The following is a 72,089-nucleotide window of genomic DNA, read 5'->3' as shown; positions in this document are numbered from 1 at the left end:
AAAAAAACAAACAAACAAAAGATTAGATTCTATACGTTTCAAAGATATTTAGTTTATATATTTTATATGATACAGTACATGTGTGAGAATGACCGATGTTGTGGCAAAAAATGATCGTCTGCCAAAAACTGATTTCCGGTTTTTGCCCTAAACTGATTGCTCGTATTTAACCTGCTATTGTTGGTCTATAATACGTGAAACATGTCAAATGTGTCCCTCATTAGTGATGTCAAGTCACCTGCCACCAGCAACATTCCTGTAACAAGGTAGAAGCTGCAATCAGTTTTTGGCAGTGACTTTTATATATCCTTTATTCATCCAGTTAAAAAAAAAAAATCTTATTGACATTAGAAATTTATTTTTTAAGAGTAATCTGGCCAAGAGGACAGCCAAAAGTGCAACAAATATATCAATTGTACCTACATTTTAACCAGAGTTATAAAGATACTTGAACAACAGGTAATTATTGTATATATAAAACCCCTTAGTAAACCATGTTCATCGAAGTCTATTTACCAATATACATAAAGATATTACACATATGCCACATTTTGGCAGGCGAACACTTTTTTGGCACAACGCCGGCAATATTTCAATTATCCGTGTAATTAGCTAAGTAATTCCTAAATGCGTGTAGATTAAAGGAAATTATTTTACCTGGATATGTCTCTGATGAGCCTATGGTACAAAACGCATGCGGTATGACGATAAGGTTTTGTAGCTCCTCGAGAAATAAAATTGTCCAAACAACGGAGCGACATTTCTGGGTCCATTTTAAAGTTTTCGCGCTGTGGCGCTAGCGACCGGGAAAAACACGCAAGTAAGGGCGGAGTTGAAGGCTAGGAGGCTGTCCACTGCCCATCTGTTATGTTGGATACTCATTGTTTGTTCAATAAAGTTTCTATGGAGAAAAAAAAGGGGGCTGTCCAAGCCGCTCACTTCCTGACTATCCGTCCGTCTAAGGACACTACCTTGTGACGTAGGTAGGTAGTGTCCTTATGAGCATCCTTCCCCTGAATTCGGACACAGCCACTTACTGAGAGGACAGACGCACGCTCCACTTGACTGTTGCGTCTCTCACCCTCTCTGTTTTTCACATAATGATATTATCCTATATCCTCGCATGTGATTGGCCACAATATGGAGGGATTGGAGCATAGCTGAGCCACTGTGTGAGAGCTGAGCAGCGAAAGGAAATTAAGTGAGGGTAGAAATGACTGTAAGATTAATAGGCTCTGTTTTGAGTTTTGTTCAATAAAGAATGACTTCATATAGGAAAAAAATAAATATCACATATGCAGGACACGTTAAACTAGTTTTTAATTAAGCAGCAAGGCAGAACAAAGTCGGGCTGTATCAAGACACAGGGACTAAACCCCAATTCAACCAGACCCAGAACTGATCCAGAATTAAAACAGGACTACAACAGTTCAAAATCAGGACTACTTAGGACTTAACCAAGACAGAACCAGAATCAAAACTAGATGATAGTAGCACTAAATATCATCATAGACCTGCACTACACTTATTTTTTAATTCTACCAAAGTACATGTAGTGTACGTGGGGTAACGAGAAGCGATTAACACCTCACGACCAGCTCCCGATCATCAATCGCTTGGTCGGGAGGATTTCAAACCTGTTTGAAATTCTCGCGACCGTCGTGAGGGTGTCACTGCAGCTTCTCACACTGCGCACGCGCAAACACAAATGTCAGCGAAATAGACGGCGCAGCACGGCAGTGCAGCGTGTGATCTGGACACAAGCGATGGAGGCACAACTTGTAGAACTTTGGAAAGCTCATCTGAGTCTTTTCGATGTGGCCTCACAAAATTATCACGACCACAACAACCGTGAAAATAGTTGGATCTACACTGCTGCTCAATCACAGCTGCCTGATCAATGTTTTTCATAAAGTTGATGGTGGTGGTGTGCGTGTCTGTGTGAGTGAAAGACAGAGAGGGAGAGCGAGCGACAGAATTTCTGTTATAACCTTCATTTTATGAACACACAGTTTGAGCACTCAGGTCGCATCAGAGCATCGGGCCGTATAGTGTGAGACCCTGCATCGTGACCTATGAACTTCTAACCCCTGCGAGTCAATCGTACAGTTTGAGCAGGAGCTGAATCGCGCGACTGAAAAAATCGCACAGTGTGAGCCCGGCATAACATGTGTTTGACTCTCTGTTCCTCTCTCTCCCTCTCTGTTCCTCTCTCTCCCTCTCTGTTCCTCTCTCTCTCTCTCTGTTCCTCTTTCTCCCTCTTTGTGCTGACAATCAAGCCAAACACCAACATCATCAAATATACAGTGGAAACCAGATATTTACACACTCTTCAGATAAAAACACAAACACTTTTTTAATTGTAACATCAAATCAGACTAAATGTTTATTCTTTTTAGATTGATAAATATAAAAAACATATTTGTTAACTTTTGTATTTTGTATTCAAAATTGAGCCACACTTATGGAGCTCCACGATTCTTTTCCTGGTGTTTTGGTTCACATCTCTTGATTTTCCCATTTCAAAGAAACAGGCTCTGTGTTTTGCCTTATATGCATCCACAGCTGTGCCACCAATTTACTCACATGGACTCTACTAACCTATCAGAAGCTTCTTCAACTCAGAATGGAGTCGTCTGGAGTTTTCTTATTAATTAACAATAAACTTAGTGTATATGTACTCCTACATTTGATGAAAGGGATAAAAATAGACAGCTCTGTCTCTCTTTATTCTGTCATTAAACTAATTCAAAAGATTAGTTTATTTATCTAAAACAAAAGTTTACTCTAAATTAATGTTTAACAGTAAAAAATAGTTTTTATGTTTTCTACCTAAAGTGTATGTAAATATCTTGTTTCATCTGTGAATATACTGCTGTGTATTGAAATTCCTCTTGTTTTGCATAGATATACTGAACAACATACAAAGCATAATATATAAAATAACATCTACCTGAGTTTTTTCTTTGAAAGAAGCTTCTTATGTCCATTGTTGTGTTCATCAGTACACAACTGAAACCGATTTAGAGAGTTTGTTTAGCCGTGGAGGGTAACAACTGAAAATATGAAATGTAAGCTAAGACTTTCTAAAAAAAATCAGCATTGTTGTTCGGCTTTTTATTTATCCATTTGTTGATTCACTCGAAGAGCAAGTAACGCAACCAACTGATCAGTTTGATATCAATCTTTTGTGATACACCATCATATTTACATTATTAGTTCAGTACGAATGATTTGCTTTGGTACCTGGTCAAACTTAAGCTCTCCTCTGTCTGCAGCAAACTCGCAGGCAGCAGCTTCTCCCCCCTCGCTCACATGCGTGCTGTGCTCAGTCGCCTAGTGCCTGAGCTCGGATCATACCAAAATTAGGGGGAATTTACGACGGTGCCCCATGCTTCTGAAAAAATGACCCGGGCTTAAGCCCAGTAAGCCACCCCCCCGCTCCGCTAATGGTTGACTCCAAATCTCCCGAACACTATGTCGATTTGAGAACGGAAGACCGAAACAGCGAGACCAAGACCGAGACAAGACAAAAGTCCGTCGAGACCAAGACGAGACCAAGACCACGTAAAAGTGGTCTCGAGACCAAGACCGGTCTCGAGACATCCAACTCTACCCGGCAGTAGTGATTGTGTTACTATTTATAGCGATAGTGTTCTAGGGTTAAGAAAGATGGAAGTGTTCGGTTCTGCTGCGATTACAGGTGGCTGAACGAAGTAACGTGCTTGGCAACGCGTTGTTATTCTCGACCCTGGACCTGACCGCAGGCTACTTCCAAGTGGCCATGAGCAAAGTGGACAGGGGAAAAACGGCGGTTACAACACCATTTGGCTTGTTTGAATGGATTCGGATGCCATTTGGCTTGTGCAACGTCCCAGCCACTTTTCAGAGGCTGATGGGTATGGTACTGGGGGACCTCAGTTTCGATATACTCCTTGTCTATCTTGACGACATTATAGTTTTCTCCCGGGACTTTGACAGTCACTGCGAGAGGCTTGAGACGGTGTTCGAATGTTTGAAGCAGCATGAGGTGAAGTTGAAGCCGACCAAATGCTTCCTTCTGCGGCAGGAAGTTAAATTCCTTGGCCATTGATAGGTTTGTAGCTTGAACCTATTCGCTGGAACGTTGAAGGCAATGTGATTACACAGCAAGCAAGACACGAGTAGGCAACATTCTTTATGTTTCACGTGCACGGGAGAGAACTGGACAGGCGCCATTCCTTCGCTTGACCCCAGTTGCTCTCGTCCGCTCTCCCGTAACACTGCTCTTTTATTGTGGTGACATGAATATGCATAGGTTCATTAACATATGACATCTTATAGGTATACATGTGAACAAAGAATACCCTGCCTGTGGTTTTGTAAGTGTGTGTGTGTGTGTGTGTGTGTGTGTGTGTGTGTGTGTGTGTGTGCTGCTGACCAAAAGGGTCATAAAGCAGGAACAACATCCTAGGTCATAAAGAGGGTAACCTCCCCACACCCAATCTATGGTTCACCCTAGATAACACAGTGAAGCCATACAAAGGGCAGGAAGTTTTACCACATCAAAAGAAGCAGATCTTCCAGATAGGATGTATCTGCAATAAACCACTATAGCCCCTCACCCAGAACCTCGAGAATCTGAGGAGGGGAGAACAAAAGAATTCCTTTCAACACACAGTTAAAGTACAAATGGTAAGAATAAAATGACAAACATTTAACAATTCACTCTAACATTTCCCTCCTGTTTTGTATTTTTATGCTCCAAATTATTCCTATGTAGTATATTCTCAGCCATGCACCTCTTGCTTAACATTTTCAGTGCAGGCGTCATTCATACACAGGCCTCTGTCATGTCATTCATTTCAGTCATTTCATATTGTTGTAAAAGTACATAATTAACAAATGTATCAGAAATCATTTTAGTTAACAGTGATCTTATACATGGTAAAATGCATCCTATACATAAGCAAACAAATGAATTGTTACTTTAATAGTTAAAATAAGAAAGCAACACTTCAAAAACACTCCAGCTTGGTGGTGCTCCTCCGCAAGACATGTAAATAGCATGTCTCGCTGTAGAGTGGTTTAAGCTCTATAGGGCGTCATAATTGTCTCTTCCAGATGTTCCCATCACTGTCCATAGGACCAGAGTCCAAATGTATGTAGAATAAACAGTCAAACATACCAGGTGGTTTTATTGCTTGTCAACATGGGTCTCATCTTCAAAGCTGCAGACCTCGTCAACACTCTAGTTTTATGGCCTCTACCAACCCCCATCACCTCACTTCAGGCCTCCTTGTCCTGTGGGGGATACATATCCTCCATTGTCCATCCTCTGCAGGAAAACCCTCTGTGGAACGGGTGCTGGATCCAGTTATCTTACTGCTGTTATGATCCCAGCAGTCTTCAGTGTGCTGTGCATATGATGGTATGCACAGTACAGTCACACAGCATTAGGTGATGTTCATAGGAAACTGCTATCATCACCACCATAGCTTCTGGTTCCTGTGCTTTTCACAGAATCATGATGCCATCCTTGGACTCCGCCTGCGCTGTCGATGGAGCTTGGCACGCTCCCCTCATCCTTCAGGTGCCCGTCTGTCGTCCACAATCTCCTCTGTTGGCCTCTGGAAAGCCCCCTTGGCACAGCTCTCATCCTTCGCAGCTTCATGGTCCTTGCTGTGGCTCCAAAGTCTGATCTCATGATGGGCCCCAAACAGCTCGACCTTTGGCTTCAACCACTGCCTGGACTGTCAGCTATGCCTGGAATGGGTCTTGCTTCTCACTGGGCCTCAGAAGATTTCTCAGGAGATTCCTTTCAGCAATACTCTAACTGCTGCACCTGTATTTCCTTGCTAGGAGGAGAAACTCCTAAAGCATGTCAATCATCATCAAACCACATTCTTTAGTTCAGTGAGCTTCATTTATGGACCATCAAAGCCTCATCTGAACACAAATGCACCACTTGCATAGGTTTAATACCTGTTGACTAACTGTTAATCACACAAAAATCATAAAAACATAGTTTAGAAAACATAGAAAACATAGTTTCATGTAATTCTGGACCCCTCCTTTTGACGCATGGACACTCCCATGAGTCAACTCATCAAAACTAGATTCCTGTCCTAAAGAAAAAGGTTAGCTAGATCATGTCCCAGGCAACATCATGGCATCCCTGGAGCAGCGCCGTAACCCTGCAATAAAAGATGTTAGTGTGTTTTGCACAGTAAGTCTGCTCAAAACCTGGCTCTGCCTGGAGCCTGCACACACACCATCATGGCCTGGAGAACAAGATCTGGAAGTGAAATCAAACTCCACACTTATAAACAATTGTATCATAAGAGTAATAAAGCACTCAGCATCAACAGGACAAGTATCATGTGCAGGTTTTCTCAAATCAGTAAACTACAATTATTGGCATAATTTGCCTCAGACATGGATCATCCATGTACTCAGTTAACATTAGTGTAATCGGTGACTTCCCTTAAGCAAAGTCACTCCATGTATTTAACACTAGGAGCTCAGTAGTGGCCAGCTAATGAGCCCCATATTAAACTATTCCAGAAACACTGCATCTCTTAGTTGCTTTCTCATGTTACTTGTCTGTCTCTGCTGAATCCTCTACATGCACTCTTAGACAAACAAACATTAGCAACACACATGGACAATCCTGGAGGTCAGGCACAAATTGACAGGTTCCAGAGGTGCTATAAAAAGACCATAAAGTTAGCCATCCATAGCTGTGGAAAGGAGTGACACTAGTTTCAACACAGGGAATGTCTTACATGTTATTCATATCATCAAAGTAACCTTTAACATTTTCCCAACAACACAGTGTAACAGCATCACCAACTCATAACCTGTAAGCACAGTTTTCTTCACACATGAACCCAAAAATCCTGTTGTAGAAAACATCAACCAGCTATCCTGGTATAAATCACATGATCAAATCACATGAAGAACTGTAATGCTGTAGAAAAGTTAGCGCTGTGCAGGTGTACACACACTTTCTCACAGTCACCTCTGTGAGCAACACAAGGTAGTGAATAACACCCCTGGTAGATGCACAGACACAGAAAGTGGCATTTAAAAGGTTAAATCGGTACAGCCAAAGCTCACGCAACCTCAAATGTTGTTGTCCTCTTTCTGCTCCAAAAAAGAGAAACACACATAGATTCATTCATTCTTTCTTTGCTGACAGTGGAAATTATTGTCGCATTTTCATTTCCACTTCTCAGCAAAATGACGTCATTTCAAAAAGAAAAGAAGAACTTTATATTGGATTATCTCGCTTAATCCTTTTTGGGTAGGGACCTATTTTCTAATTGTCCCATATAAGTGGCTTTCTCCAGAGCCCATTGTAATCTTTTGGAGAAACTCACTTGCAACAATTTTCTCGACATGTCGTATAGCGCTTCTGTTCTAATCGTGCAGATCTGCTCAAACAGAGATTATCAAACAAAACTTTCAGTGCACTGTGAAAGTATCAAAATAAAAAGGCCTCATTAAGTCATGACACACACTCCTCATCTCAGGAGGGTAAATCATACCATTAGCATGGTTTATCAAACCATCATACTAATTGGCAGGCTCAACTTCACAACAAAAGAAAAATCATCAGCTAGATAAACTCCAAACCAACCATCAGCCGCACAACACACAACATAAGCCTCATGTCTCATTAGCTATGAATTTTAATCCCCAGGACTGTACTTTTTACTCATTTAGGCCACAAATTTTATTTAGTTTTCCTTTTTCCCTGTCATCATAAAACATGTGACATGTTGTCATGCATTTCGCAAAAGAAGTCTGTTCTTATGTATTCAGAGTTGTGTATCTGGGTGCAGGATTCACTCACACATCACAACAGGAAACTCAGTGTTTTAGAGTCTCCATTCTAACAAACTCCAACACATCTCATTCACTTGTGCTAGAATTCAGTCACCTTGCATTAATCTAAGAACCATCAACTAATTTGCATATCAGCTATTAACCCACTAAGATGACAGGACAACAGAAATGCATGTTCAAAATATTATCACAAAAATAGAATTTCCCTCATACAGTAAATTACTTGTGCTGCATCAGTCAGGCAGAAAGCATCTCCCAATTTACTATATTAACAACTAAATTTATTGTCCGATCACTGGTTGGTCAAACCAGAATCTTTTCTTTTCCCACAAAAATTAAACTGTTGTCCTGCAACATAGTTAGTTAATTGTCAGCATTGGATAAATTCAGCATTTGATAACAAGTGTCTGTTAAATTTACACTATTTTAACACTGATGAGAGATAACAAGCTGATCTTCATTGCATGTATGTTTGTTATTAGGCAGGTTTAATCGATGTCTGTGGAGCTGCATCTCCAGCAGGGCATGTTCTTAAAGCTGCCTTTCCTACACACTTCTCTGCTATTATTTGATCCTTTCTTAACTAATGTGCTATGAGTCCACCGGTGTTTGCATCACACCAGGTGACTTGGACAAGATGATAAACAGACTCACATGCTCAAGATGGTGTCTAATCTTCATGAGCTCTCTTGTGTTTGTGTTAGTAGGGTTAATGCATGTTCTGCTTGTGTGTGTGATTTTGTATATGTTTCTTTTTGCAGTGTTTCAGATTCCTTCACAATTTTCCACTTAAGCAGTCAGTTTTCTTTTCCCCAGGTTTGCTAACCCAAATTTTGATTTCCCACATTAAACAACAGCTTTCCTCTGTGTCCTTACTTACTCTCACTCTGTTGTCCTCTCCCACTTCAACAGTCCAACAGCCGGCAGTTCTTCTTCAGCTTTGTCCTGTGTTCCACTGTCTCTTCTTGCCATTTTACTCCGAAAGTGGCAAATGTCAAACTCCAACAGTCTCCTCAGTTCTCCTCAAACGTCCTTTTCTCAAGCACAGTGAAGTTGCAGCTTGTTGGAAACACAGTGTCATTCATCCAATCAGTCAGGATGATGGTTTGCTCTTCTTCTCCACTGCTGTTTGTCCACACTGCTGCTGCTTGCTGGGTCTCTTTGCTCAGGACTTTGCTGCTGTCTCTTTATCTGCCATGTTATTGCTCTTTGGAACTGCATTCCTTGTCTTCAGGGAGGAGTGAGAGCTCGCTTGTGAGGATGAGGAACACATGGCACTGTAAATAAGTTAGCCAAAAATTGGCCTGAACATTTCCAATAGTGTTAAACTATAACTTTCTTCTGACTGCTGCATGTGGAAAATGATCCAGGTCTGCTTTTCATCTGAAAGTGACAAAACTAAGACATTTTCATTATTATCATCTCTGCTTAAACAACACACACCTCTCTCTCTCTATCTTTTGAACTCTCCTTTCTTAAAAGCAGAAAATGAGATTGTAGTTGTTCTTGGCTGATAGACACAAAACCTTTTTCCTATGATTTTTCATCTACAATGTAGATTCTGTCTCTTTTTTACTCTTTTTTCCTTTACACTAGCTGGTGACCTGCAGAATCACCGCTCTCACAATTGGAGACAATTACGTTTACACACCGTACACACACACTGTGACATCAGGCACATTCACACTCACTTTTTTCATCTGCATAAATAAATCATATGGCTGATGATATGTGCCATGGTGATCCATAAGTATGATCACAAGTTTATTTAATTATTTTTCAACCCAACAAAGCAAATAAACAAAAACATGATGCTGATGCTATGAACACTCTACACACATGAGTCAAGATCCAGGAAAACTGCTGCGCATCTGAAAGAAGAAGCTGAACTCACGGATACGCTACATACTCGAGTTATCATAGTTCTCTCCCCTTTCTTTGATGAGTTCTCAGCCAGCTCCTGATCTGATAATGTGTAGCTTGCTCATCAGCTCAGAAGAGACCGCAACGCAACCTCACACAGTGGTTGCGTGCTTTGCCCACAGTGGCAAAGACTTACACTTTCATATTCAACTCAGCTTCTCCATCATGTAGTTTTCAGCTGTTTCACACAGGGTTCAGCATAATAGTTGTTTTCATAGGCGTACTCTATATCTCAACAATGGCTCATAATAAGACGACAGTCTTTCAAACAGGTCAAGTGCCTCTATGCACGTAATTAGGTAAAATATTTATCTATTTTACTTCATCTCATATGTCATTGTACTGTATTTGAGCAACCTTAAGCTTAATGCAGATTACTTTTAACAACTGGTTAAAGTAATGGTCTGGAGCACAGGCTGTTGTTGATCAGGGAAATCATCTAAGCATTTTGTGTCAGCAAGGAGTGGGGGAAAGCCATTCACCAGAGCATAGCTTAACTGCTGCTGATGTGGGCTGGCCTTCTCCACAAGCTCTTCAAGGCTGCTGTTTTCCTGAAAACTTCTAACATTTGAGATTCTCCCGTGACCAGTTTACGCTCATGACAGTTATGAGAATATAAATACCTCGCACTGTTGGGAGTAAATTCTTGCAAAAATATGTTGTCTCCCTGTGAGGCAGTCTTACTTGCTCGGGAACCCATGATAACAACAACCGTGTCACAGACCATGCCTGCTCCGCAGCATTCACACAAACACAACAAATATCCTCGCTCACAAACAACAAAAATTAGGCCTATTTTCTCAACGCAGTCTCACGCAGTGGCTGCGCGCTTTGCCGCACTCAGTGGCAAAGACTTACATAACAGTGATCACGCGCTTTAACGCACACAGTGATGAAGACTTCCAACTCAGTCTCACATAGTGAATGCGTGCTTCGCCGCACACAGTGGCAAAGACTTTCAACGCAACCGCACACAGTGGATGCGTGCTTTGCCGCACACAGTGGCAAAGACTTGAAACTTACTCGGTGTTGCGTAGCGTGTAATATCAGCCTCGGATCCCGCCGATCGTCATTCATCGAAGAGAGAAAACAGACAGCTAATCCACCGGCCTGATGACAAATTCTCACGTCTCGCCGATGTCAGGGTTCTCTCCTCGGTGAATGCCGACTCCAGGGATCCGGCTCGAAGGACCAATTAATGATAGGTTTGTAGCTTAAACCTATTCGCTGGAACGTTGAAGGCAATGTGATTACACAGCAAGCAAGACACGAGTAGGCAACATTCTTTATGTTTCACGTGCACGGGAGAGAACTGGACAGGCGCCGTTCCTTCGCTTGACCCCAGTTGCTCTCGTCCGCTCCCCCGTAACACTGCTCTTTTATTGTGGTGACATGAATATGCATAGGTTCATTAACATATGACATCTTATAGGTATACATGTGAACAAAGAATACCCTGCCTGTGGTTTTGTAAGTGCGTGTGTGTGTGTGTGTGTGTGTGTGTGTGTGTGTGTGTGTGTGTGTGTGTGTGTGTGTGCTGCTGACCAAAAGGGTCATAAAGCAGGAACAACATCCTAGGTCATAAAGAGGGTAACCTCCCCACACCCAATCTATGGTTCACCCTAGATAACACAGTGAAGCCATACAAAGGGCAGGAAGTTTTACCACATCAAAAGAAGCAGATCTTCCAGATAGGATGTATCTGCAATAAACCACTATAGCCCCTCACCCAGAACCTCGAGAATCTGAGGAGGGGAGAACAAAAGAATTCCTTTCAACACACAGTTAAAGTACAAATGGTAAGAATAAAAATGACAAACATTTAACAATTCACTCTAACAGCCATGTGATTTCTGCTAAAGGCGTCCAGGTAGATCAAGAAAAGGTCAAGGCCCTGGAGACGTGGCCTGTCCCAAGGAGCGTGCGAGAGGTGAGGCAGGTGCTTGGATTTATGAGCTACTACAGGCGGTTTGTGCCAAGGTTTGCTCAGTTGGCTAAACCTCTGCATGCCCTGGTTGGGAAGGGGTCGAAAGACACGACAAGGGGCGTCCAGACATTTGTTTGGACTGGCAAGTGCCAGGAAGCATTGGATGAGCTGAAACGGTGTTTAATGTCCCCACCAATCCTGGCCTACACCGACTTTAGCCTACCCTTCATATTGACCACAGATGGGAGTCTGCATGGACTCGGGGCTGTGCTTAGTCAAAAGCAAGGGGGCGTCGAGCGTGTGGTAGCCTACGCGAGTCGTGGGCTAAGGGGCTCCGAAAAGAACGACAAGTATTACAGCACATTTAAACTGGAACTTCTTGCGCTTAAATGGGCTGTTACCGAGAAATTCAGGGACTACCTGATGTTCGCCAAGTTCACGGTGGTTACGGACCATAACCCGCTGCGCTACTTGGCAACGGCTAATCTGGGGGCTGTTGAGCAGCGGTGGGTAGCACAACTCGCTGAGTACAACTTTGAGGTGTGTTACAAGCCCGGGCGGCAAAACACGAATGCAGACGTCCTCTCCAGGATTCCTGACCAGGAGGAACCTGAGCAGGAGGACACAGACAAGGACTTTATTAAAGTGGGTCCTGAGGAAGTGCGTGCGTGTCTGTGGCCTGCTAGTGCGGATGGGGATGGTAAGACTGACCTGAAGGCCAGGGTGCAATTGACTGCGGGGAAAGCTCTTGGTGGGCAAAGTTGGGAGGAGGTGGAAGCGGCACAGAAAAACGATCCCGTTGTTGGGCCCGTGTATCGGGTGATTGAGAGGGGCACTGGGATGAGCCATGCTGAACTTTACATGTTAACACCGGGCACAAGGCAACTTCACCAGCAGTTTGACCGCCTTAGGCTTTATAAAGGTGTGTTGTATAGGCATGTTAGAGACCCCCGTGACGGAGAAGAGATCAGGCAGCTCATTGTCCCAGAGACCTTGCAACGTAAGGTATATGAGAACCAGCATGAGCATGGGGGGCACTTCAGTGCAAAGAGTACCCTCGCTGTGATGAGGAGGAGCTATTATTGGCCTACAATGAGTAAAGATGTTCAAGACTGGGTTCAGCAATGTAAGCGATGTGCATTGGCAAAGGATATCTTTCCTAACCACAGGGCCCCAATGACCTGCAGCAATGTCACAGCACCCCTGGAGGTCCTTGCTATGGACTATACGGTGCTGGAGAAGTCCTGTGGGGGATATGAAAATGTCCTTGTTCTTACAGACATGTTCACCAGGTTCACAGTTGCTGTCCCCACCAGAAACCAGACTGCCGAGACGATGGCAAATGCTTTGCTAAGGCACTGGTTCGCCTACTACGGGTGTCCAGCCCAATTGCATTCAGATCAGGGAAGAAATTTTGAGGCTAGTGTCATAAAAGAGTTGTGTAAGGCTTATGGGATTGCCAAGAGTCGCACCAGCCCCTACCATCCGCAGGGCAACGCGCAGTGTGAGAGGTTTAATAGGACCATGCACGATATGCTTAGAACACTGCCACCAGAGAAAAAAAGGGATTGGAAAACATACTTGCCAGAGTTGGTTATGGCATATAACACTCGTGTGCACTCCTCCACTGGTTATGCACCTTTCTACCTCATGTTCGGGAGGGACGCAAGAATGCCCCTTGACCTCCTGCGAGGAAAAGATATGAGGGAACCTGAGGCAGACAATCTGGATGATTAGGTCAGAGATCACCATGAGAGGCTTAGGACAGCTGTGGAGGTAGCAAACTCAGCTGCTCAGGAGGCCTCCAGGAAGAGGAAGAGAATCTATGATCGAAAGTCCCGCAGCGCTCTGCTTCAGTCAGGTGACCGGGTGCTGTTGCGCAACCACAAGCCCAGGGGTAGGAATAAGATACAGGATAAATGGGAACCAAACCCTTATTTGGTGGTGAAGCAGAACCACCCTGACATTCCTGTGTTCACAATCAAACGAGAGAGAGGTGGCTCAGTGAAGGTCGTACATAGAGATCAGCTCAAATTGTATACTTTTCAAGCGCCGATATGGCGGTTAAGGCATGTCAATAGGTTCCCAGCAGAAGTGGAGTCGGATACAGACTGCATGGAGGTTGTTTGTGTTCCGCCACCCCCGTGTGTGTCAAATCCGAACGCTGACATTGCCCCCGGGGTCGACGATGTTGGTGATTGTGTTTCCCAGGGGTTGGAGCCAGATTTAGCGGGGGAAGCGCAAGCAACTGTGACTCCAAGTGAACAGGAGGAGAGTGATGGGGCCTCAGTGACGAGTGACGAAATGCAGGAAGAGCGAGGTGAAGTTTTGCAGTCTGAGCATCCATTGAGGCGAACCAGAGGGGTCCCCCCTGCAAGGTATAGGGATTATGTTATGAGATGAAGTAATGGGCCACTGTTATGTTCATTTGCAATGTAATGTAAGTCATATGTGAATGATATAGAGTGTTACTGAACAAGTGAGTTAATATGTGTTATTCTGTGTTTGTTACAGGGATGCACAGTCGGAGACATCGCTGGTGTGGCAGGGTTTAGCTGGGGGGAAATGTGAGGGCACATACTTATAACTTGTGGAAAACTGCCATGTAGGGTCTTTAGCAGCCTGTCTGAATAAGCCAAGAGGAAATTACATATTTAGGAGAGCCCGTGGGCGCGCAAAAACAGGGAGGTGCGCTGTCGGGAGCGAGCGGGTGTGCGGTACCGATCGCGCACGTGCCTCTACAGCCGAAGACACCAGGAAAGTCCCACGGTCAGAACAAAACCCAAACAAAGAGTAACCAGGAGGTTAGTGGGGCAGCGGACAGTACCGCAGTGAGTCTATGCGGAGTTTCCCTCTGTGTGTGGAATCCGACTCCGGTTACCGCGCGCGGCGCCGGGGTGTAGTGTCGACGGAGATAGCGTGAGCAGGGGAGCTAAGTGAGAGCTAAGGCTAGCGGCCGTTCCCTTTTAACTCACCTCAGTTTCCCATCGCTATAGGAGTTTGACTGTAGAGCACGTATAGAAAGCGAGGCAGCATGGTTGGCTGCCTGGCAAAGGGCTAGCGTGTTTCCGGGAGGGAAGTTGGACGGCTTCGCTTCGCACTGCCCAGGGACTGCCGGAGCTCCGATACATTCCGCGGACCCGACGTTTAGGACCTCAGGAGTCGGCGGTGTTTGGATTACCCTGCCACTCAGACGACGTTCTGGTCGTACACCCTGCTCCAGCTATGTGAGAGCATCGCTCTTTTCTAACCCGTTGGTTCTTCACGCCCCGTTTCCTGGGAGGCGAAGGTACAGTTTCTGTGTTCTTTGTTTCTTTGCTTTTTTTGCGCACCTGTGACTGGATGTTCTGCTCCGGCTGTGGAATTTCTGGGCAGCCTAACAGACTGGAACTCTGGTTCACGACGGCTACCCCTAGAACTGTTTATTGGTTCCACATACCAGGGACAATTCACTGGATCGGACTGTAAAGACTGGAACTATTTTTTTGTGTTGTTGTTTGGACATTGCAAGTAATGTGACGAAGCTGTGTTAACCATTCTAGATAAAAGAATTTCTGTGTTAACCTTAATCGTTCTGCTGTATTGTGATCTTCGCGCCCTTTTCCTGTGGCTAGTGTGGGTTGGGAGGGATCGAGAACTCTCAACATTGTGTCACAACAGCCTGTTTGATTTATTTTATTTTATTTCTTTTATTTCTTTGGTCTTGGGGAGTTTCCTTGCTGTCGCCCTTTGCTCTCCAGGGCCCTGTTAACATTGATAATCAGTCTTGTTTCAGGAGGGCCATCCGAACAAATAAAAGGGGCCACGTTGTTTAAAAAGTCGTTGTTGTATGCTTCTGTCCAACCCAGGTTGCCTTGGAGTAGGGGCACCCGAGTTGTCTGGTTAGGTACAGAAAGAAACGGAGGTAAGTGAGGCTGTGTTAATATTCAGCGCGCCAGGCACTGTTTGTTTCGCAGGTTTGGGCCCCGGAGCCCTTCTTCTGTGCCTGTAGCAGCCAGATAGCTAAAACCATTCTTACAGAATTAAGTATCAGGGTCAACTGTACTAAGGGGGGGTTATGGACTAAGATCCCACCACCCTTTAGTCGTTCAGGGCAGCCTGTGCGCCTCTTCACCCCTACATAGCTGGGCTAGTAGCCCCTTACATATAGCAGCAGGGACCGCCAAGCTCCCAAACATAAGTTAGTTTAGTTTTTTCTCTCTCTGAAAAACAATAATTTAATGCCAGAGAAATCTGAACGTGATTTCGAGCTCTTGCTTGGTAGAAGGAAGGAGAAAGAGAGAGAAAACTAAGCACGGTGAAGAGTGAGCAAACAGTTGATTTAACATCCTGATTACGACCACAGGTGTCAACAATCTGACAGAACTGTGAGCCCTAAAATAACCCAACAGGGACTATGACACATGCTTTTATATATGGAAACAGACATATATGAAGAGGAAGGACCAGGTAGCTATATATTGTCACTGCTGATGAGAAACTGCAGATTACTAAGAGCAACAATGGAGGAAACATTTCTGCTTTATCTCTGTGAGTAGATTCTCTCTGTTTGCATTTCTGTACTTTAACCGTCTGCTGTTGATGAGTTATTATGGAGAAGGTACAAAATATTTACGTCAGACTGAATTCATCTTAAGAACATCTTGAGGACGAACATGATCAATATTGTGATTGATCAATGGTCATGACAATTTGCATATTAATGATCACTGAACTGACTTCACAGTCCATTGTTCGTCAGTGGTGCTAGTTTCAGTCATACCTTATAAGATTGGGGAAACCTGCAGTCAGCTGAGACTGAAGAAGTCACTTGGATGAGTTTCTCCCACAAAACGCTACGTCCAGATGAACAGAATCAACTTTTTGAGATTTTTGAGATATACAGTAATAAATAAGCAATAAAATAAAAAGTAGGCTAAATGAATGAAGAATGAGGTGTTGCCAGTGTTGATGTATGCTGTCACGGTTTGCGGGTGCAAGCCGTGTGGAAGTTAATTAGGACCGGGCAGCAGCAGCTCAAGTGCAGGTAAGAATTTATTAACAGTGAGGCAAACAAACAGAAATGGCGAGTGACACTAACAGGTAACCTAAACTGGGAAAACTAACAAAGCAAACCAGAAACGAAGATGCAGGGAGGTCCGAGGAAACACACATGGAGAGACACAGGGAGATCGAGGGGAAACAACACAGACGAACCAGCAACTAACAGAGGCAGACATGAGGTTTAAATACACAGAAGGATAACGAGGGAATGAGACACAAAAGGAGAGCACAGCCGGGAGTAATCAGACCTGACGAGACAGGGGAAGAGTAAACTGAACACACTGAGATAAGACAGAGATTTTTAAAGTAAAACAGGAAACACATGCACGTAATGACACCGACTCAAAACGCAGACTAAACACAGGGATACACTGGTAGGAAAGAATGAACACTAACCGAGGAAGAACAGAACCAAAATTACAATAATAGAAAACACAAAACGCTGGGTCAAAAGGACCCAGGATCATGACAATACTATCTTGCTACCCAACCATATGAGGTAAACCTTGAGGCGAATGTCGTTGTAAATTGGTGCTATATAAACAAAACTGAATCGACAACAAGTGGCCAATCATATTGCTGTAACTCAGAATGATTGACCACCTATTACATCCAAGTTGTGCAGAAGAACATTTCTGACAACCCAACATGTGGAAAGTTAAAGCTGATGTGCCACAGCACCACATGAAGAGACCAGCTGCTACTCCTGTCAGCTAGAAGCAGGAAACTAAGGCAACAATTCACCTGCATTAGAAAACCTTTTGGATTTGGTGAAAAGAGATCTTTGAATTGTGGATAAGTAGCTGACAAATCAGCAACTGTGTGATGATATCTTGCCAATATAGACCAAATTCTCTGAGGTGAATAAATTTATGCCATGAAGAAGGCAAAAGATGGTTGAAACCAGTACTAGCAAAAATGTTATATAAAGTATCCATTTAGAATTGGAGATCATTTATGGAGACCACTGTTTCTTTATCCACATATGATAGTATATGTGGATATACCCACCCCGGCCCCCAGTCCCCTCTGAGACTTTCCCCAAACTGCAGCCTCAATTCACATTCAATTCGTCTGCTGTTACCTGCTAGAAATGCTGTCAAACCTGAGGTGAGGCTGTGGTCTCAGTGAGTGAATTGAGCAGTATGATGTCACCAGTGCCTGCAGACAACTTGTTTGGTAATGCAGCAGCAGTGTGGTGTCCTTTCCTCTGAGGTTGCAGTAAATGGGTTAGACCAGTCTCACCAATGAGGCAAGCTGTGGCTCAGACTGTCTGTTAAACAGCTGCCAGCTTAAATTAGCAATCAGTATTCTAATTCAAGATTATTAAGTCATTCTCAATCCAAGTAAAGCATGAAAGTCACTTTCATCTTTAGTGAATAAAACTAAAAGGTTTAGCTCAGGAAGTAGAGCAGGTAGTACTATGAGTGTTAAACACAAACGCAGTTGTTCTGTGTTTGCGTTTAACACTAAGATGGAGCGTTGCTCTGTGTGGAGCATCTATTTTTTCAGTCTGTGATTAACAGGAAACTAGCAGCTGTGTGGTGATCTAGTTTCCTGTTTCTGATGAAAACACTTTAACTGCTCAGGTTTCATTTTTAGGACTGCAGAGTTTTCTTGCACAGTAGCAGCATAAAAAAGAAAAAAAAAATCAAGACATTACTTTGTAGTTCTTGGAGGTGTCTGCCCTATAAAATGCTATCCCAGGTTCAATACTTTATAACCCAGATGCAACATACCCTTCTTTAACATCTTTTCCTTGTCTGTATTTTTTTTTATGATATGCCCTCTTTGCCCTGCACATTAAAAAAGAAAAAGAAACTATATATGAATGGCATGGATCTCTGCATCTTGATCTCATTGCAGGTGTATCCAAACTTCTCACTATACTTTTGGACGTCTCTTTACTGTGTAGTCTTGTTTCTCCTCACTTGTCTGGTGATGTTGTTGCCTGGATTCTACAGTGCATCTTATCCATCTCTATCTTCTTTTTCTTCCATCTAGTGGCTCCTTTTATTATGTGGTTGCCACATAATAAAAGGAGCCACCAGAGTTTGTTCCTTGGTTACCTTTAGAAAACTAAATTGTTTTCCTCTCGGTGATTCAGTGAACTGTTTTATTTCTCTTCAGTTCTGATCTTAGTGCTGAGCTGTGCAGCAAATCAAGGTCAGTAACCTCATTTATTTATTTATTCCAATTATGTTAAATGATCAAGTCTGTTACTGCTTCTTTCAGTGCTGATCACTAATGTAAAACTACTGAAAGTAGAAATAATTTTGTGGCATTATTTTTAAAAAGATCAACATAATTTTTATTGTAACTCTCACAGCTCGTCTGACTGTGAGTCCCAGCAGCTCTCAGCTCTTTGAAGGAGACTTTGTGTCTCTGAGCTGTGAGGAGGACGACAGCTCTGCTGGATGGACTCTGAGGAGAAACACAAGCACGGAAAACAGGACTCAGTGTGGAGATTTGTGGGGAAAAAATTATAGTTCTTCCTGTAACATCACCGATCTCTTTACATGGGACAGTGGAGTTTACTGGTGTGAGTCCAGAGAGGGTCCCATCAGTAACATGGTTAACCTGACAGTCACTGGTAAGCTGAGTGTGTGGAGTTAGTGTTGATGAAGCTGTGTGTAAATGGATGAAATGCTGTAGTTTGTCTCTGTGTTGAGGTGGATCAGTGATCCTGCAGAGTCCTGTCCTCCCTGTGATGGAGGGAGATGACGTCACTCTGCTCTGTAAAACAAAGACCACTCCCTCCAACCTCCCAGCCATTTTCTTCAAAGATGGCGTCTTCATCGGAAAAGAGCCTACAGGTCACATGACCATCCAGCATGTTTCCAGGTCTGATGAAGGCCTCTACAAGTGTGACATCAGCGGTCATGGAGAGTCTCCATCCAGCTGGATCACTGTCACAGGTGACACACTCACCTGTCTGTGTTTCTGCAGCTTTCAACATTCACAATGTGACGACAACTTAATGACTGTGTTTGCTTTATTTTAGGGGAAGACACCACCACACCTCCACCTACATCCACACCTCCTCCTGGTTGCACCTCTTGTCATCCATCACCCTCCCTGCCTGTTGTCTCTGTGTTGTCATTCTTTTTAACAGTCTGTGTTGCAGCTCTACTTACTTTAATAGTTCTGTTCATTAAACTTTGTGTTGTTAGAAAACCTGAAGGTGACACTTGGACCTCTGGATTTGACCCAGGTTTTGTTTTTTCAGAATTATGTACAAGTATATCAATGACTTTAAACGTGTCATCAAAACTTGCACAGCGTCATACTGCTTTTCCTTTTGGTTTTCTTCAGCCAATCGACAGGAAGCTAAAGAAGATAACCCAATCAGTAACGTCTTATATGACATCGGACAGAGCAGAGGTGGTGTTCATTTTCTTTGTTTCTCCAAATAAATGAATAAATATGAATATCTGCTCTTCTTCCCTTTTCTGGGAGGCAGTGGGAGGTAGAGCGTACAGCCCGATCCAGCGGGAGGTGTGGGAAGCCAGATCAGGCGCCCCCCTTCCGGCTCTCCTCTCTGCTCTCTCCTATCTCGTCCCTTTTGTCTTATTTCTCTCTATCACCTTTTCTATCCCTTTAAAGAAGTAGGGCTTCATAAATGCTAAAGAGGTAAGCATTATTTCTCAGTTGCAGTGAATAGATAGAAAATAAACTGTAGGAAACTAAACAGAAGAAAGAAGAAGAGAAATAACAATTTAACATAAACCAGTGACTCCAGGGTCTGATCAACCCTGGCAGGGCCTCCTTGATGAGGGTGTCTAATGATAATGGCCGAAACACCCGATGAATCCAAGGTCCACTACTGACGATGTGTCCCAAATCTTAATATGATATCTAGATCTGATCTCTAATCCTCCTAAAAATGGCAGATTAGCCTGGATAAAAGACCGAAAGTTGAGGCACACAACGATGTCTCTGGGCTGCCTTTCCTCATAACAGCCATCCCTCAAGATTCTCGCCATTTAAAGCAATGCATTATCAGGGACTGTAATATCTAGTCCTTTTACTGAATCGAATAAATAAATCACTCAAATAAACAAATAGCTCATCCTTCAGCTACCTTTTGACCGCCAATTGACCTTTGACCTTTCTGTTTACATCATTCTCCTTGTGTCTGTGTGGGTTCTCTCTGGGCATTCCAGCTTAGTCCCACTGCCTAAGACATATGAGTGAAATTGATTGGTGATTCTCCAGTGATTGTGATTGAGTGTGGATAGTTTGTCTTGCTACAGCCTGTTTTGTATCGCATCTGTCACACTAAGCCTGGAATAGTCTCCAGACCCCACTTGAGCATAAAGTGCTAAGTATTTTTTTTAAACAGGTCGATGAAAGTAGTTGTTGTGTGTTTGTTGATGAACCATAACGGGGAGCATTTATTGTTTTTAGCCTATGATTAACAGGAAACTAACAGCTCTGTGGATTCCAGTTTCTGATGAACACACTCCAGTGCTTTTTTATTAATAGACATGAGCCTCCAGAATTTAGTCCATCGTCCTCAGCCTCTCCAGCTTTTTTATGTATCAGTCAATTTACATATACAGATGTAAACTGACTGATACTAAAAAGAACACATAGATATAGATAAAGGACATGAATGATTTTTTTTAGTTTTATTCAAATCAGCCGCAGAGGTAGTTTTCAGGCTGTATAACTTGCATTGATGTCCTCTGTGTGTGTTTTGTTCTGCAGAGATAAATCGGGCTGCACTCTACTCAACAGTGAGGAAAAAAACACCACTTATTTACAAATCGTGAAAGACAAGAGAAACAAATCAAAGCCAACAGGTACGGCTTCTCTCATTTGTCTCTGTCATTGTTCCGAATCAGAACAAGATTCCAGCATGTTGATATTGTAGTCTGTATCAAAAGGACACTGTTACTGTAAATGGACTGGTTTCATTTTCAGCTAAGGATTAAACCACCAACCTTCTGATTGTTCCTTCCATGAAGTTGATTCTGTTTATCTGCACGTAGTGTTTTCAGTGGGAGAAATCTTTCATCACTCATCCAAGTTACTTCTTCAGTCTCAACTGACTGTAGGTTCACAACCTTATAAACATTTGCATAATGACTAAAATTAGCACCACGGAATGACAAACAATGAACAAAGGACACTGATCAATGGCCATGAGTACCATTCACAGAGAGTTGGGGAATGGCTGCAATCACAGCATTGTAAGATGGTGACAGATGTACCCTTAGACCCTTTTCACATTAATGGTCTCCTTGACTTCCTGCTCAAACCAGCTTTCATGTGTACATCCTCATCATTGAAAGAGTGTCCACTGGCCTGTAGGCATATATAGACTGTGACTTTTTGGCATTTGTGCCAGGGCGCTCGATTCTTGGGGCGGACCAGTTTTTGGCGCAGCATATTTTGGGGATGAAACAGCTGAGATGCACTTTCTTTAATTAATGGAGCAGAAAAAAGAAAACACCAAGAACTGTGTTTAAACCTGTTAAATTGACATAATAATGTTCGTCTTTCCAGAGTTTCCATCAGAGCCAGATGCCATCTCCCCCCTAACAGATGTAGTCCACCAGTCCAACCACTGCAATCCAGCTGAGGGTCTCGAATCGGTCCACACAACACCCCAGATGACAATTACTTGTATAACAGATTAGTACATATCTTCTTTTCTTTACATGGAGTTAGAGTCACTCAACTTTTGTGAGACAAGAAAATCAATTCAACAGCGGAAAGATTTTTTATAAAAAAAACCTTTAAAAATGTAAACTCTAAAGACTAAAACAAAAAGCAATAATAATAATTGTCTTTATCACCACAGCAATGATCTGGTTTCTCTGCAGAATCAGATACCTTTGGTCTCATTTTTTTTTGTTCTTCCCGTGTGGTTCTGTGGGTTTTACAAAGAATTCTGATCAAAAATTTGAGGCGTTGTGGCAAACCAGTGCAGACTTCTGTTCACCTAACCAGACTGTAAACAGCATGAACATCATTCAGACACTGCACAGAATATTTTTAGAACAAACTGTACGTGTGTCTATTTGTACATTTTGATTCAAGGAAATTGAATTTATGAGACTTTCCTTCAGTTGTTTTTCAAACTAAGCATGCCTCCATATTATTATATCTTTCAAATTATGCAGCTGCACACATTCATCTTAGCGTGTTTTTCAGTGTCTGTGGACACAGGGTTTCTTGGACACTTGTAGATTTTCTTTTAAACTTCTATGGCTGATTGCTTTGCTCCTACATGGTTCTTCAGTTTATTGCTATTATGTCAGTTTGATCAAAGAAAAAGAAGTAAATATTACATATATTGTGAGGATAAATGTTCAAACAGATCCTGCTTTTGATGCAGTTGCAAGTGCTGTGTTTGATTGTGATATTTGCCTGTAAGTTGCACAATTGTGAGTCATTCTGTTGCTGTGTGTAATTAAATGAAAATTAAAAAACAAATGTAATGCTCATTATTAACAAAATTCATGTGAAGCAGCAAAGTTAATAAATTCAAATATAAAGTGTTTTTTTCACTGACTTAATTTCATGGATAAATACAAAACAAATTCATTGTTCAGGGTAATACTTTATATATTTAATAGATATAAATTAGATTTTTATCATATATATAACTTCTTTAGACAAATGTTTAAATGGTAAATGGCCTGTATTTGTATAACGCTTTTCTAGTCCCTAAGGAACCCAAAGCGCTTTACACTACATTCAGTCATCCACCCATTCACACACACATGATGGCAAGCTACATTGTAGCCACAGCTGCCCTGGGGCGCACTGACAGAGGCGAGGCTGCCGGACACTGGCGCCACCAGTAGGCAGTGGGTGAAGTGTCTTGCCCAAGGACACCACGACCAAAACTGTCCGAGCCGGGGCTTGAACCAGCAACCTTCCAATTACAAGACTAACTGCCAACTCTTGAGCCACGATCGCCCCTTAACTTAACTGCATTTATGTACATTCTTTCCATAAAGACAATGACGATGAATCTGTGCCTGTCATAAAAACTGACAACAAATGGATTAGAGCCACATCTGTATGTTTTAAAGAACAATCTAGTGAAAGCTAGCTTGCTGTGACAGTTGACTCTTTAGCTGCATTGTAACAAATACAATGTACTACAGGCTCACAGGTAAACAAACTTACAAAGTCTTAAAACTGTAAATTTTCTGTGGATTTAGAATTGATAAGTTTACTGTGTTGTGCCCCCTGGTCTGACAGGTGGCCGGGAGGTGTGCAATCCTAGATCCTGCAGCTGTGTATTAAAATAAAGAGGCACAAATCATGAGCTTGTTTACAGTTTCAACTGCAGGATTTATTCTGCAGATTTGCCTCAAAGGGGGTTTATGCTCCTCCTGAGCATTATGCGCCATCTAGTGGTATCTTTAAGTAATGCAATAGAACATGTAAAGTGTAGTGGATAACACTGATTCAGCAATTAAAGACATAATAAGCACAAACAATATAACTTCGGTGTCCCTTTTTTACCTTGTTTGAAGACATGAACTGAACTTAAATCCCAATAAGTTATGAATGCTCTTCTATTCAATTCAATTCAATTCAATTTTATTTATATAGCGCCAAATAACAACAACAGTCGCCTCAAGGCGCTTTATATTGTACAGTATATCCTATAATAATACATATGGTGAAAAACCCAACCATCATATGACCCCCTATGAGCAAGCACTTTGGCGACAGTGGGAAGGAAAAACTCCCTTTTAACAGGAAGAAACCTCCAGCAGAACCAGGCTCAGGGAGGGGCGGGGCCATCTGCTGCGACCTCCTGCTTCTTATCCCTTAACTTTTTAACTATTAGTTTAACTCATATTTCTGGCTCAAACACACATTTTTAACCTTTTACAAATGCTTGAAAGTGTTTATGTTTGAAAGTGTCAACAGTCAGTGCTGCAGACAATTGTCTTTGTTGCAGTACCAAAAGTGACCACTAGCATATTAATATAAAGGTTGTAACAGACGTAAAGTGGCTTAAAAGTAAATGGTGATTTCTCAATTTCTATTTAAAGTCTCTATTTTCTTGTAGCCTATTATACCCTCCTTCTAACGAGGAGTGTATCAACTTTATCATGACCATGCATTGCAGATGATGTTAAAAATAAACTTTAGCAAAAAAACCTTATTTCTAACACATGAAATGGAACAATAATTAAAAGAAAGACTGTTGAAATAATATGTAGCGTACATCTCTCTAATACATTTGGATTTGAGTGCAAATGTCTTGGCCTCTCAGTTGGATACTTGAACATATTCTTTTTTATTATTCCAACATTCAAACTAGACCTGATCTGATTTACAGTCCCCAAGGTGAAGCTTGAGCACACCCTTATTATGCAGCTCCACCCAGTGGGAAAACTCATTTGGCATTGCATGGACTTTCCTATCATAGGGTACATTATCATAGTAATGGTTAGTCAGGGGAAAGAGTCTATCTGGGTGATTACTAAATGGCCAGAATCCGTACAGATGCACCGTTTCACAAACTTCCAGTGCCAGACTAGTCATATATAACCCAGTGCTAGGTCGATGTTCCTTTAACCCCAGAGATTCCCAGAATTTGACCAGTCTTTCAAGATACCTAGGATTTAAGAAGATTGGTTGGATAGAGATATCCATGTCCTCAATGGCATACACAGCCCGCTGACACACCGGACGAGTACCACCATAGGAGAAGCAAGGAAAGAGAAGCAGGGAGTTGCCATACTGGTGGAGACTGTCTGCAAACGCCCGGCGACGTCCCATCAGTGACCCATACCTGCAAATTAATGCATGACTTAAAGCAACAAGACATAAACTAACAAGTCAGTTCGATGTCGGGTTCATTAATTGCTCACTTATTCATGAAGATGCTTGGGTTTGCTGTCACAAGGTTAGTCTTCATGCCGACATCATTGTGAAATTCGTTTTCCACAGGAGGAAGGTTGCACCTGAAAAAAACATAAAATATTACTTATAGAGAAAAGTCCTCATCATAATTTCCGTTCTGTACAGTGAACATCTTTCTCACCTAATAACAAAATCAGCTGAATCAATCATTTTTCCACAGCCGCTGTCTGTCAGAATCCCACCGCTCCCAACAATTGAACAAGTGTCCCATCTCTTTTTTGAGAAAGGATTCTCCTGGAAGTGACATCAACAGATTATAAATTACAAAAAGAGCAACAGTTACAGTGTTTGTAACATACAGTGTGTTAAAGACAACTACTCATTGTATTTAGGAACTGATTTGATTTAATCCTTTAAGGATCCAGGAACAAGCAACAATTTAACAAGTGACCAAACACGTGAAGCCAGAACGTATTCATATCATGTTTGAAAATTTGAAGAACAACAGAGGCATGAAACGTGCAGCAAATTTTGTCGTAGTTCATACTAGTACATTCATAAATAGCAAATTTCAAGCCCTGTTCCCGTGTTTAGGAATAACATACTTTTATAAAGATTTTGAAAAGCTCCGGGGTCACAGAGATGACACTCCTGTCCTTGTCACAAACAATCTTAGATCCCACTGGAGTGTTTTCCTGAGTGACAATGCCATTGTTGGATCCATTGCAATTGATGCTCAGCTGTAAGCTTGATAAATTAAAAACAAATGAGAAACAAATAAAACAAAGCATAAAAAGTGTAACATTATTTTTGGCGTTAAGATGAAAGATTTGAGAGACAGTAAAAACTTTAGGAATGGACAAATCAGAGACAGATAAAGTTCACAACAGTGCATAACAGTAATTTGATGAGAAACCAAACACAGACAAAAGGAGACAAAATTGAGATTAAGTCAGAGTGTATTGTTTATTAAGGCATATCTACAAAACTAGTAGTTCCTAGTTCCAGCCAATTCAAGAAGTCAAGATAGATTCTTTAAATTTAAGCAGTCCTTCAAAGTAGCAAAAGATCCTAATGTCTCTGATCAGGGTAAACAAATGATGCCCTCTGGAAAGTGAGAGCTCTCTTAAATGTAACAAGATGGACTCAATCCCACCGAGACCATAGAAGAATGATTGTCTTCATACGCCTGTACCAAATCACAACTACAGAGTGCTCTGTTCATCTGGACGTAGCGCTTTTAGTGGGAGAAATGCTTCGTCATTCATACAAGTGACTTCTTCTGTCTGCAGGTTGTCCCGTTTTCATTGTTCCTTCAGTGGTGCTGGTTTCAGTCATTGTGCAAATGTGCTGTTTATAAGATTGGGGAAACCTGCAGTCAGCTGAGACTGAAGAAGTCACTTGGATGAGTGACAAAACATTTCTTCTAATGAAAACACTACGTGAACAGAATTATTTACCTGGATGACTGAGCATGCATCAAGACATATTACATATTACTTCTTATCCATAATGAATGTTGGGTTCTCCCATTTTGCCCTTGCTCAAGCTTCTCAGAAGCTGGTTTGTCCTCCTCTGAGCATTCACGTTCCTGCTCTACTTTCTGGCCCTCCTCTACCTCATCTCTGCTTCCTCTAAAGAGGGCTTGTTCAGATTAAATAGAACAAGAAACCAAAACATTAAAATATGTTAAAAACACGCAGAGTAGTTTCAGAGTTCATACGTCATCACTTAAAGATTGGGTATCCCACCTGCTGTGAATGTTTTAATGCAGTGCAGTTGTTATTAACATCACTTGTCACATCCTGTTTATGACAGTTAAAATAAATAACATTCATATAAGAGACAAAACTGTATGTAGTGTTAAATAGGCCTATACCAGTGTACTTTAATGTCGGTCATAAGGGTGGTACTTTAAGAGCCATCTATTTTATGAGGTGCTCTGAGAAGCTTGGAAAGAAAAGCGTCTGGACTTCTTTAAGTTGCTTGAGGACGTTTCACCTGTCATACGACAACCTTCTTCAGTTTAAGTGGGGAGTCCCAGATTTAAGCCCTATGGGAGTGTACCCCCAAAAGGGACAATGGACCCCCTGTTGATCCTCTACCTAATCACACGAGTCAAGGTGTGAAAACAGGTGTAGGCCACAATTAGCCAAGGTTTCTTAGGGGACACTCCCATGGGGCTTAAATTCTCTATGCCTCACTCAGCATCTGTCAAAAAATGCATGATCATTGTTAGTGCAACTCAAAAGTCCCAGGATGATAACTGGGTTCATCAGAATATTTGCTTTTCAGTTGGTGAAACATTTTGCCACTCATCCGAGTCACTTCTTTATTCAGCTGACTGCAGGTTTCCTCAGCTTTAAACAGTACCTTTGCATAAATATATCAAAACACTTTAATGATTGTTATGATCCAAATCGTCATGACCATAGTCATTAGAATCATTCACACAGAGCTCTGGAATGGCTGAAATCACACCATTATAAAAGTATCAGAGTTACAAGAGTTACCTTTAGATCCAGCTGGAATTTATTTTTATCCTTAAGGCTATTACCTCAAAATTAACATCACATGTTTGTTTTATCCTTTACTGCACACACTTATGTATTGCAGTAAGTAGTCTATAACACTGACAACAACAGGCACAGACAGAAGCCCCTTCTCTGAGGAATTTGAGGGGGATGGTCTGCCTGGACTGGTGATGGCACCAGAAGGTACAAAACTTTAAGGCTGACTCTGTTAGAAGAAACAGGGCCATAAAGAAGCTCTCTTGCCCACTTTCCTTTTCCTTTCCCCCTCCCTATCTCTGTATGCAGGTCTGACCAGAGTGCAAGAGGTGGTTGCTATGGTAATGGGATTTGTTTTTTCCTGAAAAGGCTCATGTCTATATAAGGAGACGTCTAGAGAGGTGCAGAGGAAGAAACCTCAGCAGATATCAGACCTAAGGCCACCCTCAGTTGTTTCAACCAAGCATGTTAAGATTCTGTTTCTGTGACCTGGAATAAAGGCGTACACTGCCTGGGTGTGGTGCTCTTTGTTCATTTGGGTCTCCTGAGTGAGCACAGACAAGGCAGCTGTTTTTAACTTGAACCTTGAATTGCTTAACAAATTTAATAAAATGTACTTTGAACATATTTGTCTTCTTCCTCAAAAACCCAACAATCCCTCCTCCTCGGTTCAGGTCTTTCTCCTTTCACTGTGACGTGTCAACCTTGTCATAAGTGTTTTTGTTACTAAGCAGTGACAAAGTTTTCCATGGTAGTCTTTTTGGTTTTGTAAAATCTTGGGCCCGCTCTTGTCTGTCAGATGACGGTTATGTTGTCCTCACTAAGCGACACGACCGCCTTCCTCTCCTCCATGGATGCTGGAAGATTTGCATTGCTGAGGCGAGCCAAAACCATCATTCGCAGTTGCTCTGCTTCCACACCCACAGTGTTGGTTCAGGTTTCTGAATCTGTGGCTGTGATCAGCTCCACTAGTGGAATTTGTCTCTACATCGCAGCAAAGTTCAACATTTTTGCAAGAGATTATTCTCTGCTTGATTTAGTTGCCTGTCAGACAATTTTTTCACCCACTTGTATACATCCTGAGTGTGAGTCTGTTAAACAAGTAAACCAAACTTTTCTTTCTTTCTGGCTGGTCTTAGACTTTTAATTGTGGGCTGGTCAAGCTTTTTCAGTGAATTAGGTGCCCTTTTCACGTGTCTTCTCAACTAAAACTACTTTAAGCATATTGACGGTAAAATTTGTTTAGCCCTTTCGTTTAGCAAATGGCTCTTAGCCTTGACTGAAGAGCTTGTTTAAAGACCTTTAGGAGTAATCCTGCCTCGTCTGCATCTGAGGATATATAGCAGGTGTTTCCTGTAGTCTGCCATCTTCCATGCTCGTACTCACATACTAGCTTCAGACAGTTTTTATTTATTTATTTATTATTAACCAGAAATTCACATAAAAATAAAACTCAACCATCAATCAATAATATCAGGATGTTAGATCTTACCTGAATCTGTGGTAATTCTCCTCATGCTTTTTCCACGTTTGATTGTAGAGCTTTTTCACTTTATCAATGACTTCCCTGTAATGCACAAGCATTCCAGTACATTTAGTAACCTTCCTGCACTGGGTGTCTGTGAAGGTTCTCAGTCATCCAGGTCATCGTAGTCTAAGGAGCTTAAAAAGAAAAGCGTCTAGACTTTTCAAAAATTTTCTTTTTAAACGTTTCACCTCTCATCCGAGAATCTTCTTCAGCTGAAAGAGCAAATGGTGGATGTGGTGGCAGTGTCCCCCAAGGGGGGTCATGTTGACCATGTTGACGTCTTCAAGAAAAATAAAGAAGTTCTGACACTTTTCTTTCCAAGCTCCTTAGACCTGCTCCTTCCTGCAGGGGGCTGACATGACTTAATCTTGACATAAACAATGTAATTTCTTAATGAACAAGTCATGGTAATGTTTGCTCTTACTTGCAGCCTTTACAAAGTTCAGAGGGCTTTGGGGCACTTCTTTGAGGAATTGGTCGGTGAAGCTCGACAAAACTGTGAGAAACAAATAAGACAGATAAAATTATGACTCTTTCTTGAACCCTTCTTTGGTCTTGTTTTTTTTTTTTTTTTTTCTGTTGTTCTTGTTATGTTTACATCTCCTGGGAGGTAATTTGTGATCTTAACTCATTTATTAAATCTGATCCCTGTTCTTATGTATGTTAAATATTTAAGATATTATTAGAAGGGTATATGAGTTGTTGGAAATTTAAAGATTACAGGTAATGCCTTAATTCACTTGAGAGATGTTTGTTTCAGATATTGTATCTATACACAATGAGGTTTTTGTTTGTTTGTTTGTTTGTTTGTTTTGTTTTGTTTTGTTTTTTAATAGTCTCAAATGTCAACTCGAATATACCAACTGTGTTATTGGCAGCTGCTGTGCTATAAAACACAGACAGTTTTGTGCAGGTTAAACATAATAGAATTAAAGAATCCTTTAACTGTCCCCACAAGGGGAAATTTAGTTAGTCTGCAGTATTGCATTGAACTTTACAGTATTGCTGTTGTTGATGTTGAACAGTTGCAGAACAGCTTTAGTGTTTACAGTCATAGTTCAGTCACATCAGTGGTGCCAGAGATCAGTTTCAATTTAAGATGATGATGGTGTTTAAAAATCAGTGAGTCAGTGTAAAAATCAGAGCTCAAATGTGACATGATATTTGGATACAAGCTAGAGTGTAATATTAACCATCGCTAGATACCGGTAGAATTCCCTAAATGCTGTCACTGCAAACAAAAGTAATTAAAGTTTCAAGTATAGTTTTAATGATAAAGACATTAACCTTATTTGAACTTGAAGAAGCGGTCCAGAGTAAGTTGATATTTAGAATCCCCATATATCATTCCTATATGGCTATATATAATCAATATCAACAGTGACAGTAAGAAACACATATTTAAATAGCTCTATATATATATATATATATATATATATACATAAGGTATAGTATATCTGTATATAGTAATCGGAATATGTTTCTGGTAACATTTGTGTGTAAACGTGTGCGATTGTGCCTGTAAGGACACATAAATACAGGGTAAGAAAACACAGTTTACATCTAATCAGATGTGCAAGCGCAGTAAGTGCAATACGAGCAGATTATATACAGATAAGGATAGTATAAAAGTAAGTTAAGTATACACAAATAAGTTAAGTATTCAGATGTTTATATTGCTATACAGAGACCAAATATACAGATGTAATGTTGTATATATATGTACAGATGATCTATATGCTATACAGATGGGATACACAGATATACAGTTAAGGTTATATACCTAATTTCTAGTAAGTGGCCCAGCCCCTCCTACATTTTTATGTATGTGGCCCTCAGTGAAAAAAGTTTGGACACCCCTGCTGTAGCCCAAGCGAGACATAAAGGACCTCCTTTCATTCAACACATAAAAAAAAACAACCAACACTGCGCTTCCAATGGGGTCAGTAACCCTGCACATGACTTCACTTATTGTGTAACATCTCTCTTTTACCACCGCAACAACTGTAAATCAAATCAACACTGCAGTGTTGGTAGAAACGACAGTAGTAATATACCTGTAGCTTTTTTGCCCCCCCACCCCACTTCCCCTTTCCCCCTGCGCGTCCATGTGAGTGCGCGTACGCGTGAATGGACTTTGCACGTGCATGTGAGTTCGGGGGTCATGTGAGTTCACATGTGTTTAATAGTGTTTAAAACAAGGATTGTATAGGTCTCAGCACTCTGTTATTTAGACATAGATGATTTAATTTAACTAGTTTAGGGGTATTTTGCTTTTTTCTTTAGTGCTCCGAACAGTCACAGGAGCAAATAGTTTTAAACAGAATGCCACAAACAACATGTAACCCTTTAGAAATAAACTGTGATACTTCTAAAAGCACATATTCACACCTAGCCACACTAGCACTGTATCAACCCCCAATGTTCCTTTAATGCAACTAGTGCTATAATTATCTACTACTCACAAACACACATAGATGATTTAACTGTTTTAGGAGCATTTTACTTTTTCTTTAGCGCTCTGAAAGACACAGAGGCTAATAGTTTTAAATAGAGCACCACAAACAACAGGTATTCCTTTAGAAATAAACTTTTCTTGTGCTACTTCTAAAGACCGCATATTCTTAACTAGCCACACACTGCAACAGTTAGACAGAGGGGGTTACAGGTAGGCCCCCAACAGTCAGCAAAAGAAGTCATAAAACAATAAAAGCGGCCTCCTTATTAAGAGCATCCCAGCACTCACATCCCAACTGTAGTTCCATAGTTTTCAACCTTTTTCATTACAAACAGTTCTTTTATCTTATCATGTCAGAGGCCAACTGAAACCAAGTCCACCTATATAAAAACACCCCATCAGACACACAGTATTTTCCTCAGCACTTCACAACTGCCGCAAGGTATAGCGTTTTAACTTTTTATTTTTTTGGATCCCAGACACAGTGGTGTGAGGTAGTTAGCTGTTCATAAGAGTTTAATTTAATCAAACCTCATTTTACGGATCTAAGTGGCTCCTCATCACCAAGCCAATTCACCATTTTATTTAAATATCAGAATTTTCGGAATGATGATCCAAGCGGGACACAGAGGCTGCTAGTTTTAACGCACCAGTATGCAAATATAAATAAAAGCCTGACTATCCTGAGAGCCTAGCTGCAGCGACACCTTTCTTTCACACGGATGCCTGGATGTGCGTTGAGCTGACTACCCGCACACAGCGTTTCTGACAGTCGCGCGTTGCTTGTACAACAGAGAAAAGCAACAATACAGCGTGTTTCTCTGCTCCAAGACATCAGAGGGCCTTTCACACGGTAAGCATGTCTGTTATACCCAGCGCATAAATGTCTGTATGTCAGTGGTGATTATTCAAACCCTGTTTAAAATGTCACACATATGTTGGCCGAAAACAATTCCTCTAAATTTGCAAAGTTAAGCTGGGCTCACACTGTGCGATTTTTGGCCCATTTTGAGCCGATTTTTGAGTCGTGCGACCGTTTTGGTGATCGGCCCGAGTTTCGCCTTCATCGTGTGTCGTGCATCATGTAGTATACATGGGGTAACGAGAAGCGATTAATACCTCACGACCAGCTCCCGATCATCAATCGCTTGGAAGTGAGGAAATCCTCACGACCGTCGTGAGGGTGTCACCGCAGCCGCTCGCACTGCGCACGCGCAAACACATAAACGTCGGCGAAAAAGACGAAGTAGCACAGCAGTGCAGCGTATTGTCTGGACACAAGCGATGGAGGCACAACTGGTTGAACTTTGGCAAGCTCATCCAAGCCTTTTTGATGTTGCTTCAAAAAATTACCATGACCGCAACAAACGTGACAGGAGTTGGATGGAGATTGCTGCCCAATTGCAGCTTCCTGGTAATTTTTTGTCACTAGCAATTTAGCAAAGTTGATGGTGGTAGTGGTGTTTGTGACTGAGTGAAAGAGAGGGAGAGAAAGAGACAGATGTAAAACCCTATAAATCGACTTTCAGAAATATTTATTTTTATAATTAATTTCCAAGTAAACACTCTCTCAAACTGCAGTTTTAACTTTAGTATGAGGAGAGTTTTGAATCTGAACTATTTAAATAAAAAGTACATGTTAATGTAAATTTTTCAGTGAATGAGGTGAAAACCCGGGTTGCATCACTTCGGATGCAGTATGGCAAACTGCTCAAACCGAAACCTAGTGGCAGTGGCCAGAAACCACCAACTCCCAAACAGACCTGGATCTTAAAACATTTGGATATCTTGAAGGCACATGTCATAGACATAGACAGACTGAGTCCACTCTGAAAGTAAGTTCATAACCAAGTAGTTTAAAAGCTTACACAGATACACACACCTTATGAAGGGATATTTGTGGTGAATGATGTCAAAGGTAATTCTCAGTTGAAATGTTTTTAGTAAAATAAATGCCACAAAATATACAGTGTAAAATTAGTGTCTGATGTAACTAATACTGTTTAGATCTTTATCACTTTCCCTTTGTCTGCTTTTGGTACGGTTTCCTACAGCTTGGAACAGAGTCAGAGGACATAGGCGCAACAGAGGAGGGAGATGAGGATCAGTCCACTATGGGAATTGAAGCAGATGTCCTTATGTCTTCAAACACCACTAGCCCAGTTTCAGTGAGCCAGGAAGAGGAAAACACCTCAAACAGTCCACCAATCTCAGAGTCCACAGGTCGGCTTGTTAAAAGACCTAGAGTGCAAAAACATGCACCAAAATCAGTAGAGCACAGCATTGAGATGACCAGACTTTCCCTGCTTCAGCAGGTCCAGCAAACGCTATCGGCATCTAATGCAGATTCTGAGGAGCTGTTTGGCCAACAAGTAGCCTCAGAGTTGAGAAACATAAAGGACAGAGCTCTACAGCTGCGGCTCAAGAGAAACATCATGAACATGATTTATGACACGCAGGAGGCTGAGCAGGGAGGCCACCATTCTCAATTTGCAGGCTCGCAGGTTAGGCCACCTTGGTATCCCACCCAACCTCATCAGGTCCAGCCCCCCCCAGACTGCCAGGCCCCATCAACCCAGCCAATGTCCTTTCTGAAAATGCTCAACTCTGAGTAACTTAAATAATAAATTTCAAACAGTTATATCTAAGAATATTTTCGAGTTTACTAGTTCAACTTTACTAGTTCCTGTTGTAAACACAGTCCATTCAAATTACAGCTTCATTCAAATGTTTTAAATGTTCCAACAGTTAATTCAAATTGTACATTAGAATTTTCTTTGTGACACTATTACTATGTGTCTTTCCTACCTCAATTTTGTGGAGTGTTGCAGAACTATTTGCACAATTTGATGGAAGATATTTTTGTATTTATGTAATAAAGCAAAACATTTTTGCAATTTCCCAGAGGTAGATTTATTGTTGTCAGTATTTACAAAGGGATTTTTTTTTCATTTTAGTAAATTTTGGAAAGTAAACAAGGCAATTTAAACAAAAAAACAAACAAAAAACCCTTCTGTCTTCCTACACCATGTCTTCTTGCCATGAAACACTCCCTGCAGGTGAGACAAAGTACTCGCAAAGGACATCACGTTGTTTCTTTGCTTCCACTGAGGGGTTCCGTGCAAGGCCCATTGAAACTGACTGAAGCTCTCCCTCCCTTCTCCATGCACCTTTGACCAGCTGGTGCTTGGCATCCTCAGAATCCACATAGCCAGGTGGTACATAGGCGTCAGATCTGTGGTCCCGGAGATAGTTGTGCAGACAAAGGCATGCAAAGATAATGGTGACAACCTTGTCTGGGTCCAGGCAAATTGTTGTTCTGAACACTCTGAAGCGATTCGCCAAAATTCCGAAAGCGTTCTCCACAACGCGACGTGCTCTGGACAGACGGTAGTTGTATATTCTCTGATCGGTGTTAAGGTTTCAAAATGGATATGGTTTCATGAGATCTGGTCGGAGGGGATAAGCATCATCTCCAATTAGCATGTGTGGCATCATAGCATCAGTGCCTGGCAGGGTATCAGCAGGGGGAAAGTTCAGTGTGCCTGTGTCCATTGCTTCTTTCAGGTCTGAATGGGCAAGCACTCCTGCATCAGAGACCCTACCTTGTGTCCCTGCGCTTGCATACACAAACTTGTAATTGGCATCAACAACAGCCATAAGAATGATGGAAAACCTGGACTTGTAGTTAAAATACATGCTGCCACTCTTGGGAGGGGGTTGGATGAAGATGTGTTTACCATCTATAGCTCCCAGGCAGTGTGGAAATTGCCACTTGTTTGCAAAGTCTCTGGCAATGGCCTTCCACTCAGACTCGGTTGATGGTGTCTGTGAAAGACAAGTAGAAAGTGATACAGTTTATAGGGAGCATTACAGAATTTTCATGTCCACACACTTGCCTGTTGCCAAAAATCATAGGGTAACTGAAAGCCTTTCCCTGGGGCTGATGGCCTTCCTGAGGTGTGTATCCTTCTTGATGATAGCAGGACTAACCCTCTCCAGAAGATAGTTAAAGTCCTCCACAGACATTCTGAGAAGGTCCCGAAAACCCCTCATATCATCTACCTGTTTACACAGAACAAAGTCAAAGTCAAGAACACAACAATAACAAAGCGACATAATAGTGGTTGAATGTTATTGATAATTAAAGAGTCGGACTGATATTTAACCAATGTTGTATAAAGCAGAAAGATGTCCCAAAAATCACTTTGGTAGATGTTCAAGTCATTCACTAGAATGCTACTCAAGTAAAATGTAAAAGTACTGTAGTTAATGGCCAGTAATCCAATTAAATAAAATACTAATAGGCTAAAATTAAAGGTTGCCTACTGAAAGTAGAAGCGTCAGATGTCTTGAAACATTTACCCGTCATCATGCAGATAAAGTCCTGTAGGTAAGTGAAATTTAGCTGTTGCTGCTTACCTCCAGTTCTCGTTGTAGAATTGACAGACCGTACTGCCCACGTTTGCCCAGCCATTTCCTTGTCCATACACGCAGTCGCTTTTTCTTTTTAGATCTTTCTGCACACAGAATGGCACACATTGCTAAGGCAGCACGTTTCTCTTTGGTGAGCATTTTCAAATTTCCCAGTCTCCCCAGTTCCGGATTCTTCTTCTTCATATTGTTTATTGGCAGTTGACTTCCGGGTTCTTCTTCCGGAAACAGCAACACGACGTGTTGTGCATGTACGCACAGTGTGAGCACTCAGGTCGCATCAGAGCATCGGGCCGTATAGTGTGAGACCCTGCATCGTGACCTATGAACTTCTAACCCCTGCGAGTCAATCGTACAGTTTGAGCAGGAGCTGAATCACGCGAATGAAAAAATCGCACAGTGTATGCCCAGCATTGCTGATTTAAAAACATATTTTTGAATTTTTAGTTGCATGTCAAACATATGATAGACTCTTGAGCACATTTATATAGCTACATTCACAATGGTATAACCATGCTAAATAAAAGATGCCCAAGCACCAAAGCACTCTAATGTAAGCCTCTGAACTGTATGTTGGTAAGTGCACGAAGTGTACCTCTACAGCTGAAAACAGTTTGTATCCATACTTTGAGGATCTGCTGAATTGTTTTAATGTCACTTTTTTGACAAACTGTAGATGATGAAATCCTCTTTATTGGAGAAACTGTCCCTAAGCTATTGTTGCTCATACTTACTGAGTTCCCTATACTTCTTTACTATGTCAGTAAACTTTTTGAACAATAAAAGGTGTGGTAGATTTAAAGAAACATCCTAATTGAAGCAAAGGCAAAAAACTGGAATGAATTTTATGTGACTGTTCATATTAAAGCCAACAACAAGTGAAAATCCAAAAAACCGGCTCCAATCCTTTGTATTGATCTACCCCCGTAATCTGGAAGTGGGTTGATCTTAAAGGGTGCGGGTAGGAGTGGCAACAATTTTCATAAACCGTAGAGTTGGCCACAGAGTGTTACAAAGGAGGCTGCTAACGTTTTCTCTGAACATGTATTCTGATTTTTCTTTCTTAAAACGTGTAACCTGCGTTTTGCCAAACATGGTATCCTACATTTAGTGCATTTTTAAAAAACATGTACCCACGTAATCGGTGATAAAATATGAAGTTACAATTCTTTTCTGTAAAAAAGCATTTTTATTTTTGTATATAAATAAATGTTGATGTTGTGCGACGGGATTGTGTGCTTCAATTTACTTATAATGTGCCAAATCACTACAACAGACGACTCAAGGCAATGCCGTCCAGAGTAAGGATTTTGTTAGACAGTGTTTCTAAGATTTTTACGCCCCGTTACAATAACCTCAGTTTTATCTGAACTTAGAAGCAGAAAATTAAAGCTCATTATGTGTCTAAGACATCCCGACAGTTTAACCAATAAAAGTGGGTATCATATGCATAGCAGTGAAAATGTACGCTATGTCTTCTAAAGCACGTGTAATGTAAACAGAACTGGTCTTTGCACAGAAGCCTGTGGAGCTTCATAATTAACCTCAGTGTGTGACGAGGCCTCTCCATTTAATAATAGCTGTAATAAAATGTTATGGCCAACGATATCAAATGCTGCACTTAGCCGGAAAGATTTAAATATGAATGAAGGCTGAAAACTGATTAGATTAATGTCTGATGATCTTTTCTGTGCTTCTTCAAGTTTGTAACACCGAACATATTAAAGGATGATTTAAGGTCCACAGGAAGAGTTGAATTAGACACATGTTTACTATTTTTCTTTATACTCTTTCGTTCTTCCATCACTGACATGTTGAATATGATAACAATATCAGAGGAGAAAATAACACTGTGTAGTTTAAAAACTTTAATTTAATCAAACTAAAATGTTGCTGAACTCTGACAGACGTGTCTTTTAATCTTGTCAACAAAATCTGCCATTTATCATCTTGTAAAATGTTCCCTCTGCTTCTGTTGCACATCTCCCCTGACACTCTCTGCTTCACCTGTCCTGTGCAGCTGGTCCAACCGCTGCCTCCTTAAACTGGTGTGTTTAAATCTCTTTACCTCTGTTGTGAACTTTACACAAAGTTTGTGGTAACAAAATCAAACTGACGAGGATCTTGTTTGAAAGATCCCCTCTCACAAGACAAAATAAAAACAGACTGCTCAAAGTAAAAGCAGAGCCCTCACAGTTGGTAGTACAAAACACAGTGACAACGTGTGTATTAGATACGCTTACTCCAAAAGCATAAATATAAAAAATGGGATCACCAAGAATATCCTAAAAATGGCAATGAGGGGGGTGTTACAGTGAAAAAAGCAGCCAAATTTTCATCTGAAAATGTTGAATTTTAGTAAAAACAATGCTCTGTAGTTTGATACTGTCGTTACAGACAAAGCGGATGTTTAAAGCCTTTGGACGCACATTTGAAATGCAGTAATTGTCCTTATCGGCTGGAAACATAAAGGTCATAAAATGAATTTTGAGAGAGGCTAAAAACTAATGAACAACAGTGATGTTAGTCTGATTCAAAATTTGAATGTACATGTGTTGAAGGTGTGGGTCTTGTTGAATTATTAAACATACTTTCTTTAATTTTTCGTGCCACAAAAACCAAAACTTTTAATTTTCTTCCGCTTGAGTCTCGGCCTCGGGGTAGCTCTACTCATCATTGCTGAGTCAGTTGTCTGTTTGTGCTACTTTTTTCAAGGAGCTGTGGATTATTGGTAAGGGTGACTTTATGTGTTTAGTTACTTACTTAAGTGGAAGTACTGTGGAAAGTTTTACCTTACATACATAGATCTGACAGTACAGGATCTGAGGTAACTGTTTACAAGATGTTATAATCTATCCAAAGGTTCTTTGCAATTTTACATTGAGAAACATTATCCTTAACATATTTGACCCGCACTAAGTACTATGGCCATCACACTGTCATTTAGAATTGTTTAAATAACTCGTGTCTTAAGTCCTTCCATCACACAGAAAATTAAAAAACCCACATGGTTCACTTTTACATCACAAAGTGTTAGAAATATAAGTCGTTCATAACAACCTGAAAGGTTGGGAGTTTAAAATGCAAACCAATGGAAGCAGCAGTAGAAGACTATAATGTCACAGAGCACACGGTGTCTATTATTGTGTAGACATTTATAAATAAAAGCTTAATAAAGATGCTTAATTTCTTAAGAATTAAACAGGTGGAGTGGTCTTTATCAAAAGTATAAGTTACATCTGTGGCTAAACCACTGTACCCAAAAACTTTAAAAATCTACTGTGTGTGAGGCTGTGTAAGTAAAGCTTGCCCTTCACACCCGCGTGTAACAAACCATTTGTTGGGGGTTGTGGATTTGACACCTCAGCATTGTGAAAGTGGGGAAACATGTTTGTGGCTGAGCACAAGAGTTCTGCTTACAACTTAGAATCTCAGTTCTAAATGAAATTCAAATGGTTGTTTTTAAGTGTGGCTAATGTATTATTTGACTTCTAAGGCACACACACACACACACACACACACACACACACACAAGAACAACAACAACAGAGAGAAGAAGAAGAGGGGGTAGTTTTACTATGCGTCATAAAAACGCAATCATGCATCTTCCAACTGTATCTTTCTGTTCTGGCTTTAGAATCATTGGTTGTTTACTGATCCGTACTTTGGGAGTGATACTGTTGTGATACTGGGGAGAAAAGGGTAAGGTTTGATAGACTAAACCATCACACACAAAACTTCAAAAACCTAAAGAGTGAGTGAGACTGCTAGCTGTGTGGTTCAGCAATAAACTTATCTACAATGTGTTAGTAAAGAGTGACGTGTACTTCTGTCACATTAAGCAACGGTTTAACAAATTTCACTGCAAACTATAAAAGGAATCTGGATTTAAATAGAACATAGTAGTGATGGATTAAGTAAATGGTAAATGGCCTGTATTTGTATAGCGCCTTACTAGTCCCTAAGGACCCCAAAGCGCTTTACATATCCAGTCATTCACCCATTCACACACACATTCACACACTGGTGATGGCAAGCTACGTTGTAGCCACAGCTACCCTGGGGCGCACTGACGAGGCGAGGCTGCCGGACACTGGCGCCACTGGGCCCTCTGACCACCACCAGTAGGCAACGGGTGAAGTGAAGTGTCTTGCCCAAGGACACAACGACCGAGACTGTCCAAGCCGGGGCTCGAACCAGCTCGAACCAGCAATCTTCCGATTGCAAGGCGAGCTCCCAACTCTTGAGCCACGATCGCCCCGATAAGAACATATGCAGGAAACACTAGTATAAGGTGTCTATGGAACAAATCTCCTTCAGTGTTCAAAATGACCAAAGTGAGGACTACAAGCGTTTCTCTCAGTTGGTTGTGTTTAGGGAAAAAGCAGCTAAATACACTGAGACTGCTCCACATTGTTAGTGAGTTAACTCTGGATGTCTGTGGGTTTTGTCAAACTTGGAGTGAACAAAAGCAGAAAAACAGTAAAAGATGCAGACGGTGAAAGTCTGGTTTATTTCATGAACACAATGAAACATTTTACAGTCCACAGAGCAAAGTAGCATACATGATAAATAGATACACATAACACGGCCTGTGAGAACGACTCATCGTCATACCACATGTTATATCCTGTAAACTTAAAACAAACCACTGAAGTTAGTGTTTAGTGTTTTAAAGTCATCTATTAAAAACATGAGTCAACATTACTGAAGTGACACTTTAACGATGCTTCATATCACCGTGTTTATGATGATAAAACATGTTCTCTCATTAGTAGATGTCTGCGCTGTCGCTTGTCATGAAAATGTCCAGAGCCAGGGTTCAGCTTCCTCTTCAATTACCAGTGATCATTAATAGGGCGCACAGTCACAGTCACATAAAATTCATTCCAGTTTTTTGCCTTTGCTTCAATTAGGATGTTTCTTTAAATCTACCACACCTTTTATTGTTCAAAAAGTTTACTGACATAGTAAGGAAGTAGTTAGGGAACTCAGTAAGTATGAGCAACAATAGCTTAGGGACAGTTTCTCCAATAAAGAGGATTTCATCATCTACAGTTTGTCAAAAAAGTGACATTAAAACAGTTCAGCAGATCCTCAAAGTATGGATACAAACTGTTTTCAGCTGTAGAGGTACACTTCGCGCACTTACCAACATACAGTTCAGAGGCTTGCATTAGAGTGCTTTAGTGCTTGGGCATCTTTTATTTAACGTGGTTGTACCATTGTGAATGTAGCTATATAAATAAATACGCTCAAGAGTCTATCATATGTTTGTCATGCAACTAAAAATTCGAAAATATATTTTTAAATCAGTAACTTTGCAAATTTAGAGGATTTGTTTTTGGTCAACATATGTGTGACATTTTAAACAGGGTTTGTATAATCAGCACTGACATACAGACATTTATGCGCTGGGTATAACAGACATGCTTACCGTGTGAAAGGCCCGCGGATGTCTTGGAGCAGAGAAACACTCTGTATTGTTGCTTTTCTCTGTTGTATAAGCAACGCGCGACTGTCAGAAACGCTCTGTGCGGGTAGTCGGCTCAACGCACATCCAGGCAACTGTGTGAAAGAAAGGTGTCGCTGCAGCTAGGCTCTCAGGATAGTCAGGCTTTTATTTATATTTGCATTCTGGTGCGTTAAAACTAGCAGCCTCTGTGTCCCGCTTGGATCATCATTCCGAAAATTCTGATATTTAAATAAAATGGTGAACTGGCTGGTGATGAGGAGCCACTTAGATCCGTAAAATGAGGTTTGATTAAATTAAACTCTTATGAACAGCTAACTACCTCACACCACTGTGTTTGGGATCCGAAAAAATAAAAAGTTAAAACGCTATACCTTGCGGCAGTTGTGAAGTGCTGAGGAAAATACTGTGTGTCTGATGGGGTGTTTTTATATAGGTGGACTTGGTTTCAGTTGGCCTCTGACATGATAAGATAAAAGAACTGTTTGTAATGAAAAAGGTTGAAAACTATGGAACTACAGTTGGGATGTCTGAGTGCTGGGATGCTCTTAATAAGGAGGCCGCTTTTATTGTTTTATGACTTCTTTTGCTGACTGTTGGGGACCTACCTGTAACCCCCTCTGTCTAACTGTTGCAGAGTGTGGCTAGTTAAGAATATGCAGTTTTTAGAAGTAGCACAAGAAAAGTTTATTTCTAAAGGAATACCTGTTGTTTGTGGCATTCTGTTTAAAACTATTTGCTCCTGTGACTGTTCGGAGCACTAAAGAAAAAAGCAAAATGCTCCTAAAACAGTTAAATCATCTATGTGTAATCAACAAGTCTTACTGTTGCAGTGTGTTTGTGAGTAGTAGATAATTATAGCACTAGTTGCATTAAAGGAACATTGGGGGTTGATACAGTGCTAGTGTGGCTAGGTGTGAATATGTGCTTTTAGAAGTATCACAGTTTATTTCTAAAGGGTTACATGTTGTTTGTGGCATTCTGTTTAAAACTATTTGCTCCTGTGACTGTTCGAGCACTAAAGAAAAAGCAAAATACCCTAAACTAGTTAAATTAAATCATCTATGTCTAAATAACAGAGTGCTGAGACCTATACAATCCTTGTTTTAAACACTATTAAACACATGTGAACTCACATGACCCCCGAACTCACATGCACGTGCAAAGTCCATTCACGCGTACGCGCACTCACATGGACGCGCAGGGGGAAAGGGGAAGTGGGGTGGGGGGGCAAAAAATCTACAGGTATATTACTACTGTTGTTTCTACCAACACTGCAGTGTTGATTTGATTTACAGTTGTTGCGGTGGTAAAAGAGAGATGTTACACAATAAGTGAAGTCATGTGCAGGGTTACTGACCCCATTGGAAGCGCAGTGTTGGTTGTTTTTTTTTTATGTGCTGAATGAAAGGAGGTCCTTTATGTCTCGTTTGGGCTACAGCAGGGGTGTCCAAACTTTTTTCACTGAGGGCCACATACATAAAAATATAGGAGGGGCTGGGCCACTTACTAGAAATTAGGTATATAACCTTAACTGTAGTGTATTAAAGTTAGAAAAATCATTTAAAAGTGGTCAAATGTGTTATATTGTTGAATATAGTAAAAGACAAAACTGCCTTCATCACAGCTTTCCATAAATGGATCTTTATTGATTTATTCAGAAAAAGCTTTGGTAGCTCATTCTCAGAACAGCAGCAGATTACTTCTTGGACAGAAGATTTACAGTACAGAGAAAAACAATAAAGGGGAAAATGGGACGGGTACGTTTCAAGCTTGTTATTTAAGTTATTAGGCTTAGCAACACACCTATTAACGTTCGTTTGAAACTGTTATCAACATTAACAGACTGAACTGGACTTAATAACAGGAGTGCATATAATTTTAGTAAATTATTCCGGTGAGTATCAGCTGCGCTGGGTATGTAAATCGGGCCATCCAGCCGCGGTGCTGATCGTGCGCCACTCGTGCCAAAAATCCAGACAAATGTCACTTGATCAAGGAGCAGATCTGCATCAGATGAGATCAGCTGACTCTGCGTGTGCGTGCGCTGTGCACAGCGGTGTGTACTCTGTGTGTTAACAAGAAAAACGCATATAAGAAAGTGGTGCGCAAAAGCAGGGTAGTGACAGAATTGATGCGCATTATTGATATTTGAAGCATGTGTACCTGCACATGCATGCTTATTAACACACGGGTACTGTGGAATATATTTTTTACTCACCTAAAGCGCTCGTGCTCTCGTCCACTCCCCACAAAAAAATAGCAGCTGTGCAGTGTCTGTGGCATCAGTGCTCGGATCGCATGCGATGGAGTAAAAATCAAAAGCACAGCTTTATCACACAGTTGCAGTTTAATGTTGGCTGACAGTCTTCAGTGCGTGGCACAACTGGATTTCTGGACATGCTGACGTTGTTGAAGTCCTGCACTGTTTCCGGGCACATTATTTCGGTGACTTTAACGAGGCAGCATTTTATGAGGTCTCCATCTGAAAAAGGCTTGCCATGTCTTGCGATGAGTTGGGCGACCTCATAGCTGCTATTGGAGCCTTTTCCTGGACAATTTCAGCACGAAAAAAAATACTGTTGCTGACCCTGCAGGAGAGCTACCCTTTGCTTTAATTTCTGCTCTTGCTCAGCACCAGTGTAGGATGCATAGGCCTGATGTTTGGTTTCATAATGACGTCGTACATTATACTCTTTCATAACTGCCACAGTTTCAGTGCAGATCAAACAGACACACTTTCCCTTGAATTCTTTGAAGAAATATTTACTCTCCCACCGTGTCTGAAATTTTCTGCATTCACTTTCTACCTTTCGCTTCTTTGGTTCTGCCATGTTTGGTAGCTTGGGGGTAAATTTCTTCTGTAATTCTCCTTTTTGGTAGAGCATCTGCCTTGATCAACAGTAGCTCCCCCTGGTGTTAAAACTAAGAAGTGCAATACACTCAAGCAAAAGTTGAAGTGCGGGCCATATTCTATTCCAGCGGTCCCCAACTTTGTTGCGCCACGGACCGGTTTATGCCTGACAATATTTTCACGGACCGACCTTTAACCCTTTAAAACCGGTCGGAGCGGGCACGCTCCGTTTTGCGTAACTATTTTTAAATCCCGTAGCTCTGCAACCACGTAAGCTAGAGCAATAATTTGTTTTGCATATGAAACCGGAGGAGTTGTACTTACATCTTATGCCATCAGCTTGTCCTAGGTCACGGTTTTCTTCCACATATGGCTTTGCAAAAACTGCATAAAAAGCGCTTGCAGCAACAAAAACATAATATTCCAGAAACACGTTTTGCCGATCCGATCAGCTGTTCATAACACTTCCTACGTTGGAATAGACGTCAGCGCGAACTTTCCTATGTCCGCCATTAACTGCCCGAAACCGGAAGTGACGTCATTTCGCGGAAATGTAGTTTTTTTTTACTATCAGGGCCTCAGAGCCTATACTGGTGTTTTTCAAAGTTATTTTTGACTTTATGACTTTCTGTGTCGTTTCTGGGATGCTTAGAACTCAAATTGCACTGCTGGAAATAGTTTATTTTGATGCATATGCTGCTTTTTTGCAAATTTGCACTATAATATTTATTTTCGTTTTTCCTGCAGTATATAAAAATTGGTGTATTTCAAAAATAAAACTATGAAGACACTCAAAATAAATTTCCTGTGGTGTGAAACTATTTTGTGCAACTTTTTTGTATTTACAGTTTTGAGGGATAAGCCTCTTAAATTTCTCTAACTAGAAATATATGTTAAAAAAACAAAAACGATTTTCAATTTTTTTGTAGTTTATTGCACGTTTTTGCAATTTATGTAATTACTAAGCACTTAATGCATACATATTATTAAAATTTGGGCTATAATGGTTGTACTGATGTATATCAACTTGAAATGCTCCCAAAAATGGCACTACAGCATGTAAAAATATAATATAAGCTCTGGCGGACTTGGTTCTATGGTAGGTCTTAAAGGGTTAAGGTATCGCGGATAAATACAACAAAGTAAAACTAGTGCCGGTACCGAAAAAAAGAAGATTTATTCATAACACACGTGAAAAGACCCAGGAAAACCGAGTTAACAATAAAAACGATAACAGAATAACGCTGAAAACCGATAAAAACCCTGAAAACCATACATTTCACACCTGAGCCTCAACTCTCGCGGCCCGGTACCAAACGACTCACGGACCGGTACCGGTCCGAGGCCCGGGGGTTGGGGACCGCTGTTCTATTCTATTTATAAAATTACTTGAAGGCCAATTAAAAATGCACTGCGGGCCAACTGCGGCCCGCGGGCTGGACTTTGGACACCCCTGGGCTACAGGAACATCTGAAGGTTCAGTACCTCTTTGTAGATTCCCCACTTTATGGTTTCTCAGCTATTTACAACACCATACTATATATGACTTTGTATTTCACTTTACATTTTACATCTGCCTTTCTTTCAAAATGCATTCTAACTAAAAAAAAGTATTGTCAAAAGAAGTTATGTGCAGCCAGGTTAATTAGAAATATACTGTAGTATAATACTAATATACAAGTTATTCATGTCCAGTTATTTACAAATCAGTACCAATAATGTTGTGTAGTCAGAGTAAACCCGTCATGTGACTCTAACCTTATTTTCACTGCACAACAAAACTCGTATCAAAAGAACAACGTAAACAAAACAAACATATACCAAACACTATGTTATTGCCTTAGAAGGAAATACAGGGTGAGCTGAGGTTTGTGGCTACGTGTGAAAGAATGAATGACAAAGACATGAAGACATGTACTTCAGCTTTTACCGGAGTATTTTTTAACAAATATGAAATGTGTATTTCTACTTAAATTAGGCATGTTTGTATTTCTGCAACCTCAGGCTTATATTAGCATTTTACACAGCTTACCAACTGTTGGGAAGCGTTTATCACAGTGCTATAAGCTACTTTTGATCAGAATACTTTGTTTCGTGACCTCTTGCGTTTCTCTATAAGATACAAAGGTAATTAGTCACTCACCTGTCCTCCAACGTGTACCAGATAAGAGTGGTCAGCAGACTCCCCAAACAGAGGAGATTGATCATAATCGAGAGCTTTTTCCTCATGTCGCTCTAGTGCGTCACCTTTCTTAACACTACGCTTTAACTCGGCTTTTTTTATGTACTTTTACCTCATATGTTGATTCGTCTGTCTGCCCGGTTTAACTGTCTAGTGGTTTATGATTCATAAAATGAGTAGGCATCCTCAGTTAATTATTACTATAGGAGAAGAAGAAGGCACTTGGATGGGTGATGAAACATTTCTCCCACTGAAAATGTGTCCAGATGAACAGAATCAAACTTTGGGGATTTTCTTACCTGGATGATTGAGCATGCATCAAGTCATTTGAGACTGTGAGCCTTGTAAAAGCAAAGAAAAACAAAAATCACTCACAGGTGATTTGTACAAAGATGGTTTTAGGACAACATCTACATTTCAAAACTGAGTTGCCTCCATGGATGTTTTCAGACCTGTTTTTCCAGCTCATGAAATGAACTTTGATTCATTTTTATTCTAGAAATCAAATGATTTAAAAAAAATCAATTTATTTTATTCTAGGTGTACTGACAACTATCAGTGGATTACTTTGATACAAGAAGTAACAGCAGACAGAAATAGTACTTGAGAATCTGCCTATTCTTCTTTATTAATGTAATCTAGTGGTAATTGTGATTATGTTCAATAATACCAATACAGAAACTATTGTAGGATCTACCTTACAGTATAAAGCACCTTGAGGCAATTGTATGGCAAATTTAATTTAATTATTGGTTAATTAAGTGGATAAAATTTTTCAAAATGAAAAAAGGTAATAACAAAATGAGGCTTGACATGTGTTTCACTGTATTCTTGGAAATATTATACTTCCTGTTTCTTGTACATGACATCTAAAACAAGTTTTTAAAGTAAAAAACATTTAATAATCAACCTCATGATGTTAACTGCAGAATATAATGTATTAAATTCTTCAATTAAGTTCTTGCATTAAATGACATCAGGTAGTGTGTCATTTTCTAATGATAAAAAGCAGAATACAATATATAATATAAATAGTAAATAATAATTAAAACAACTAGTGACCACAGACATAGCTGTCAGAAAAAGATGGAAACCTTGTTTTCCTTCTCAGCAAGATACAGACATTCATTCATTCTTAGCAGTAAAGTGCAACACTTGTTTGTTTGCACTTACAAATTCCGCTACAGCACACTCATGGATACAGCCTAGCCAGTGCTCGATGTAAGGCTTTTTTAGTGAGTCACAAATACACAAAAGTGGCAGTGCCGGTTCAAAGTTTTACAGTTTTACTACTGTTTGGAATTTTAATATTGTGTTTGGTAATGCTTCTCCAACTTGCCACCTGCTTGGTAATTATGTTTGAGGCTTTTTGTGAATTCTAATCTTCCTGTTATAAATGTACCTATATGTACAGTGTGAAAATGTTAACTTTAGCCAAACTTCTTAATGGTTTTACAAATCTTTTATTGTGCAGGCCTTCTTTCAGCCAACTGATTACAATCTACAGAGTTGATCTTAGTTGAAAGTGAACCACACCTCCCTCTGTTCTATGCTGCTCTTATCTATTCCTTTATGTTCCATTTTATTATGTTCCCCTCCCAACTTTATTATTATATGTCTCTCTCTCTTTCTGTGTGTGTATTATAATGGCAAACTACACACATACAAATATACTGGAAGCTGATTGGAGCTTTATTGAATGTCTATCTGCGTTTCAACCTCACCAGTGCCTTTGCAAGGGTGACTCTGTCACAGTTTGCCGAGGCAAACTGCGTGGAGTGTGAGGAGTGGACCCAGGTGCAGACATTCTAAAACTCAAACTTAACTGATGATGAGCCATTTATTAAAGCAGACAGAACAGTACAAAATAAAAGGGCAAAAACAATGCAAACCAAGCAATAACCTAAACTGGGTAAACTAGAAAGGAAACATGAACCATGAAAAACCCTGGCAAATAGAAAAAACAAACAAACTCTAAACATGGCAATGTGATGAGGCTATATGAAAACCCTGAACACAGGGCATGGCATGGGAACAACATAGACGATCCAACAAAGAGTGAATGAGAATGCACAGACTAAATACACACAGGAGGCTAATGAGAGAAGGGGGAACACATGGGGAACAGCTGACACACATGAACATAACGACATCACAGTGGAAGAGTAAAACTAAACACGATAAACACAGGAACACAAGACCTCTTCAAAATAAAACAGGAAACATAAGACGCAGACATGACAACCTGAACTCGACAACGTAAGACACAGACATGAAACACATGAAGGGCAAGGGAGACTTAACAGGGGTTGGAAGACACAAGGGGTATCTAATAACAAATGAACTTGAATAACTTAATGAACTTAAACATAAACCATAAACATCAAAATATACTAAAACTCAAAAGGCTGGGTCAAAAGACCCAGGATCGTGACAGACAGTGACCACTGAGAATATTAGTTCACATATTTTAAAGTGAACTCCACTTGTTTAAAATGCATTCTTCTATTATTAGTGGCTGCGGTTGTAGCCCAGTGATTTTTTTTCCTTTACCGATATGGTCATATGAAATGCTTGTTTCTTTGTTTGTTAATTTATTTCGATCATGCAAACAATATACAGGTACATTTAGCAAAGAAAATAAGAGAGAAAAAGTACTATATTAATTAAAGTTAATACATTTCAATATTGCTTCTGGTCTGATTCAGTTACATGTTGAAAGGGAGTGGGAAGAAGTACACACTTATTTAATCCCACCCCTTTGCCATAAATTATTAGTTAATATTTAGTCAGCTTCCTTACTGATATAACCTGTAATAAAAATAGGAAACAGATGTCTGATATAATATATACTATATAGTATAATATCACATCATGAAAATTTTTTAATAGAGACATTCACGTAATTTCAGCATTTTTCCTTTCTTTATAGTTCAAGAAGATCGTATCTTTATAATTCTTTTTGAACTGTTTTATCTTTGGACATTGCTTTAACTCCATATTCAAACTGTTCCACAGTTTCACTCCATGCACAGAAACACAAAAGCTTTTTCTGGTAGTACGTGCCTTCAGTATTCTGAAGTTACAAAAACCCCTTAAATTATAACTTACTTCTTTCAAAATAAAACATACTCTGAATATTACCTGGCAGTTCCTTATTTTTTTGTGCTGTTTGGAATTTCACTAAACCAGCAAATTTCAATATTGCAGACTGCAAGAATAGTGAGTTTATATGTTCCCAATAACCTGCACTGTGGATGATTGGAACTGCTTTTTTTTTTTTTTTTTTTTTTTTTTTTGAAGAATAAAAAGTGAATGTAAGGTAGTTTTATATGTATTGCCCCAGACCTCTGCACAATAACTTAAGTATGGTGAAACCAGTGAACAGTAGAGAAAATTAAGTGATGTCCCATCTAATAGCTGCTTTTCCTTGTTTAGTATTGCAATGCTTCTTGATACTTTGGAATGAATATATCTCCAGTTAAGTTTTTCATTTATTATTACACACAGAAATGTTTTTTCACTGACTCTTTACATATCAACACCATTTATTTGATTCTTTGCATTTTTGGCTTATTAAACAATTTAGATTTTTTGAGAATTGAGGTAGTAAAGAGACAGGCCTGTAGTTTGTGAAATGGTGTTTGTTGCCAGATTTGTATAGAGATATAACTTTTGCTATTTTCATTCTGTCTGGAAACTGACCAGTTAGAAATGATAAATTACAGATGTATGTAAACGGTTTTATAATAGCCTCAGTCACTCTTTTAACCACTATGATAACAATATCATTACAATCCAAAGATTTCTGATTTTTACATTTTTTGACAATTTCAAAAACTTCATTTTCATCAATGGCTGTGGGAAACGTAGAATATGGATTTCTGTCTATCAGTGTATCCAGTTTTTCCAGTGCTTTCCGGTGGCGCCAGTGTTCGGCAGCCTCGCCTCTGTCAGTGCGCCCCAGGGTGGCTGTGGCTACTATGTAGCTTGCTATCACCAGTGTGTGAATGTGTGTGTGAATGGGTGAATGACTGGATATGTAAAGCGCTTTGGGGTCCTTAGGGACTAGTAAAGCGCTATATAAATACAGGCCATTTCCCATTTCCCAGGATCAGTGATTGTTCTTGCTAAATTTGGGCCAGTAGTTACAAAGAATTCCTTTAGACTGTTTGCCACAACATCCATATTGTATTCTTCATGGTCGTTATCAATGAAATATTTGGGATTGTTCTTTTGTTTCAGATCATCCAAAAAATATAATATTAGAAAAAGATAACCCATGTAAACACAAAATGCAGTTTCTAAACAAAGGTGTTCATTATTAAGGGGAGAAAAAAAATCCCAACCTACAAGGCCTTGTGTGAACAAGTGATTGCCCCCTAAACCTGATAACTGATTGGGCCACCCTCAGCAGCAACAACTGCAATTAAGTGTTTGTGATAACTGGCAATCAGTTTTTTATGGGGCTGTGAAGGAATTTTGGCCCACGTATCTATGAAGCTGGAGCTCTGCCATGCAGGCCATTTTTACCCAGTCTTTTTCTTATGGTGGAGTCATAAACAGAGACTTTAACTGAGGCAAGTGAGGCGTGCACGTCTTTAGATGTTGTTCTGGGGTCTTTTGTTGCTTCTTGGATAAGTCATCGCTGTGCTCTTGGAGTAATTTTGGTCAGCCGGCCACTTCTGGGAATGTTCAGCACTGTTCCACAGTTCACCACATGCATCCTAACTATAAGGAGCAGATATTGTCTTAACTAGTTCATACCCCTCATATGAGCTGTGGCAGTGCACAGCTCATGTCATCATCAGTTAAACAAAGGTGGACAGCAGAACTTATTTAATGTTTTTACTTATCTTATTTACCATACCTGTACCTTAGCAACATGATCTCAAATGAAAGGTACATTTGTCTGCTTTTGTTTGTCTGTTACCATCATGTATTCATACATTCATGCAATTCTTCTTCTTCTCATCTCTCTGTTGCTCCTCAGACTTTTTCTCTGTAACAGTGTTTATTAGTCAAAATGTCAAAAATGATTAAAATGTCTGTTTTGTAACTTTTGGTTCAGACATTATGTGGAATAAGTAATATGTGATTAAAGCAATAAATGAAGTTTTTAAGTTATGGAGGGGAGTGTTCCAGTTTGACCTCATGGTGGCACTTTTCTCTCTCTTTAAAGCTCTTGTATTGTCAGTTTTATTCAATTTGGTTCAATTTTATTTTATTTAAACAGCACCAGTTCAACAGTTGCCTCAAGGGTCCTGATACTGAAAAACCCCAACAATAAGATTACACTCTATGACCAAGAATTTGGTGAGAATAAAAAGGAGAAGGGAAAATAACCCTCCCTTTTAGCATGAAGAAACTTCCAGCAAAACCAGGCTCAGAGAGGAGCGGCTATCTGCTGTGAATGGTTGGGGTGGGGAGAGGAAGACAGGACAAATGACATGTTGTAGGAGAGATTAATAATAATTAATCCAGAGAGGTGTATAAAGACACAGTGGCTGAAAAATGTTGAGTAAAGAAGAAGTGCATCATGGAAATCCCCCAGCAGCCTACACCTATCGCAACTAAAAGAGGTCACCTGATCCAGCCCTAACTATATGCTTTAGCAAAAAGGAAAGTTTTAAGCCTAATCTTAAAAGTAGAGATAGTGTCTGTCTCCTGAATCCAAACTGGAAGCTGGTTCCACAGAAGAGGGGCCTGAAAACTGAAGGCTCTGCCTCCCATTCTACTTTTAAATACTCTAGGAACAACAAGTAGGCCTGCAGAGCGAGAGCGAAGTGCTCTAATGCGGTGACTGACTTTGAGGTCTTTCAGATAAGATGGAAGGGTTCTATGTGCAGGCAGTTAATGCACACTAGCTCAGTGTTTGTTTGTTTGTTTGTTTTTTGCTTTAGACCAATTCCAACTCAAATACAATTTGCATTTGAGCAAACTTTACAGTCACATGAATGTGACTCAGAATGGCAGACAGTACCAAAATTGTTAAAACTGAAAGGCAGCATCATGAGCACCAGCTTACTAAGCTATAAACTGATGCAGGAAGTCCAACAGTTATACTGATGTTATCAGTTATTTTCAACCAGTCAGAGAGACTCACCACACAAAGCTGACACAAAACCTTTATAGATAAACATTTACATATCAGTTTGATCAGAACAGCCTGCACTCTCCTGCAAAAGTGCAGGCTGTAGCAGTCTATGCTGAGTGGTGCTGGAGCTGGCTTCTATCCTTTTTCTGGTTGGAAAAGAAGAACAGTGGAAATAACCTTTTCTTCATGTTTCGAATAGTTTTGGAGGAACAACGGTAGGTGTTTCCAAATGGCCTTCTGCTTTTCCTAAAGTCACTTTCAGACTTGCGGTGAAAGTTGTGTTATATTCAGTTTTATACAACCTCTAAACATCCACCAATGCTAAACAGACGTTAAGCTGGGTGTTGTTCTGTTGGCTGGTGGGATAATCAAAGTTATAGAGTGGTGGTGTTTGGGTAAGGTTAAAAAAAATAAAATAAAATAAAGAAAATCATCAATCATTCTCACTATGTAGACATACACGTGTCAACCTCGACATTAAGGTTTGCATATGTCAGTGGAGCAGAGGAGTAAACTTGGCCCGTAAGTCCCGCAAAATTAATCTTCATAGGACTCATGGCAGCCCCATTTTAATAGTCTTTTTTTAAATAAAAAAATAAAATAAATTTTAAAAGTCCATACAGGATGACAGAAATTGATTTAAGTTACTTTAAATATTTTCTTTTTGATTATTTAAGAACACAGCCTGTTAAAAACTTTGGCCTGCTTTATATATCACATCTTTTCGTCTTGTGCCCTTACTTTTGATCAGTCTGAGGTACTTCCCCTTGAGACTAAAGGGTTGCTTTAAAGCAAAATGCTGAAGGCCGAGATCTGTTCTCTCAGTGACTTTCAGCTTTATTAAACATTAAATTTAATCTCATGTATACAGGTTTAAATTTGGGTTCTGTTGTTCACTTAAAATACCAAATATCCTCAGACATTTAGAACAATCTTAGCAGACAGAAACACGGAAATGGCTGATGTAGCTGCATCAGGAGACACGTGTTCTCTCCCCTGCAAACCATTTGTGGTTGCTAATCTTTAACAGGTTGAGTAGTTGTTTCTCCTTCTTCTTTGTCTCTCTCTATAAAGCAAAGGTTTACAAAGTTCTCCAGAATAGCTGAGGTTTTCTGGAGGCTAGAGCTAAATGCTGTCTCCTCCATAGTGGAATATACATTTTTATATAGTGACATAATTTTGAAGTACTTTGGCGGTCTTTAGTTTGTGGCTGATTGTCGATAGGTGAGATTATGTTGTGTTTTTCTCTGGAGATCTTTTAAGAGTAGAACCTGCTAAGCTTTCAGACCTGCTTTCGATGACGCTTCATTTATTTTGCATGCATAACCCATCCCACCAAACGTCACTCTAACGCGACACCGGCTCTCCACGTCTTTGTAATTGTTGATGACCTGATGGGTTCATTTAAACTTTAAATAAAAGTTTAAATAAAATAATGTACACTTTTTTGAACTCAGGCTCTGTTATTTATGAAAAATAACATCCGAAAGATAAGCAGGAGTTGATAACATGGAAATGTCATTGCTCTGCTCGGCTTTGCTGTTTGTCGGCCTCGTCGTGTTTGTCTCTGGAGGTGAGATTTAGCTATTAGAAACTAAACTGTTTCCCTCTGATACGCTTCCTCAAGAGAGGAAGAGTATTTATGTAACTCGGTTCCACCACTTGCATAATTATGCATACTTTATTAATCCCGTAGGAAATTAGTCCGCTGGGGAGCAGTGTGTAGAGGCGGTACCTTTCTCAGGGATACCTCAGGGTAGCTGTTTGGTGGATTTGAACCCCCAACCTTGTGATCATGGGGGAACACTCCACCTGCTGAGCTAGCTCTGCCCCACTTGTAGACTGAAGTGTATTTATGTTCTGAAGACAGGAAAAAAATGATCAGACAGGGTCACGTGGCTCGTCTTTGCTATATTACCTGCCATGATTTCATTCAGTTCATCTGTTATAGACTCTTCTTCACAATGATAAAACCACCACTGTGCCTTTACTATTTTTAAAACATTTCTCCGTCCATGCTACTTGTCCTTTTTGGTAAATAGAATTATATTTACCAGCAACACGTGTAGAAAACAAACAGGACAGGAAAGAAACGTCCAGACAGAAGGACAGTTTTAACTGTTGAATTCTTCACCATTATAAGCAAGAATAATAGTTAGCAGAAAGAAAACAGCATAGGCTGCTATTATTAGGTTACACCATACTAATCCAAAGCTGCATTGTGCACTCTGATTCCTTTAACCTCGCTGCTCTCTTGGTTTCTCTTTCAGACCCAAACATCATCACAGCCGAGTCTGGACAGAACGTCACTCTGCCCTGTCGAGCTTCAAACAACAACATCATAATTCTTGAGTGGAGCAGAGCTGATCTGGGGACACAGCATGTTGTTGTGTACAGGGATGGGCAGTTTGCTCCAGACAACCAGCATCAATCTTTTAAGAACCGGGTGGATCTGCAGGACAGACAGATGAAGGATGGAGACGTGTCTCTGATTCTGAAGAATGTGACAACTGCTGATAATGGAACATATGAGTGTCGAGTCTTAATGGGAGAAATACACTCGTGGGAGCTCAACATCATCTACCTGAGTGTTGTTGATCCTCCAGGTGAGTAGAGTTGAGTGTGTGTGTGATCAGAGGTGAAGCTGCTTGATGTTTGTTTCTAAAGATGTTGTTGATGAGACTTTGTAGAAAGCAGCTGGTCTGAGTGATGTGATCAGAGTGCAGTCCCAAAACGTCGGCTGCATCCTTCGGAGGACCCGGCCTTCGCGGTCTACGTGGGCCGGGTCCTTCGAAGACCGAGAAGGCCGGAAGTGTGAGGCTGTGAAATGGGACGGTCTAGCCTTTAGATTTGCGTCACCGCTGTGTCGGTGGAGTTTAATAAACTCGGTCGTGTGCTCCTTGCTATCTAAAATATAACAGGACACTGGCGTAAATTCTACCGTCTCACAGTTCTGTTTAATCAGTTTTCTTTTTGACGTTTATTCAGCTGTGTGAAAATCCCGGAGGAACCCACCCGATGGATTAATAAAGTTTTATTTAATATAATAATCTAATAACTTTGATCTCAGCCAACCCGATTTACTCACGAACAAATAAAACACCGAAATAAGGCAAACAATTACATTTTTAAGTTATCCGCTGACTTATATATCATGTTTAACCCGAGTAGCGAAAAGAGCGGGGTCTGAAAGCGATGACGCCGAGTCCGCTGCTCGCCGGCTGGAGCGACCATTGAATCCCCGGTTTGCTATCGAGCGGGTGGGTAACAGACGTCTCGAAAAGCGTCGGCGCACTTTTTGCAAATATGCGATGTCTTGATAAACCAAGCAGATATTTGTAATTTACACCGCCACTTCTCGCCTGAAAATATGTTAAAAGTTTATTTTGTGACCCAGAAAGATTAATAAGACTAATTTTAAAACTTAGTAGCGGCCGCCATTGTTGGCAGCTGAAATTTGGCTGGACCGCGCTATGAATTCTGGGATATGGTGGGCCACGAAGGACACACCCAACCCATCCTTCAAATTCGGGGAAATGAAGGACGCATTTGTCGGCTGCATTTGAAGGAGTCGACGAATTGGGACAGCCTTCGTCGCCGGGCTGTGACGTAATCGGCCTTCAAATGCGGCCTCCGGAGGATGCAGCCGATGTTTTGGGACATAGAGACTGTCTGTGTCTCAATTCAGGGGCGCGTCCTTCAGAGGACGCGGTATACGTGTGCCGGGTCCTCCGAAGAACGAGAAGGCTGGACGGTCAAGCCTTCACATTTGTGTCACCGCTGTCTTGTTGGACTTTAATAAACTCAGCCGTCTGCTCCTTGCCATCTAAAATATAACAGGACACTGGAGTAAATTCTCAGCCATCTCACACTTCGTTTTAATCAACTGTGTGAAAACTATAACTTTAATCTCAGCCAAACTGATTTAGTCAGGAACAAATAAACCACAGAAAAAGCCTAATAATAACATTTTTAAGTTATCTAAGTGACTTATGTATCATGTTTAACCTGGGTTTTCGAAAGACCGTGGGGGGGTTTGAATACGATGTGCCGGGAACTCGCTGTTCTCGCCGGCTGTCTTGATAAACCGAACAGATATTTGAAGTTTACACAGCTACATTCTCACCTGAAAATATGCTAAAAGTTTATTTTGTGACCCAGAAAGAGTAATATTTCAAACTCGCCAGCCCACTCCCCCCCCATTGCCACAATTGAAAAGTATTTTTATATTATTATAAAATATTATAAATAATAATTCAACTAATAAAGTATTGAAAAGAGTAATAAGAGTAATATTACAACTAAGTAGCTGCCACCATTGTTGGAAACTGGGCCACAAAGGACACACCTGACCCATCCTTCAAATCCGCGGAAATGAAGGACGCATTTGGAGGAGTCTTTGAATTGGGACAGCCTTCGTTGCCTGGCTGTGATGTAATCGGCCTTCAAATGCAGCCTCTGAATTGGGACATAGCAAGTGTCTGACAGCAGTTTGAAGAGGAAATGGATTCTGTTCTGTTCTTCACTCATCACCTACCTGACAGCTGACACCTCACACCTGTTTCTCACCTGCAGGTCCACCAGGAGGAGACACAGAGGATGGAGGGAAGGAGGATCCAGTCAGTAGAGGAAACACTGGCCTGGGAGCAAGTCTCAGTTTTTTGTGTACTTGTTGTTTGTTTTATCTGATATTTAAAGAACCATGAAGCATGAAAACTGCAGTGTCGTTTGAAACTGATCTACATGACACTTATTGGGTGGTTTTTCACTTGATGTTTAAATAAAAAAAATTTTTAAATTTAAGCTTATTCTGTTTCTTCCATTTGGTTTGAAAGATGTTGGATCATGATGTTGTGCCTTCTACATTTTTTCCATTTTGCTGCCTTTGAATGTTATTAACCCCCATGTTGTGTTCATTTTGTGTTAAACGATTTTGTGAACATTAAGACTTCTAGTTTTGACACAGCTCCTAACCTGAGGAGATGAAGAAATTATTATCTCATGTCCCCTGACGTCTGCAATCATCTCCAGAACCACAAACATCACTTGGTTATTTTCAGGAACTCTGTCTGCAGGTATAAATATGTATTTTCCAAGCTTGTCTTGTGATGGCATCACATGCTGCCCATATCTTTTTGTCATATTTAGATTGCTTGCTTGTTATATACTGTTTGAAAGGGCAGTCTCCTCTAAAAGCCACCAGATGCTCATCTACGGTGACGTTTGGAGGATGTAGATGAGTTGCTGGCACTCCACACACTTGTCTTGTTGACAGCAGACTGGTCTTGTATCATGGTTCAAAAAATCTGCATCCCATAAACTGCTCTTAAATTCATTTCTGGATGTGTACTCAACCTCCAAAGACTCATGTATGCTTTGGTGTCTTTTCTGGGTTACCTCTTTCCAATCATCTTTGTTAGTCTGTGTCCCCTCGAAATTGGTCAAGTTTAACACTTTGATTTTGATGGACTCAAGAATTGTTGAAAGTAGGATTTGATGTCATCAATCCAGGATGCAGCACATTTTGAAGATCCCGTGGTCATCCAGGATGACATTTTCAGCTGAAAGCCTAACTTGATTCTCAGGTGGGGTTAAGTTCTTAAGTTCCCGTAACGGTTGCCAGGGAACCCAAGGTGACTGTGTATGTGTGTGTGTGTGTACACATGCATGGGTGCATATTAATCTCTGTCTCTTCCACAGCATGTCTTTATCCTGTTTTCCTTCTCTCACTCCAACCAATCGCAGCAGATGGCCCCGCCCCTCCCTGAGCCTGGTTCTACCGGAGGTTTCTTCCTGTTAAAAGGGAGTTTTTCCTTCCCACTGTCGCCAAAGTGCTTGCTCAAAGGGGTCATATGATTGTTGGGTTTTTCTCTGTATGTATTAATGTAGGGTCTACTTTAAAATATAAAGCGCCTTGAGGCGACTGTTTTTGTGATTTAGTGCTGTATAAATAAAATAGAATTGAATTAAATATGTCCATGTGACAAATGGAGATGTATATGAATATCAAATGAAATTGTCATGGTCCCCCATTGTGTCGACCTGCCATTTTTTAGCTTAAGGCTTCTATCGCTCCTTCTGTGTTTGATGGGACCACTTCATAAGGAAAAGGTTGCGGTTCAGTCTATTCCAGATTGTTTTATCCTTTCAGTCAGTGCTTCCTAGTCCTTAGCCTGTGAGTGTCACAAAGGACCAGAGGCTTGTACTAAAACTGGGCTCAAGTGCTGGACCAAGTGAAGAGATGGTTGAGTTAGATTTACACAATCCTTTTTTGGGGGGAGTGTGGCAAATGTTTAGAATGAACACAGAATAAAATCATGCTTGGCATGAGGTTCGTGTCTAGGAAAACTAGTGTGGAGGTCTAAGGCAGGGACAGGGCGTCTTAGGCAACGAGAGTGGTTGCACTGAGGAGAAAGAACAATGGCAGTTTGTGTATTACAGAACTCCTCCAGGTGTACATGGATTTAACTGAGGGGTAAGGCCTATGTTGCAGATGGAGTCAGTGGTGATTTGAGGAGAGAAGGTGTCGGAGTAGCAAGCAGAGCCAAAGAGTGGAGCCGTGACAAGAGAATTGAAGCACAAGAGAACAAGGTAGATAGATAGATTTGAGACTGAGGGTTAGTGGGTTAGTTGATGAACTGGCAGTGACGAGACGGCAACACTGGTTTTAAATATCTGTAGCAAATTGCTCCAGATTAGCTCCAGGTAAGGTGAAGACAGCTCCGCCCTGGGGCAGGCAGAGGAGAACTTTTCCAGTGGACTTTTCCAGCAGTTCACCTGGACTGTGACAGGGTGAAAAACATTAACCTGCTTGCATTCTTGCATTCAGGTTTTACTTGGAGGATCCAATGACGCACATCACTATTTGCAGTTTTTTTCATTTAGAGCTGTAAAATACCTCCACAACCGGTTACAACATGACAACGAAACACAACAGACAACACAGAGCAACACTTTGTGCTTTGTTATTCTGGGCATGCTGGCAGCTTCTTTCATATTGGTGCATTCTGGACTTTCACCTTTCTGCACTCGTCCATGGCTGAAGAATTCCAAACTATTATTACTGCTATAGTTTTTATATGATTTATTTAAATACGTAATATTAACTGACGATGGCAAATGCAGCTCCTCGAACGTCAGCACTAAATTCATTTTTCATCTTAAATCTGCTTCTGCTGCCTGCGTGTTCATTCCTTGTTTCTGTCACCCACAAGCCTGCATCTTGTGTGCTGCAGTGCTTTCTAAAGTGTCGTTGGTTGTAAAATTTGGAGCAGAGGTCTTTCTCTCCACAAAGGTTTGCTTTTTGTACATTTCTGTATTTTTTCTCCTTTTTCATCTTTTGATCACTGCCTCATATTAAAAGTGTATTTCCTAATGTACTGCAACCAAAGAATCTTTTCTCATAATAATGATGAGGGGGGAAACCACATAAACTAACACCCTGTAACAGAGGAAGGAGGAGGAGGTTCTAGGTTTATGTGAGTGAACTGGTAAAAGAAGAGTTAAGTCAGTATCAACAAAAGACAGAATGGAGAAATCATTTCTTCTGCTTTGTAAGTACACTGTAATGTTTCATCTTTGAAAAGGCCTAAAGATGCCACTTCTTTTGTTTCTCCATCACAAACATCGAGTTTGTGTAGAAGACAACACAGAGAGAACCACTTCCTGCTTATTCTGCTTATTCTGCATGAGTCTGTAGCTCTAACAAACTGTGTAAAACCTCTAAACCAACCTCTGTTTCATTTCTCTTTAGTTCTGATCTCACTGCTGAGCTACACCACAAACCAAGGTCAGTAATCTTCTTCTGTCCTATTTTAAACCTGAAATAAACGACACATTTCAAAGATTAAGATTTACCGACCCCCTTGAATATGAATGAGTAATTTCATCCCAAAAGGCCTGTTAAAGTTTGATCACGATGAAGGTGCTGTTGTTTGACAGAGTTAATAATGATCACCAGGGATGTTATTTCAGCCCTAAGTGTTTATGAAAAATATAATATAATTATACTAATACAGATTTTCGTCACAGCTCGTCTGACTGTGAGTCCCAGCAGCTCTCAGATGTTTAGGGGAGAGTTTGTTTCTCTGAGCTGTGAGGAGGACGACAGCTCTGCTGGATGGACTCTGAGGAGAAACACAAGCAGAGAAATCAGAGCTGAGTGTGAGGAGTGGGGAGCAGCAGCTGATTCTTCCTGTAACATTAGCAGTGTCCTCACGTGGGACAGTGGAGTTTACTGGTGTGAGTCCAGAGAGGGTCCCATCAGTAACATGGTTAACCTGACAGTCACTGGTAAGCTGAGTGTGTGGAGCTAGTGTTGATGAAGCTGTGTGTAAATGGATGAAATGCTGTAGTTTGTCTCTGTGTTGAGGTGGATCAGTGATCCTGCAGAGTCCTGTCCTCCCTGTGATGGAGGGAGATGACGTCACTCTGCTCTGCGAAGAAAAGAATTCCTCCAACCTCCCAGCTGCTTTCTATAAAGATGGCTCGCTTGTTGGGAAAGAGTCTACAGGTCACATGACCATCCAGCATGTTTCCAGGTCTGATGAAGGCCTCTACAAGTGTGACATCAGCGGTCATGGAGAGTCTCCATCCAGCTGGATCACTGTCACAGGTGAGGAGCTTCACTCACATTTTACCATTTCACCTACAAATTCACCTGAACACGTGAGATTCTCTCTGCAGGTAGGCCTGCAAACACAATCCTACACCCATCCTCAGCACCGCCTCCTGACCCCACCTCCCTCAACCTTGTGTTCAGAGTTGTCTGTCACCTGCTGGTGTTCTGTCCATACTTCATCTCCACTCTCCTCATGGTGTCTTTATATCGACGCAGAGCCAAAGGTAACACTCCGAGTCTCCTCTATGATTTTTTTTTTTTTTATCAATTTCTTTTATTTCTATTAGAAATATCTGATTATATCATCTTACCTCCTCTCTATGCTAGCATCCCTGCCGACCCAAGCTGAGCAGAGACAGACCGAGGACTTTCATAACATTGTGGAGGTGACCACTGAGCATCACTTCTGAGTTGCACAGTAAGAGTTCCTGTTCATTCATTCAGAAGGTGGATCTTGAATCACCATGATTAAACAATGAAAAAAATCTGCAATACACTGTTTACTAATGCAAATTATTTGCAATTATTATTTGAGAAGATACACTTTATTTGAGAAAAGGACATATATAGTGAAAAGTGGTTAGTATGCTATTCTATAGCTTAATATGCATTAAAAAAAAAAAGTATTATCAAACTTAATTCATTTTGTTAGAAATCTATACACATTTGTGCCTGTATTTGGCTTTTTTTTAAAAATGACAGTTAGCAGTGGGTGTTCTTTTTTGCTGTATTGTTTTTTTTCCAGCCTGACAATGAAAGAAACTAACAGGTCTGTAGCCCAGTTTCCTGTTTTCTGGTAAAAAGGCTTCAACCAACACGGCTGATGTCTCACTGCAGGACATTTAAGACGCACATGCATGCACACAAGTGCGCACACCACACACGTTTTTTATATGAGTGCACATTTGAATATTCTACAAACTCTGAACACACAAATCAAAATGTAATATAAAATCCATATTTCCTAATTGCAGTTTTTGACAAGCCACATAGTGTGGACAGCAAACATGTCAAAGAAGGTTCTTTGGTCAGATTTAACGTCTTGACCTTGCAAAATGCTGCCTACAAATTATTGACTCAGGTGGTCTGAATACAAATGCAGAAACACTTTTCAGATTCTTATATGTAAAAAAAACAACAACTGAACTCCATGTACTATTTTTTCTTCCACTGCAGAATTATGGGCCAATTGTCTAAGGAGCTTGGAAAGAAAAACATCTGGACTTCTTCTACGATGACCTGGATGACTGAGAACCTTCACAGAACCCCCCCACCCACCCACGCCCCTGACACTTACTAATGCTCACCCTCCCTCTTGATCATAGAGGCTCACGGTGTTGGACTATGTGAGGAGATTATGGTCAGGGTCGGAATCCTCATCAACGCGTCCAGTAAGAGTCCCAGACTAGACCCTCCTCTCCCACATTTACCTAAGACTGATATACAAAACACAATATACAAACTAACTGAGAAAAGACAATCATGTACAGGGTTGTTTGTACACATGATATCAATCAACAATCATTCTAACTGCTTTTTTTATTTCTAATTGTGGTTGCTTTACCGTACAAATTCTCCTTACAAAAAATGTTCAACATTAAGGACCTTATAAATCTTGTTTAATAAATGTGATATTTTTCCACATTGGTCCATGTCCTTATTCTCAAAACTTATTACAATATTTTAATAAGATTTGTTAAAGTTGCCTTTTGGTTTATACGTAAAGGCAATAGCCAAAATACATCAAGCGTAAAATTTAAACAGGTCCACTTAGAGGAAATTTCTTGAAGTCAAGAAAAAAATAAAATGAGGAGAAGCTCCCATTTCTCCCTTTTCTGTTTCACATCTTGACTGAACAATTTTACAGATAATACATCTCAACACATCTTGACAATTTGTTTTAGAGTTTTACAGGCTCACTTTCTTCCCCTCTTTTATTCAACTCCCCCTATTTTTTTTTCCCTCGGACACAGAATTGAACACCAGCTTGTTCTGCCAGCATTTTAAACCTGTGCTTGCATGGAGTCATGACCATTCTCATACACATGTGAAGGTGGTTATTGTTGAGCTTGAAACAATATTTAATCTTTAGTATTTCCATTATGGAGAAAACTGTTTCACTGTTGCGTGTGGAGGTCAGAGTCAGACCTGGGAAAACCGTGTCAGGTATTAAAAACTGCTTTGAAATAGTTGTATCTGCTTGGACACCAACCAGTTACATCTGTGGTGTCCCATCATTTACCCATAAAATCCTCTATTTTTGCTTTTCACGTTCCTTTTTGCAGAACACTCTTTCTTCATTATTTTTCACCTCTGTCTTTTCTCAGCTTTCTCTGATGCAGTTGTTTGTATCTTTGCATGTGTACTGCAACTTCCCTCTAACTCTCATCTGTCTGCACTCTGGAGTTGCAGTGTTTAGGGATCCTCTGACCAATCCAAATATTGATATCATGCTGGTATGAATGCTGCCCCTGTAATTCAGATGCACTACTGTAAAATTCTCTTCTGTGACATTACTAGCTTATTTGAAGACATAAAAGTCGATGAAAAAAAAAACTGTTGTCCCAAAACAAGCAGCAAAAGAAACAAAGAGAGAAGGAAAGAAATCCCTGAGACAAACCCAGATCCTGAGCACAGAGGTCACTGTCACAATCCTTTTCAGAGAAGGAAAGAATAATCAGGTAGTGCATGTGGTGGTAAAAGTAATGTTTCAGTCATGTTGGATTTTCAGCATCATGTTAATATATTACTGATATGACTACCATCAGTTTAGACATTCAAATAATTTATTCAACCCACTGAAACATGTTTAATTATTTTATTTGAAAATCAACAACAACAACAACAAAAACGTCAGACGTTCACTGCCCAGTCTATTTTATTTAATAACATTAGTTAATGCTTTGTTGACCCCTACATAAGCTGCATGTAAAGGTTCAAACTGTATGTGTCACTATTGTTACTGGAAATAATGGCCCTGTATTTATTTAGTATTGGATCAGTGCTGGGTCAAAAATGACAGTGGCACTAGGTATCACGTGGGATAGCTTAACTCCTGAACTCACATCCAGTTGGCATCTGCAATTAAACAATTACCGTAAAGAAGATAGCTTGTTTAATATGGATGTTTAAATCATACTTCTGTTTTTGTTTTGTTTGTTTGTTTGTTTTTGTAGCTCGGTCCTTGTGGGACAGCTTCCGGGTCTAGGTTCGGACCGCCTGTTAAGGTGTGTGTGATTTTCCGAACAATTTATCAACTTTTTTGCGTGGGATCGGTCGTATGCAGTGTGAATTGCCTCCCGCTAAAGTGGTGCCATTTTTTTCTTAAGTTTTTCATTTTATTTAGTTTTGTAAATAGATAAATGCCATTTTAAATGTGGACTGTAGTTTATTTTCTCATGAGTCTTTTTGGGGTCCTTCCAACCTCACAGCCACGCCTACGTCGTCGCCGTCATTGAGCTCCGCTTCCGCCTCTTTGCTATGAGGGTTGTTGTTGCTAACATTGCAATTTTTTTCTTACATTTTGTGCCCTTTGCGGCTCCTTTGGATCAAGGTGAGTTACAGCAGGGGTTGTTTTAAAGGATCCTCACAGGTCTCATATTTCACGTATCTAACTTTCTCTCTACGCCATAACGGTGCCTTTAAACCCAGCCGATATCTCAGCCCAGTCGACATTTAACATATATGACTGCGGGGTTTCTCCGACAGTGTTGGGCAAACTCCAGATAAAATCATAAGTCGGATTTATCACCTTTAATGAACTCTCAAACTTGGAAAGTCGAAGAAGCCCCACCAAGCCCGCGTTAGCTGTCCAAGACGGAGGCAGCGAGCGAAGACGTTATTAACACCGTTAAACTTTTAACGTGCGCTGCCACTATTTCATTTATGTGTTTAAGACTCGTTAATACGGCTTACTGTGAAATAGCTGTTTAATTTTCACAGATTAAACAGCTCATTGCTTACATTTTAAAACAGACTGCTCAGATGATGTAACCCTGTGTTCCTGCATTGTGCCTGAAAATGAAAGGTAAAAAGACAGACTTCCAAGTAAACAACTTGCCCGCTCCAGCTCCTATACCCAGTACAAACACTTGGGATGAGAGTTAGCTCAACCCACTACACCTTCAAAGCTACCAGGATTTATCTGCTAATGCTAGCATTAACACACACACACGATTACTACAATAATTAAAAACACACAATCAGAAACATCAGAGTGGATAAAGAATAATTAATCTCGGAAAAGAAAGGACATAGACCTCTCCTACAGGGGAATTATAGAAAAGGGGAAAGGCCATAGGGGCACCCCACATTTATAGAGTTGCACCAAAGAAGAAAAAAAGGATGAAGAGGGGCTCTAACTAATAACGAAGATAACTACAGGCTTGCAGGTCCTAAAAGTCAGCTATACCAGCAACAGTTAGGGGGTTACAATACATTTTGTGTAATAACAATATGTGATTTATGACCCTGTTACACTGACTACAAAAATATAAGAAACACATTATAAATACATTGTTTACTGTAAAAATCAGAGTAATCAAAGTTTATCATCACGTCCACTTCTGCTTCTGATCACCAAGCCCGCAGCCTCTCATCCAGTGTCCGCACTGCTCAGCTCCGCTCCTCAGGCCTGAAGACTGTCAGATTTCACTCTGGACTCAGTTCAGTTCAGTTTAGCTACAGCTCCTGCTGCTCAGAACAGCCAGCAGTCTTGTTATATAGCAATGGCGTAGCAAGAAATGACCTGTTTTGCAAGAGCCTTTATGACTCAGAGAGTATATACAGTCTTATTTGACACTTCAAATATCTTGATAGAAATGTGCCCTTTGCAGTTTCTGCTGCCCTCTCAAACACATCTCTCTTGAAATGGATATGTAATCGCAGGGAGACTTTTTACCTGGATGGATAAATAAAGGATACACAAAAGTGCCTTGAAGGTTATTTTGAAAAGAAGGAGCTGGAAAATAAATAATAATAATTACAATACTAATTTTACTTGTATGGTTATTTTTTTTCATCTGTATTCTCACTCAGAGGTAACTGCGAGTCCTGGAGAAGATGCCATTCTTCAGTGTCAGGGTCCCAGAGATGTGGAGATCACCCTGTTGGAGTGGAGCAAACCTGAGCTGTCCGATGTCTATGTATTCTTCTACAGAAACCAGCGCCTATATGAAAACTACCAGCACGTCTTCTTTAAAGGCCGAGTGGAGCTGAGAGATCCATCAATGAAAGATGGAGACTGTTCAGTGATCCTAAGGAATGTCAGCATCAGGGATACAGGAACATATAGGTGTCGCATTACAACCGGGAACACCAGAAAAATTAAGGGCATCCAAAGTGAGTTCAAGCACTCCATCAACCTCACAGTCAGAGCCTCAGGTGAGTTTGTGGAAGTGTTACAGTTTCTTCCATAGGAAGTTTTACATTTTGCAGATGTGATGTTATTGTTGTGGTTGGTGCTATTAAGTTATTTCCCACTTCCATTGTTTGTTTTTGCATGATGGGGATCTAAAGTTTCATCAGATTTGTTTTTTCTGTTTTTTTATCTGTACACCAACACATTGCATTTAACTTCAGCTTTAAATGTTCAGAAAGTGCTGCTGTTCATACATGATTCCTAAACTTGATTCAAAGTGTACGATGTGTATTTTATAGTTTTTCACTTTGACCTTAAATAGGAGGTCCGAAAGATGCTACAAAGATGTGAGGGAGCCAATAACTGGGCTTAAAAGTTCACATAAACCAATCGGAGAGAGAGCATAAACTTTAGGAGTGACATAGATGAAAATCTGGTGCATTGTTACAAAGAATGAATGTACTGACCTAGGGCTGTGAGATATGACCAAAATCTCATCTCAATACAAACAATTCTCATCCCAATAACGATATATATCACAAAATAGTGCTTTTTCTGTAAATTCTTTGAATCTCGGCCAACTCGACTTGTGTGAAGTATTTTTAGTTGGGCGTCCTTTACCTGGAGTCGAGTGTTTTGACCGATGCATGAAACTATACATTTTTAGACATAAGTTGTAACAGCCGCCGTTTTCTTTGTATTTATTACACGGCGTGCTGCGGGGAAAAGCCTGTTCTAACGTTTTAGTCTAAGGTTTATTTTGAGCACCTGACGGCTCTTTTTTGCTTCTCATCCGTAAACTCTCTCCATACTCTTTCACGTGATTCTGGTGATAGAAGAGGTTTGTTGTCTTTGAGTCTGTGGTGGGGACCGTTTTGCGGTAAAATTTAGTACAGATTTCATAGTACATAGTACAGTTTTCTGTCAGATGTTGCATAACCAAACCATGTCCATGCTACAAATGTAGCCTCTTGCCTTTAGGAATAAGGTCCTCCATTTGTTTTGACTGGCCCTTCTGTTTGCAGCTACCTGGTTCTGCCTCATCTTAACTGGTCATGCTGGTATTCTCTGTGCCTGCATCCACAAGGTGACCATCGAAACAATGAAAAAATATTGCCGTAAACAATATTATGTGACACCACGAAACAAGCGATAGCTTATGATACAAGGCGATAGACATCCGATTTATATTGTCATATCGCGCAGCCCTATACTGACCAGTTCAGCAACACCAAAAGGCCTGAAAGACCACAGAAAACAACTATGGCAAATGGTCTGTATTTGTATAGCGCTTTACTAGTCCCTAAGGACCCCAAAGCGCTTTACACATCCAGTCATCCACCCATTCACACACACATTCACACACAGGTGATGGCAAGCTACATTGTAGCCACAGCCGCCCTGGAGCGCACTGACAGAGGCGAGGCTGCCAGACACTGGCACCACCGGGCCCTCTGACCACCACCAGTAGGCAACGGGTGAAGTGTTTTGAGCCACGACTAAAGTAGATGATGACAGAATTATTTCAATTGTTTTTAAAAAAGAAAAAAAAGAAGCCTTGGCACATCTCTCAACGAGAGACAGCAATCTCATCGTCAAGTTCTGCAATGAAGGCAAGCCTTTATGGTTGGAAATAGAAGTGTTTACAACAAGGTGCAAATGATGATTACACTCAAGACCAGCAAGGCCAGATTGGACATTAGCACAATACATTTTAAAAGAGCCTTTACAGTTCCCGTGCACATCCCATAATTGATGCTGTGGTGAGATCAGACAGTCTACAAGAGAGGGCAGATAATAACATGACCCATGGTGGCAAATGAAAGCAGTACAGCAGTAACAGATGTTATTTCTTAAATAAGGTCAATTGGTAATTTCTATCCAATTTTAAGTAGATTGGACAAATGAGTATTTAAGGTTTGTTTTAGGGGCTGTGATGTCACAGGTGGCTAAAAAACATTAGAAACACATTCTAAGTGATAATAGTAAAGTAGAACAGTCCACACTGTTCTGCCTAGGTCTGCACCTTCACCTCCTCAGCTCTCCTGCTCAGGTCTGAAAGCTGTTTCGATCTGCTCTGGATTTCATTCTGTATTTGCTCAGATTAGTTCTCCACATGCTGGTCTGTCTGTTCCCCTGCTGTGCAGGACAGCCAGCAACCTGTTCGGTTCTCACACATTTCATCACTCTCCCCTGGCTCAACATCCCATAGTCAGCCCGGCAGTAATTATTCAGCTGTTATCTAAATACAGTACTCTATATATTTATTTGTCAACCACATCTAGCTAGCTCTAGTTACAGCAGCCTTCACTTTAAAATGTGTGCAAACAGTTGTGCTGCAACCTGGTGTGCAGCATTAGTGGTTTTACATTCACATCTGTAGAGGCAAAATGATGTCCTTGGCAGTTTCTGGTATCATGTTTTTCTTTTTTCTTTTTTTTCTAACCCACACATTCCCAAAATTCAGTATTTGACGATTAAGCCCTGGTCTTCCTCTCTGTGGTCACTTATTTTTAACACAGCTTAATTAACTGTGAGTTTGTATAATTTATGTTTTTGTGTCGCTCTTATTCTAAAAGACGTTGTGATCACGCTCCTGTGTTGTTCAGCAGTTATTACTGGTGCAGCTGCACATTCATTTATTTCTTATCAGAATAATCCGATTTTTCAGATTATCCTACGTGTTAGGCTTCCAACAAAAATGAAAACAAATTAAAAGATCAAGTTAATTTTGGATCTACCAAAATCTTTTCCTTCTAGGATGGTTCTGGTTTACTTCAGCTTGATGACTAAGAAAGCTTTTTGGAAGAAGATCTTTTAATGAAAGCATGATGTTTCAAAAACTATTTCAAAACTACCAAAGCACATTATCCAGCAATGGCCAAAATATATCATAGTTTTTTCAGTAGGAGTGAGGTTGGCTGTACTCAGAGTTATTATGAATAAAGGTAGGCTAACCCACGTGCTGCCCAGAGCCTCTGAATGACCTGAAGATATATTTTAGAGTGTCTGCTAACTTTGTCTGTACACTCTTTCTGCTCTGCAGGTTTCATGGACGAACACACTGAGAATGGAGGAGAAGAGGTTCGAGAAGAGAAGGTCAGAGTAGAGAAGGATGGAGGAAAGAGTAATGGGTATCTTTCAGTGATAACTGGTGTGCCAATCATTTTTTTTATTTTTGCTATACCTGCTAGTGTAATTATCTACAAAAGACTAAAAAAATGTATGAAAAGTCCTGAAAAGCACTAAGTAGCAGATCTGAATGCTTACCTCTTTCCTCCTGAATGACTGTGGGTCCTGCTGTTCCACAGAAATGAAAACATCTTTGTAAGAACTGATTCTACTAGAGATCCATGCTGCATTAATCTTGTTTTTGTCCATTTATGATGGTTTAAAATGCTCTGTTTAACCACAATAATAAATGTCTGCTCAGGTTAGTCTCAGGAATCAGATTCTCTTGTTAGTTTAGGAAAGGAAGTAGTGTGGGCAAACTGTCTTTATGGGTCATGACCTGTAAATTATACAGGTCGTTACGCACATTATTAAGTATTTGAAGATCTTCACTTTTATAACCTCTACAGCCAGTCAGCCTGCCCCCTTCCCTGACATCAGTCCAGTTCTTCAGCTTCAGATTCTGCTGTCAAAGCTGCTACCTGTCAGTTTATTACTGAGGTCACTGTTGTAGCTAGCCTGCATGGGGCAGTGGTTTACGTCTTCTAAAGTTTTTTTAATCAATTACTACCAAAAATAAGTTTATTTTAGTGAAATAAAGGTCAGCAATAGGTTCATTATCAGAGGACATGTTGCTGATATCAAGGGTAAAAGGGACCAGCGCTGTATGTTTAAACCTGTGAAGCCTTAATCTGTGTTATTTTTCTATACAAATATTTTGTATTTTTGTATGTATTCAAAGTCATTGGCACGGATGCATTGTTAATCACAGTGTAATATATATATATGTATATATGTAATCACTTTATTTTTCAGCAACATGTAAAGTTTCGAGTGTACTTGTCATGTTTAATGTTCTTTTTATAATGGCATTTTTAAGCATCACTTTGTCACCTTTTAATTGATCTTAACTATGTATATTCTGTTAGTACAAGCTCGAGCTGGACTGGAGTCGTGCTGACATGTAATAAATAAAAACACAAACTATCAAGAAGAATTTTTGTTATTTTGAGTGTTTCGTTTTTTAATTGCAGGGAGTGTAATTAGAGCGGAGGGGTGTACAACGAACTCGGATCAATGGTGTAGCAAGGTAGAAACGTGGCTCTCTGTTTACCTGGATAAATCATCATTGTAAGTTACGCTGAACACTTAATATAACTTGTTCCTGACCAGGTCTAGAGTTTTGGTTTAAAACTGCCTGGATTGAACAGGTTTTCATTGAGTCTTTTATTGGCAGCATGTTAAAATACTTCATGCAACTTTCAAGGATTACTTCTAAATATCTATATGTTAAAATATTGTGTTCACTTAAAAATAGATATATGTATATGGAAAACATCACACTGGAAAACAACCAGCAATTTATTAAAAAAAAAAAAAATTATTAGCCATCAGTGAGCCAGTCACAGTCATATAAACAGAAACTTCACTTAAAAATAGATATATGTATATGGAAAACATCACACTGGAAAACAACCAGCAATTTATTAAAAAAAAAAAATTATTAGCCATCAGTGAGCCAGTCACGGTCATATAAACAGAAACTGTCAGGGTTCGTAAATTTTGTTTTTAGTTCGTATTCCCTGTTTTAGTTACAAGCTAAGTTACTGTGTCCTGATTGGCTGCAAAATTGTGTTGCATTTACAGGAAGAAGGATTTGATTTAAACTTGCAAACTTGAATGTAAATTAGATGTAAAATTGTCACGAGAGGGCTCAGTAAGAGGATGCAAGTGTGAAGGCCAGTGCAAGGTACATAGGAATTAGAAAACATAGTGTCTGTGACAGTGTACACACAGATCTGCGGGCCAAGTTTTGTCCCAACACACGGA

At 40.5% G+C, this 72,089-nt stretch overlaps 3 protein-coding genes and 2 long non-coding RNA genes across 5 annotated transcripts; 4 read left to right on the top strand and 1 right to left on the bottom strand.

The window, feature by feature from the left end:
* The first annotated feature begins 19,297 nt into the window (after positions 1-19,297).
* LOC120439358 lies at positions 19,298-23,127 on the top strand. The gene is made up of 6 exons (XM_039610278.1): positions 19,298-19,319; positions 19,399-19,644; positions 19,731-19,940; positions 20,042-20,110; positions 21,440-21,534; positions 22,241-23,127. The coding sequence occupies exons 1-5, from the start codon at positions 19,298-19,300 to the stop codon at positions 21,502-21,504; spliced, it is 612 nt and encodes a 203-aa protein (XP_039466212.1). The 3' UTR covers positions 21,505-21,534; positions 22,241-23,127.
* Positions 23,128-23,971: 844 nt separating this feature from the next.
* LOC116334642 (alpha-2,8-sialyltransferase 8E-like) lies at positions 23,972-47,112 on the bottom strand. Its single transcript, XM_039606517.1, has 7 exons — positions 46,974-47,112; positions 30,036-30,107; positions 29,576-29,650; positions 26,179-26,320; positions 25,755-25,867; positions 25,582-25,674; positions 23,972-25,502 (listed from the first exon to the last, which is right to left on the bottom strand). The coding sequence occupies exons 1-7, from the start codon at positions 47,057-47,059 to the stop codon at positions 25,025-25,027; spliced, it is 1,059 nt and encodes a 352-aa protein (XP_039462451.1). The 5' UTR covers positions 47,060-47,112; the 3' UTR covers positions 23,972-25,024.
* LOC120436113 lies at positions 33,604-34,970 on the top strand. The gene is made up of 2 exons (XR_005610149.1): positions 33,604-33,904; positions 34,124-34,970. It is a non-coding gene; the product is annotated as an uncharacterized LOC120436113 (long non-coding RNA).
* A 14,552-nt stretch (positions 47,113-61,664) lies between the features above and the next one.
* Positions 61,665-63,361, top strand: LOC116325338. The gene is made up of 4 exons (XR_005612459.1): positions 61,665-61,723; positions 61,795-61,953; positions 62,057-62,147; positions 62,906-63,361. It is a non-coding gene; the product is annotated as an uncharacterized LOC116325338 (long non-coding RNA).
* A 1,595-nt stretch (positions 63,362-64,956) lies between these two features.
* LOC116325340 lies at positions 64,957-71,256 on the top strand. Its single transcript, XM_031746187.2, has 3 exons — positions 64,957-65,282; positions 66,767-67,111; positions 70,135-71,256. The coding sequence occupies exons 1-3, from the start codon at positions 65,210-65,212 to the stop codon at positions 70,335-70,337; spliced, it is 621 nt and encodes a 206-aa protein (XP_031602047.2). The 5' UTR covers positions 64,957-65,209; the 3' UTR covers positions 70,338-71,256.
* The last annotated feature ends 833 nt before the right edge of the window (positions 71,257-72,089 follow it).

This window comes from Oreochromis aureus, linkage group 3, assembly GCF_013358895.1.
Source record: "Oreochromis aureus strain Israel breed Guangdong linkage group 3, ZZ_aureus, whole genome shotgun sequence".
NCBI classification, from domain to species: Eukaryota; Metazoa; Chordata; class Actinopteri; order Cichliformes; family Cichlidae; genus Oreochromis; species Oreochromis aureus.
The sequence above is the reverse complement of the archived record's forward strand: the minus strand, read 5'-3'. Positions and strand labels throughout refer to the sequence as shown.

What these genes read in the sequence shown, in the direction of transcription:
- LOC120439358 (XM_039610278.1), top strand. Translation starts at nt 19,298, where the DNA reads ATGGTTAACCTGACAGTCACTG. An exon ending in GGTTAACCTGACAGTCACTG is followed by an intron (nt 19,320 to 19,398) that starts GTAAGCTGAGTG and finishes CTCTGTGTTGAG; the next exon opens with GTGGATCAGTGATCCTGCAG. An exon ending in CAGCTGGATCACTGTCACAG is followed by an intron (nt 19,645 to 19,730) that starts GTGACACACTCA and finishes GCTTTATTTTAG; the next exon opens with GGGAAGACACCACCACACCT.
- LOC116334642 (XM_039606517.1), bottom strand. Translation starts at nt 47,059, where the DNA reads ATGAGGAAAAAGCTCTCGATTATGATCAATCTCCTCTGTTTGGGGAGT. An exon ending in GAGAATTACCACAGATTCAG is followed by an intron (nt 26,321 to 29,575) that starts GTAAGATCTAAC and finishes TAATTTATCAAG; the next exon opens with CTTACAGCTGAGCATCAATT. An exon ending in CCAAGCATCTTCATGAATAA is followed by an intron (nt 25,503 to 25,581) that starts GTGAGCAATTAA and finishes ATTAATTTGCAG; the next exon opens with GTATGGGTCACTGATGGGAC.
- LOC116325340 (XM_031746187.2), top strand. Translation starts at nt 65,210, where the DNA reads ATGAGGGTTGTTGTTGCTAACATTGCAATTTTTTTCTTACATTTTGTG. An exon ending in TGCGGCTCCTTTGGATCAAG is followed by an intron (nt 65,283 to 66,766) that starts GTGAGTTACAGC and finishes ATTCTCACTCAG; the next exon opens with AGGTAACTGCGAGTCCTGGA. An exon ending in CCTCACAGTCAGAGCCTCAG is followed by an intron (nt 67,112 to 70,134) that starts GTGAGTTTGTGG and finishes TCTGCTCTGCAG; the next exon opens with GTTTCATGGACGAACACACT.